The sequence below is a fragment of the Ammospiza nelsoni genome, unplaced genomic scaffold (assembly GCF_027579445.1).
Source record: "Ammospiza nelsoni isolate bAmmNel1 unplaced genomic scaffold, bAmmNel1.pri scaffold_55, whole genome shotgun sequence".
Taxonomy (NCBI): domain Eukaryota; kingdom Metazoa; phylum Chordata; class Aves; order Passeriformes; family Passerellidae; genus Ammospiza; species Ammospiza nelsoni.
Window position 1 is genome coordinate 1,956,503 of NW_026683193.1, and position 68,309 is coordinate 2,024,811.

General features: G+C 51.3%; 2 protein-coding genes across 3 annotated transcripts; one reads left to right on the forward strand and one right to left on the reverse strand.

Annotated features, from left to right (window-relative positions):
• Positions 1 to 32,323: 32,323 nt before the first annotated feature.
• LOC132087247 (zinc finger protein 774-like) lies at positions 32,324 to 34,881 on the reverse strand. Of its 2 annotated transcripts, none has more exons than XM_059493247.1 (3): positions 34,518 to 34,881; positions 34,015 to 34,096; positions 32,324 to 33,828 (listed from the first exon to the last, which is right to left on the reverse strand). In XM_059493247.1, exons 2-3 carry the CDS (start codon positions 34,067 to 34,069, stop codon positions 32,906 to 32,908), a joined length of 978 nt encoding a protein of 325 aa, XP_059349230.1. In that variant the 5' UTR covers positions 34,070 to 34,096; positions 34,518 to 34,881; the 3' UTR covers positions 32,324 to 32,905. The 2 variants fall into 2 exon arrangements, with proteins under 2 accessions (XP_059349230.1, XP_059349229.1); XM_059493246.1 differs by having other exon boundaries at positions 34,514 to 34,881.
• A 10,557-nt stretch (positions 34,882 to 45,438) lies between these two features.
• On the forward strand, positions 45,439 to 50,192 carry LOC132087249 (zinc finger protein 501-like). The gene is made up of 3 exons (XM_059493248.1): positions 45,439 to 45,735; positions 48,152 to 48,230; positions 48,417 to 50,192. The coding sequence occupies exons 1-3, from the start codon at positions 45,643 to 45,645 to the stop codon at positions 49,679 to 49,681; spliced, it is 1,437 nt and encodes a 478-aa protein (XP_059349231.1). The 5' UTR covers positions 45,439 to 45,642; the 3' UTR covers positions 49,682 to 50,192.
• The last annotated feature ends 18,117 nt before the right edge of the window (positions 50,193 to 68,309 follow it).

Below are 68,309 nucleotides of genomic sequence, written 5' to 3' on the forward strand. Positions count from 1 at the left end.
GAGCCCCTGAGGCCAGCAGTGGGGACCAGGGCTGGGGCTTTTGGCCTAGCAGGTGTGGCTCTGGGGTCTGGGACATGCCAGGGCATGGGTCACTGTCACTGCCCTCTGCAGCCCCGGCTAGCTCTGGGATGTTCCAGGGACAATGCCAAGAGTGGAGAACTGGCTAGACTAGGGTTTGCCTGAGCCAGAACCTCTAGGTCAGCTGCCTAGCAGTAGAGACCCCTGGAGGACCAAGTGGAGCAGGCAACAGAAGCTCTTCTGTGGTGTAAAGTGCAATGAATTTATTAGGAGTGGCTGAAAGAAAGTACTTAGCACAAAATCCCCAAAGAAAAGCAAAAGTTAAAAAAAAACCCCAACACCCCTGTGCACAGGTTTTTAAAATCTTTCAAAACGGGGGGTGGACACCATACAGTAACCAATAAGTGACTGTTGGGGTGTGGTTTCGAGGGCCACAACAAATCAGAACAAGGGGAGGAGAGAGGGTTGGGATAGAGATTGGATCTTGGGGTAAGAGACAGGGAACTTTCTGGAACAAAGGGTAGGGTTTGGGCTGATGGATGGGCCAAAGGGGCCGGGTTGTCTTGACAGACGGGGAAAAATCTGGTGAGGAGGGAGGGGATTCCTTGAGGGACACGTAGGGAAGAGAGCATAACACAGGGGAGAAATTAACTGTAGTAACTCGGGGAACACTTGAACATACCCCAAACTAACAGAACATTTGGCTCAATAAACTAACACACTGCAACACAGAAATTCAGGCTTTCAGCAGCTGAGAGGTGGCAGTGTTAGAACCCGCAGCAGCTGGTGAAAGCCATCTCTCTCCTTCAGGTTCTTGCTGTGTGGGAAGGTGCTGTGAGTTGTGGTGGCTGCACTCCCCCTTTGCTTGGAGGATGATCTGTACCAGGGCAGAGCAGAAAGCTGCCATGGTGAGCAGAACATGCTCAGAGCATTACAGTTCAGAGAATGGCACTGCCCCTGAAGGGCAAAAAGCTTGAAAGCATAGAATTCTGTGCAGAACCGGTGCACAAACTTTCACTTCTAGAACGTGCCCATTTTTTTATTCTGTGGTTGAATACATGGGGTTTTTTCTTAAGGTTTTTGGGAGAACTCTCAAATTTATTTCTGTTTGCATTTTCCATCCAGCATGTATACAGATATTTTTAAATTGTTCTTTTGTGATATTTAGGGAAAAAATACTGGAGCATTTTTTAATCCTTTGAAATATTGTGATTAATATTCTTAGAGAGAAAACCTTGGTCAACAAGTGTGAAGGCACAGAGAGAATAAAAATAGCATAAAAGTCTTTTTAAAAAGGGTGTATAATGAGGACTGCAGAACTGAATAATTCCTCCAAGGGGAAATTCTTCAAGAACGGCCAAGATATTTCCTTAAATCAAGGGAAATATGACAGGAAGCCATACAAAGAGCAGCCCAAGCAAAGGAAAACCCAGTAGAAAATAGGGAATTTTGCCAGTGACATCAATCTGTCGGGATGACTGAGGGATGCCCATCATCCCTGCACTGCATTCCTTGATATTTATAGTGTGTTTTCTCACAGTTTCTGTGAAGTGTATAAGAAACTGTAATTGTTTACTGTGAGAATCCACAAAATTAGAGGGTTTTGGGGAGGCTACAAAATGCATGCCCCAGAGACAGCAGAACTGTAATTAGAGCTAAGCAGCAGCCGTGAGATAGGCAGAGTTCCCGGAATAGCTATGTCAGTGACAATCTTACCTGTTCTTCTGAATCAGACACAAGAGTACTGAGAGGGAAAAATAAAGCACAATCTAAGTCAGAGATGAACCCTCCATTGCAATCACCTAATTGATCTAATATTACTCAAAATTATAAAAAATATTTGGATTCAAAGAAATAACTCTTTGCCTTACCTGTAAGATATGGTTGTGATGATGTAAATCCACGATTTGAAAGTCTTTCTCACCATGATACAAAAGAACTCTGTCAATCTTTGGGAGAAAGTGGGTTCTCTTCTCCTTATTTTAATAATGTGTTGAAAAGTAATTTTTATTCTTATGACCTAGTCCCTGCTGATTGTCAAAATGTGGCTTCCCTAATTTTAACCAATTCACAGTATCTTTTATGGGAATTGCAGTGGAAAAAACTTCTTAATAAAGTGGTTGAAAGATATAAAAATACTCCTTATGAGAATATAGATGTTACCCAACTAGCAGGTGATCCAATTTACCATAGATGAGAAAATCAAGCGGCAGAATTGCCTCGGCCTGTATTAACAGATATTAAAGATGCTGCTAGAAAAGCTTTGTTTTCAGTTGAGCCAGCTGGTACCCATGTAAATGCTTATACTACTATCAGGCAAGGTGGAACAGAGACAAGGTGGAACAGAATCCTATGGTTCTTTTCTGGCCAGATTAACCCAAGCAGTCGAAAAGCAATGTCCAGATGAACAAGCACACTCCTATATTGTTCAAAACCTTGCTTTTGTAAATGCTAATAAGGAATGTAGAAAAATTATTTTAACTTTGCCGGATCAGCTTCCAACTATTACACAGATGCTAACAGCTTGCAGTAGGTTCACTTCTCCACAACATCTCGCTAACATACAGGTCAATGCATTAGAAAAACATTGGGAGATAATCTGACACAATGAATAGATAAATTTGAAAAGCTCCTAGTAAAACAAGAAAAAATTTGGGAAAAATCTGTTGGTACTTTACAGTTGGACTCTGATAAAAAGACTTGTGGTAAACCAGGTCACATTAAAAAGCATTGTCCTATGAAAACAACCCAACCTAAACAAGTTTCTATTTGCTCTCAATGTCGAAAAGGGAAGCATCTTGCTAAGTACTGTCACTCTCAGTTTGACATTGATGGCAGACCTTTGTCGTTAAACTTAAAAAAGGGCACGGATTACCACCGCACCTCGACACAAGTAGTGGTACCCCCTGGCAACCAGTTACCCAGTCAAGTGGTGTTAGTACCTGAGTCATTTATCCCTCAATCAACCAATCCTCAAATGGTTCCAGCTCAATACCCTCTGTGGTAGCTAGGGAAGAGGCGCTGCGGAAGATGACGGGATGTGATGGAAAGGCAGGACCCTCGGTTTCCCGTAGATAAGACCCCCAGTTACTCATAGATAAGAAACTAACAATAGGAATGTGGCTCCACTAACAATAAGAGTGCTGTCCCACTGAAGTCAGCAACTTTCTATCCCTTACCCAGCACTTTTCCACTCCTTACCCAGTACTTTTCCATTCCCTACTAACCATAGATAAGAAAGACAAACCCCTTTTTGACGTAGAGACCCCCAAGACTATAAGACCCCAGGAGAAGAAGTAATAAACGCCATTTGACCGTCCACCACATTGGTGTCTGCGTGTGTCATTGGCCCGAACGGCCCTAGAGAGAGAGGGCTGTCGAGCTGTACCTCAGAACCAGGTCGCCTGCCTTGGAATAGAAGGCAACAACCCTCAAGTGCAAGGTTTGAATTAGCCTCCTCAAAACTGATTCATTTATTAAATAATTTGTGTTGTGTAAGCCTTCGTACTGGAATTGTCAATCTTTTTCAACAAAGACAAGATTTTTTGATTCTAGGCAAAGCCAACAACAAAAGTTTTAAACTCTCAATCCTTCCTTCTGTTGTTTCAGTAAATTGTAATGAAGAACTAGTGATTTTAGCTCTTGCACTTGGTGTTCCTATGGTAATTCCACCAAAAACACCTATTGCTGTTGCAGCTGCCCATTTGTCTTGGTGCAGGGAAGGCTCGAGACCCTCAATATGAATGTTCAGCAAGCTCTGTTTGTTGAAGAGAGCATCAGACACTTATACAGCAAGTAATAAGCTCATGAATATTCTGTAATTTACACTGTCTATTGGCCACACTACAACATCAGCTCTTTCTCATTCTTTAGGGGTTACATCTCTCTTTTCTCTCAACCATAGCACTTTGTTATGGTAACCCAGCTAGGCTCAAGGACACGCTATCTTGCAGGTGCAGGACTTGGAATTAGCCACGGCCTTGTACTTCTCCAATTCCAAGCTACTCTCCCAACATATTGCTCTTGTATTTCTGTTACCAATGAATATACCCAAGCAAAACAACTTTCCAAAGAATTCGGTTGTGTCTGTGCCATCTAGTACCTCAGGTCCAGAGGTCTTTTGGGTGCAATGTTTGGACAGTAACCAAGCAAAATTGACTTGCTGCCTGACTCACTGTGGTAAAACAATTTATGTTACAGGCATGCCGCATATTGGCACAGATGTCACTGTAATTTTTCACATGTTCTGACCCATTGATTGGGATTTGGTGACTCCTTCAGGTTCCCTCATAGGGATTGGAGGTGCTGCCGTGTGTTTGCAAAGTGCATCCATTGATTAACAGTACAGGTCCTGAAGGAAAGACAGCAACGGTGCGTCCTTTTCTTGTTCAGAAGCCTCTCACCATCTGGGGGAGAGACATCCTGTCCCAATGGGGAGCCAAACTAGAAGTAGGAAGTGGGCCTGTGATGGAAACCACGTCAAAACCTGCCACTTGAAAGCTGACCTGGAAAACTGATCATCCTATATGGATTGATCAATGGCCTTTAACAGAGAAAAAAATTAAATATCCTTAAAAAGTTGGTAAAGAGCAATTACAACAAGGTCACGTCACTCCCACAAATAGTCCCCTGAATTCACCAGTGTTCATCATCCACAAGAAGACATCAGACTCCTAGATGTTGCTTCATGACCTGAAGAAGATCAAGTGATTGAAGACATGGGACCTCTTCAACCTGGACTCCCTTCTTTATCAATGATCCCATAACACTCCCCTCTCGTTGTCATTGATTTAAAGGACTTTTTTTTCCACATTCCACTTCATGCTGATGATGCTCCAAGATTTCCTTTTTCAGTTCTGATCATCAATCGAAGAGAACCCATGCAGAGCTATCACTGGAAATCATTGCCCCAAAAAATGAAGAACTCGCCTTTAATTTGCTGGTATTTTGTTACCCAAGCTTTGTCTCCAGTTCAACGTAAGTTTCCCAGATCCTTGATTCTGCACTACATGGATTATTTGCTCATCACGGCTCCAACGCAGGCAGAGATGGAGAAAACCCGTGCTAGTATTGTTACTGAAATCCAAAATGCTGGACTTGCAATTTCTGCTACAAAAGTCCAAGAAGTTCCACTCTGGAAGTATCTTGGATGGGAGATGACTGATAAAACAATAACACCACAGAAGATACAGCTCCGGAGCAGTGTCAGCAATCTGCAAGGCTTACAGCAGCTTTTGGGAGAAATCAGTTGGGTCAGACCTGTTTTGGGAATCACCAATGATGAACTGGGTCCACTTTTCGATTTACTGAGAGGAAACTACAACATCAACTCTCCAAGAACCTTAACACCTGAAGCTCGTTCAGCCCTTGACAAGGTCATGGAAGCTCTCCAAAGACAGCAAGCTCATCGCTGTCTTCCAGAAAAGCCTTTCTTTTTTGCAATTTTAGGAGAAAAAGTGCAACTTTGTGGTCTCATTTTTCAGTGGGACCCTTCTGAGAGAGATCCTTTGTTGATAATAGAGCAGATTTTTCTTCCCTACAGGTTTCCAAAGATTATTTTCACAGTTTTAGAGATGAGACCAAAAATTGTAATTAAGGCCAGGACCAGATTGTTACGTTTAGCAGGTCAAGAATTTGCAGTTATCTATTTACCATTGAAAAAATATTATCTTTATTGGGCAATGCAAAATTCTGATGATTTGCAGTATGCAATGTTGGACTTCCCAGGTGTTTGTTCTGTTCATTACTGTCACGGTCTGTTCCGGTTAACGGGTAACGTGATGATTTTTTGGTGCAAAAATAACCAACAAGGCACAGGGGATTTGCAGTAACAAATCAACAAAATGCAGTTTTTATTGAAATAACCACAACTGAAAAGCGTTGGTGAGGGGAACTGGGGAAGAAAGGGAGAAAATAAGGAAAGAGGGAGGACAGGAGGGTAGAGGGGTTATAGCTGCTGAGATGTGGTGCCACTTTTGTCCTTCGGGGTCCAGCCGTCGAAGCTCAGTGGGTCACGTCTGGGGAGATCTCAAAAAGCACGGCTAACCAGGGCTCCAATTATATGATTTTTTTGTTGGGGGGAAGGGGAGCCAAAACCAAGGTCTCCGAGGAGGGGAAAGAACAGAAAAAGGGGGGTACACAGAGTCCTAGCCAAGCAACGGGCAAAATCATTGTTTTCATGGCCCAATGCTCACAGGTGTGTTTATTCTGGGCAGTTTTTCCCCCTTCGTGCACACCTCCCCCGAGCTCAGGGGGGTGTTCAGTCCCAGTCTCTGGAAGAAGGTGAGAGGGGGGTTTTCTTGCACGTGGATTTCTTGTCTTGGTTCCTTGATGAAGAGGCTCACATCTCTGCTTGTCTGTCACGGTGTTTGAAGGCAGACAAGAGGGGTCTTCTCTTGGAGGGGGGCATCGCCCTGGAGCTCAGACCAGCCAGGCCAGGAGGCAGGGAGAAAGTCCAGATCAATTGTTCAGAAAGGGCAGAATGCCCCCTTCAAGTTCTGTCGTAGGAAGGAGACCAGGACACCAGATGGTTCATCACAGGTCCAGTTTATTAAAGAAAGCATCAAACACTTATACAGCAAATAATAAGCTTATGAATATTCTGTAAGCCAAGCAATCTATTGGTTAAACTATACCATTAACTCATCCACATTCCTTTGGGCCTATGTTCTCTACTTCTCACGCCTCGCTGTCCATTTCTTTATCATACTCCGTTAGGCCCAAGGACACATTATCTTGCACCTGCAAGATTTGGAATTAGCCACAGTCTTGTACTTTTCCATTCTCTATTCAGCTACCTTCTCAACAGACACCCTGCCTGCAAAAAGGCCTCTGCCCTAGTTAGGACATCTTTACCAAATTAATTTGGCTGTGTCCTCTCTCCTCAAGCCACTCTTTGACAAAACTCTCCACACTTCCCCCATTTTGTTCTTGGGCAAGGAGGCTAGTCTGCCAGGTTCTTTCTATCATTCGGCTAACCATATTTTGAATACAATTAAAAATACAAGGCAAAATAAGCAAAAGCAGCAAAATCACACCCAGTAACCCTATAGCATATATCACAAGGTTTCTCAGCCACGGTCCAAGTCCTAAGCTTTTAAGCCATTCATCAATTCCTAAACCCTCTTCTTCTTTAAGATTGTGAAGTCCCTGCTGTAATTCTTTTATCTTCGCATGAATAGATACAGAGTGATCAGACAAATTCATGCAACACATTCCCTCAAACTCTTCACATCCATGACCTTGTGCTAAAAGCAAAAAATCTATAGCACCTCTATTTTGCAAAACAGCATGATTAACACTTTGCATATCTGCAGTTAGCATATCTAAAATTTGTGATGTCTTGTCTAGCTCATCCTTGGCCCAGCATCCCAATTGCTTTGCTAATTTCATAGCTTTATTTGCAGCTCCTCCTGGCAAGATAGTTGAGACTACCACTTGTTTAAACTCACTCCAAAACCGTGGGTCTCCTATCCGGCTGCAGTCTAAGTCATGCAGGCTGCGTCTCCTCCTGTTTGAATTTTGACTGAGTTGCATTAATGAACACACATTGGGGTGAAACAATGACAATTTCCCCAAATAGCAAGGTCCACCCTGCGGCCTGACTGCTATGCCATTCCAAGCTCTGTCTCCACAAATTAGAAATATCCCTGTGGGTAATTTCATCGGTGCCTTAATGTTAGTGCCTTTACATTGGCTGTAAACCTGTTTAGATACTGTATCCAAACTGAGGGATGAATCCAGGGTAGCCCATGTGTCTCTAGGCCGATGTAAATTCTGTGGATCTAAGGGCTCAAAACTGAACCATCCGCCATTTGAGGTGTTAGTTATACTGGCATTTGCACTTCCAAAGAGATCTAGCTCCTCTGGAGGAGAATGCAGGGTAGTATTAAGCTATAAGATTATTAAGCATTGGCGGTAGCCGTCAATTTGACCTGCGGTGTAACCTGGCGTGGATGGTTTAATGTTTGTCAGATTGCGCATGCATAGAGTTTGATTATTGATCAGACTGCAAAATTCCCGAGGAGACCACACTGGAAGACCCACCAAGCATGTTCGAAATGGATTAGTAACCCCCCCAAGGCTAAGACAAAGCGATGATTGGTTAGTTTGATTAGCAAGCGTTATCCATATGTTATCTCTTGGCTGATTAAAGTGCATTACTCCTACTGCCCCATCCGCCACAGCACCGAGCAGTATAACAAAAATAAGCCTCATTTTTCTGTTTTCTTTCTCACTTTCCTTTTCTTATCTGTCTTTAACCTCACCGATCCTAACTTTTGCAATCTAAATCTCTGTAGAATCTCAATGCAGGAGTCCAGTGCCTCATCGGGATCTCCTTTAATGGGTCCTACTACAGAATGCTGTGTTAAAGGCACCAATTTCCTACACCTAGCAAAAGCTATGTATGACTTACTTTGAGCTTTAATTCTTTTCACAATACACTGTACCTCCCACCAGTAGTAGGCCAAGATTTTCTGCTCAGGAGACTCGTAAAGATTTAAAGCTAGAGCGGTACCTAGCCCTGTCTGTCTCCTTAGTTCCCTTTGCCAGTCTTCCCCCCATGTGTAGTCATGCTTACAGGTGTTACACCATAAACCCCAGATCCCGGACTGTTCTAACCAAAAGGTTCTACCACAACCCCCACAATATAGAGCTACCCACGCAGCACAATAGGGGCTGCAACACTCACGGCAGCGCTCCCTCGCTGGTCCTTTTATGTGGAAGTTTGATAGCGCTTCAACAGTGTCAATCAGCTCCCTGGCTGTCCAGCAGCGGCGTGTCGCTGCTCTGTCCACTGCTTTCAAGTGTCCTCTCAGTTGCAGCAATAAGGGTTGTAAGATCAGCGGCAGCTTCTTCTTCAGACGCTCCTTGTCCCCCTCCGTAAGATTGTCCACCAGATGCTGCATTAAAGACAGGTTTAGTCGACTTGGCAGGCACCCACAAAGACCCTGGTGAGGAAACACAAAGATATCCCCGACCCCAGTATAGCACTTTTGCGGGCTTTTCCCATATCCCTGTGCTTGGGTTCTTATACTTCACCCAGACCTCCGTTTCCTTAATAGGTTCCTGACTTGATCTAGGGTGATGTTTAACTGCAGGGGGGGCATCATCCTCCCCACAAACACATAAATGATTGATCACATACAACACCTTAGTCAGGCATGCTTGTGGGTCCTTTACATCCTGGTGTTTGTCGATATATTGTTTGAGGGTACCATTTGCTCTTTCTACTATCGCCTGTCCTGTGGGGGAATGTGGAATACCTGTCACATGCTTGACAGACCATTGGTCCAAAAACTTTCGGACCCTAGCACTTGTGTAAGCCGGACCATTATCCGTTTTGATACCTTTTGGGACTCCCATGACAGCAAAGCAGCTCAATAAGTGCCTCATCACATGTATCGCTTTCTCTCCTCCCTAAGCTGTAGCCCATATGTAGTGGCTATATGTATCGATAGTAACATGCACATATTTGAGCCTACCAAACCAAGCTACATGCGTGACATCCATTTGCCATTTCTCATTAATTTCTAAACCTCGAGGATTAACTCTGCAGCCCAGACCTATTCCCCCATTATGATAACTGCATATTGGACAAGCCCCGACAATGGCTTGGCTTCTGATAAGCCCAGATCAAAGTTCCTCGCCAACCCTTTTGCATTTTGATGATATCTACTATGGGCTTCTCTTGCCAATGTATGCTTATCAAGAGGACAAGAGTTATCAATGGGTAAGGTAACCAATTTATCTGCACGCTCATTCCCTTCTCCTAGGCCCTCAGACCACTTATGGCTCCTGATATGGATTACAGAGTACACCGCACTTCTATCCCGGAGAGCTTTCCTTAATTGAACCAGTAACTCATACAGCCATTTGTTATTCACTTCCTTTATTGCTGCTCTTTCTATACGTCTGGCTACGCCAGCGACATACATGGAGTCTGTGACCACATTCAAGGGCTCATGCAGGTTGGACATTGCCCATACTACTGCTAACAATTCTAAGGTTTGTAGGCTGTCTGCAGGGTCTGCTGTAAGAAGTTGATGCTTCCATTGTCCTTCTTCTTGCCAAGTGACAGCAGCACGTCTCGATTTCTTCCCTGTGTCTGTGAAGGCTGTGGTGGCTCCTTCTATGGGTCGCCCTCTTCTCAGCGGCCGAGTGATCCAGTCCCATTCTGTCATCCATTGCAGGACCCTGGGCACTAACTTGCTTGTCTCCACCTTTGCAGATGATGTCAACAATGCTTCCTGTAAGTCCACTGAATTAACCAGGTATCAGTCCAGCGTCTCTTTTTCCATGGGTAGCCTAATGGTGGCAGGTTCTCGACCGTCCACTTCAGTAATTCTGAGACGGCCTTTTTTAATCAATGCAGCCAATTGTTCAATTTTTGAAAATATTGTTCTTTTATGTTGTAATGGTGGTGACAGCCATTCCAATACCCGTATCTCCCCCATTTTGTTCTCATATTGGGAGACAGCACCAAGTAGGTGACAAGGACTATTCCAAACGGTGAGGTCAATAGGGCAATCTAGTTGTCGATGAGACACATATCCTTGTTGTACACAATTACTGATTTGCTGTAGGGCAATATGGTGTTCCTTACTGAGGCACACAGGGGTAGTGGGGTCAGTGCCCTTTAGCAAGGGTCGTAGGGTTTCCAACAAGTGATTTGGTATTCCTGCAATGGGTTTTAGCCACTGTAAGTCTCCTAGCAACTTTTGAGCATCATGTAAAGCCTTAATGTCCAAGTGCAGTTCTAATTTTTGGGGTACCACTGTTTGGTCCATTAGAGTCCATCCCAAATACTTCCATGGTTTTGTGGTCTGAATTTTCTCTGTGGCAATAACAAGTGAAGATGCTGCAAGAGTGTCTCTGATGCTGTCAAACTGCAAAGGGGAAAATGGCTGTTGCTGCGCAAACAAAATATCATCCATGTAATGATATATTATGGTAGCTGGCCACTGCTGACATAATGGCTGTAATGCAGCGTCAACATAAAGCTGGCACAACGTGGGGGAGTTGCGCATCCCCTGTGGAAGTGTCGTCCACTCAAATCTTTTGTCTGGTTCCCCACGATTTATTGCCAGTAGGGTAAAGGCAAACCTCTTCATATCATCGGGATGCAGCCCAATAGTGAAAAAACAATCCTTTAATCGATGATTAGAAGTGGCCAATCTTGAGGGATCATGGCTGGGTTCGGAAGACCAGGTTGCAAGGCCCCCATCAGTTCCATCTGGTCATTCACAGCTCGTAGATCGTGTACCAGGCGGTATTTCCCTGACTTCTTCTTGATCACAAAAATGGGCGTGTTCCACGGACTCGTTGAGAGTCACGGCGGACACTTGTGTCTGGGCGCGGCCGGCAATCGCGCTCCGCCGACCGTTTCCCGATCAGCGCCAGCAAGCCGTAGTGTTGTGGGAGCTGGATTGGCAGCTTTGGCACCACACACCGGGCACTCTGCATCCTCGGCACGTGTGTCCCCTATCGCCGCATCGGTAGCACTTAAGATGTAATCCGGAGCCTCCGTGCGTGACTGCCATTGAGCCATTTCGGAGAGGAGCAAGAGCGGCTAACACCTGATTTTGAGTGGATTCTGCTTGCTTTTGCAGCCCTACTCCTAATTCCTTTATTGCATCCACTAAGAATGCTTGTGAGGCTGTTGGCTGTAATGCCATTCGCTCTAGCGCTTCCTCAATGGTCCAACTTGCTCCCAGAGTGGCTAGCACCCTTTGCATGGCCGGATTGCAATTCTGTAAGGCACACTGCTTCAATAGCGCCCCCCTCATGTACTCTGCAACTCCAGCCCGGTCTATAGCCACAGCTGCTTTGTCAATAAAACTCCCAAACGATTCCTCTCTACCTTGTTTTATGCCCATGTACGCTGGCAGCCCTCCTGGCTCTTTAACCCTTTCTATGGCCGCATGTACCAACCACATGGCTTCTCTAAGCTTATCTGCTCCTGATATCAACTGTGCCTCCGTGCGCAAATATGCCTCTAAGCCCATGAGCTCATCCACCGTCACTCCATGCAATGGGTCCCCTTGAGCTCGCTGTGTCACAACCGACTCATTAACCAAAGCTTGCCAATGCGCATTAAGCAACAATTGCTGATGCTGAGTAAATATTAGCCGCACTATTCCCCTCAAATCATTCGGGCACAAAATTTGCGTATTAAAGAGATAATCCAGCATCTGCCTAACAGGTTCGCTTTTCACCCCGAACTGACTAACCGTGGACCGCAATTGGGATAACAACTTCCAGTCTAAAGGAGTGTACTCTGCCAGATTCTGTGTGTGGTTCCCCTGAGCATCATACTGTGGCGTGTATGTAACTGGACAGGCCAGAGCAGAAGCGGCCTCCATTGCCTCATCATCCCCCATTTGCATTGCCTCTTTTGCCAGAGCAGCCCAAGCCTCTCTCCTTTGTTTGGCCATCTCCCTCCATAGGTCACTGAGTGCCCCTGGGATAGGATCTGACTCTCTGAGAGTTTTGCGCTGTTGGCGCCTATGCGCAGGCCGTTCGGGTGGGGGAGATGGCAGGCTCAGCTCACGCTCTCTGCAGGGAGGCGGCAGGCTCGGCTCGTGTTCCCTGTGGGGGGGCAGCAGGCTTAGCCCACGTTCTCTGCAGGGGGGCGGCAGGCTTAGCCCACGTTCCCTGTGGGGGGGCAGCAGGCTTAGCTCGCTCTCTCTGCGGGGACGCGGCAGGCTCGGCTCGCACTCTCCACGGGGGGCAGCGGGCTCAACTCACGTCCCCCTCTATCCTCCAGCTCGTCCTCCTCCTCCAACAGAGGAGGTGCAGACGGCCCCCCCGCGCCTGTAACAGGATCCTCCATACCACACTGTTGTGAACCTATCGGTATTAACACCTTGTTTACTGAAGGCGCGAGAGGATCATCCTCACGACCATACCCTATATTTTTCTTATGAGCTTCTGTCGCCCTTTCTGCCGCCTTACACTCAGAAACATGTTGAAGCAGTGCGTTGTGTACCACCCGCCATAGCTTGCCCAATTTCTTTGCTGTTTTATCATCTTCTAACACCGCCTCCCACAGTATATCCCCAAACTTTCTCCTTTCAGCAAATTCATGAACCGTATGTGGATTAAGGAAAACCCCCCTAGCATAACCGTAGGCTAGCAACCCTGGCAGCTCCTTTTTTAAATCTATCCCCTTCACCCCTCGCCCTTCTAAATATGCGGAGAACAGTTCGTATGCTCCTTGCCTATCCATACCTATTCATAAGCGCGCTCTTTGCAGCTCTCCAGGCTTCCGGCAGCATGTATGGCTCAGGTCACCGATGTGAACCCCGAGGGTGCTCCTCAAAATTCTGGCACCGTCCTGGCTGCTCAGGACCCAACTCCAACTTCCTTGACCGTGGCGCGTCCTCCCTCTTTTTCTTTAGTGCGAGACTAGAGGGTCAACGTTCGAGGTCACCATTTGTCGTAGGAAGGAGACAAGGACACCAGATGGTTCATCACAGGTCCAGTTTATTAAAGAAAGCATCAAACACTTATACAGCAAATAATAAGCTTATGAATATTCTGTAAGCCAAGCAATCTATTGGTTAAACTATACCATTAATTCATCCACATTCCTTTGGGCCTACGTTCTCTACTTCTCACGCCTCGCTGTCCATTTCTTTATCATACTCCATTAGGCCCAAGGACACATTGTCTTGCACCTGCAAGATTTTTAATTAGCCACGGTCTTGTACTTTTCCATTCTCTATTCAGCTACCTTCTCAACAGACACCCTGCTTGCAAAAAGGCCTCTGCCTTAGTTAGGACATCTTTACCAAATTAATTTGGCTGTGTCCTCTCTCCTCAAGCCACTCTTTGACAAAACTCTTCACAAAGTTCAGCATGGCGTGTTCTGCAAACAACACCTGTGGAAACAGTGAGCTGAGAAGCACCTGACCTCCCCTTCCCACTGGCTCAACAGTTTTTAACTTTTAGGTTGTCTTTTCTTCATGACAATTGTGAGGCAAAAATGAAGGACATTTCGGAAAGAATCTCACACGACCCCGTGACTCACGATTGTCTTGAGGGATCTTCATCAGCAGAACTCTGGAGTGTTGTTGATGAATCTTCGGAACTCATTGCATGTTGGTAGCATAACCCGGAAAAAATAGGGATGACAGAAAAGAGGAGGATAAAAAGAAGAGAGAGGGAAAAGAAAAGAAAAAGATAGGGGAAAGAGAAGCAGTAAGCAAACATAATTAATATTGATTATCATAGCAATTTTCACACGTGGTTATTCTTTAATAACAATTTCGAAAATGGCTAATTATAATAATTTCAAAAAAAAGGCTAATTAATTAAAGCAATATCATTTGTATAACAATTTCAAAAAATGGTTGAAACAAATCACAAATTTTCAAAACAAAAACAACAAACAAATCATAATATAAGCATTGTCTTTTAAAAATTATTTTCTAAAATAATCTACCTAAGATCAAAATAACCTTCTGTAAATCATACTTGAGAATCAAAAATTGCTCTAAAGCACATATGCTCAATTCGTAATTGTTTTGTGTCAAATGTTTTGGGGGCATCTATAGTGTAGAGGACATCGGCTAAGCGGTGTGCATTGGCTACAAATATCAATCTCCTTAGCCTTTTCATCGTGTTCCAATTCATAACGAATAGGGCTGCTGACAAGTTATAACCAAGTGTAATTAGAATCAAAAGAACAACAATTGGGTGGCACACACTGTTCAGGACATCTGTGGCTGTAGGTGACCACCCAAAGACAGTATCCCACCACCTATGCTCAGCATCTTGCTTTACCCTCTCCATAACCCGGTGTATTTGTTCTCAAGAATTTCAACCAGCTCCTGATAGAGCAGCAGTTGTCTCACCAGGGTAAGGTTCATTCCGATAGGAGTGGACATCAGCTTGTGAATCAGTGTGTAGTTGGATTGCAATAGGTAGTGAGAGGTAACTGGAGCTTCATAAGAGAAATCACATCCTATAATCTTAGTAAAGTTACAAGCACAAAAGTTTGAGTGGTTCTTTGTGTCTACCACAACATCTTTTACAAACACAAAATCACAAATGGTTCAAAGCATGCACATCCATTGCCTATGTATATAAGAACTGTTTCAGTAGCCTCATTAGGACGACTCTCAAAATGACAGATGTTTTGCTCTGTGTCTAAACAGATATCCTGAGCTACGATTACATTGCTTTCACAGATGAACCCTTGTTGTTCTCGGACAATACAAGATTCCAGATTAACAGTTTGCCATTTGTCATTGACCTGACGGGCCCATCCCCTATGTTCTGTGGGATAGAGAACAGCTCCGTCATGGTTTAATCCCAATGCAAGAACAGGGAAGACCAAATGTACAGAAGCATTGCGTATGGTTTAAACAAAAGCAGTGGCTGTGTTTGAAATGGGATCATAAGTAAAGTTCACCAGATTCCACCAGGATTGGAATTCTCTTTCAAACTCAGTGGCACTGTCCCAGATTATTTTCTGAATTTCTGTGGGGAAAGTGCCTTCCTCGCTTTCTCTTATAATTGAAGCAGAGACTGACTGCATCCATAATTGTGCCTGGATACAGCTGAGGGCTAAGGAAACACTGTTTTGTGTAGGACCAAGTGAATCAATCACCAATTTGTGATCATTCATGTTCACTCTTTCCCAATTTGGCAAAATGTTTGACAGCAGCCACTGGTGTGTTCCCAAGGGTAACAGAGATGACCTCAGTGGTTGCTGTAATTTGGTCAGATCTCTAGTTGTAGCAGCCAATTTGTTCATTAGTACTTCAGAATCAATGCTATTCAGAATTCCCAATCCTGTACCCACAACACCGGTCACGTCACTTGGTGTTCTAATTTTAAAAGAGCTTCGTTTCCGAAGCCAAGTGGTCCAACCTTCAAAAGAAGTTTGCAGAAATGGAGAACAAGCTGGCTGAATATCTGAAACATTGTTCTGCATTAGCAATTTGACCTGTTTGAGAGACCATGCTGGATTGAACAATATTTGTTGTTGGCCAGTTTTCCTGATTATATAAGGTCCAATCTTGAAAATTCTTGGGATGAGTATGACCGGTGGTACGGGTGAAGTGGTGACAGTGGTAAAGTAGGTTTCAGCATTTATTACAAATTTAAAAGAAAGGTCTTGAGTATCCTTGGACCAGAGGCAAACTACCTCCGCAGTGTGAGTTAATGTAAAACTGTGCCAGCAGTCTCATATGCTTGGGTGCGTACAGACTTGTTCCTGTTTGTTTTCCTGATCTGTGGAACCACTGATTGCAATTGCTTTGCTATAGTCCCAATGCTAATTTGTTCTCCCACTACTCCTTGAAGCTGCCAGGTTTTCTGTTTCTCCCATTCTCGTGTAGTATACAACTTGTCTTCATGTGTAACTACTTTTAGTAAGTTTAGACCCGTGACATCTCCCATAGATCCGGTAAATTGCAGGAAGGCTTGAGACCAGGGCCATGTAAAGGGGCTTTTTGTTGCCTCTGCCAATTGGGGTGTGATTGCCGTGTTTACCGTGCTCAGTGCAGACCTTGCAGTGTCTGCCCTTTGAGATGTATTAGAAAAGGGCTTCACACCTTGCGTCTGAGAGAGCGTAATTACAGCACTCGGTGTGGGTTTTGGTACAATGTTTATCTTAAATGTGTAAACCAAGCCTCTTAATCTGAATGGACTAGCTGTGTCATTCTGCCAACGACATGTCACGTAAGTAGGTTTGACCAAAGTAAAACTGTACCAGCAATCAAGTGATTCATCATTACAACCTCTTGTAATTGCAACATTATTAGTTTTGGGACCTAAAACATAACTACCAATATGTTCCTGGCTACAACGCAGAGCGAGGGGACTTTTTATTTTGGAACTTCCCCATTTTTTCATGGGACATAATTTTGCTGAAGGGATGTCTAGATGATTCCTTCCACCTGTTTCCATAAAATTTCCAGCAATTATGATGGAGGTGGCCTTTTCATGGAGAGTTCCTTCCACCTTTCTGCATGTTAGCACAATTGACTCACCAACCGTTCCCATCAGGGTTCTGATCAATTCGTTCTGGTCCCATCTCCACTCATTTGGGCGGTACACCTTGGAGTCATGCTGCACTAGGGTTGCTAGGCTCGGGTAATGACCCTTGGGATAGGATCCAAGAACATTGGTGTGCTGAATGGTGGCTTTGGGCCACAGCTGCTCACCAGGGGGTTGTCCATGAAATTGTGGTAATATGCAGAAAAGTATTAGCAAGGCTATCATGTTTCGGATGATTCTCACGTCCCTCGGGGTTCTCCTGTAAAAGCAAAAACAACAAAAAGTCCTGCCACTGAGAGGCAGAAAGGAGTTTAAAATGAAGGGATTATCCAGTGTGTATGTATGCGGTGCTCTTTTCCAAGAGCATCAGAGGCTACCCATGCATGTTTGTTCAGAGGGGTTTTCAGCACAAGTGGTACCTCGCCCATGGTGGGGAGGTCACTAAGACAGGTTGTCCAGGGTAATGTGATGGATTATTTGGATTGTCAGGACCCTCCAGCGAAGGGACGATGCTTGGAGGTGTAGGGTAAAAAGCAGTGACTTTGGGGCAGTCGTTCACCCCCCACCTGCCATTTACCCCCTTAACAGCCTCCCACAGTCAACAGTCCCAGTTTGCTTTCTGTGCCTTAAGGAACCACTTCAAAAGGCCATTTGTCCTTTCCACGATCCCATTAGCCTGAGGGTAGTAAGGAGTATGAAAGGTCCACTTTATGCCTTCGGTTCTGGCCCAATCCTGTACCACTTTAGCAGTAAAGTGAGACCCGTTGTCATGATGCCGAATTTTGCCCCAAAAGGCGATAATAAGCTGCCCAGAGACTGGATTTAAGGCCTATAGGCAGGAGGTATTTATTGGCAACGTGTTGGAGAAATCACTAAATGGATTTCTAAGTTATGTACAGCAAAAGCAGGTTTTTATACAATTTTAAACAAGGATTACATCATTTATTACATGCATATTCATAGGCAGGCAGGAGTATAGGCGGAGTCTTCCAGGAATTCTTGGTCTTCCTTAGTTAAATTTTAAGCTTTTCCTAATTTGGACATTTTCCTGTTATCCTTGGCATGTTTTTCCATGGCTTGGCTGAAGTTACTGTTGTATTTGGCTTGATTCTAACGGCTTGGCAGGTCACTTTAACTTATTGGCTTCCACTTCTGTTTCTTCAAATATTCTAATTCCAAAGTTTCTTCTGTGAGTGTATTTCAGATTATTTATTAACTTATCTAGATATCTGATCAAAGTTCTTCCTAATAGTGTATTTTAGGTTATTTATTAACTTCTGCGATTCCCTTGATATACCTTTAAGTGTCTTTTAATTCTTTTATTTCTCAGAAACTATTGTTCATTATAATAAATGGCTTCAGTCAGACTGAATTTCTTGCGGCTTTGGAAAAGTTCCAAACCACCCCTGCAAAGCTTTAACTGTATTATCTCCGGTGGCCCTTTTAAAAGCATCAGCTTGTACCAACCCAGATACAATTTCCACTCCTACTAACACAAAATGCTTACCTCCTGACTTCTTAAAAGGACCAATATAATCTACCTGCCACGCTTCCCACAAGCCTTTACCTTTCCTCAAATGCAGAGGGTCATCCTCTAAAGGATGCCTTTCCAGTTGCTTGTGGCACTGTTCACATGCATGTTTTTTACACATTTCACAGGTAACTGGCCAGTCGTGGGCGTGTGCTTCCTGGTACAGATCTTTTGCACCTGTGTTCTGTCTTTTTACATGTAACCATTCTAACAGTTGATTCCAATCCTCTGAGATAGTTTCCTTTTTCAGGGGGCTAAGCCTTGCTAGTTCATCAACTCTGTTGTTCCATTCTCCTGCTTGATTCCCATCTCTTTGGTGAGAAGCTACCCAACCAACCAGAAAGTTTCCTTTACTGGCGATTTCTAGGATTTCTTGCCATTTATCTTTCTGCCACACTGGGATTCTGTTAACTTCCCAGCCGTTCTGTTGCCAGAAAGGGAGCCACTCAGTGCAGCCTTTGTATACTGCATATGAATCAGTGTAGATGTAAACAGGAGAAGTGTTCTGTGCCTCACGTTGGAAAACACTCCAGAGAGCTACGAGTTCTCCAACCTGAGCACTGCCCTCCCCTTCTGTGATAATTTTTTCACCAGATGAAATATGTAAGGCAGCCACCTTATATTTCCAAGTCTTTCCTTCCCACTTTGAAGAAGCATCTGTAAACCAACAGGTTGCTGCTAACTCAGACGAGAAGGGTGGTGCTACTTTTATTACAGAAGCAGGTTTGTCTTGGCTGGTATCCAGGCTCTCAGTGTCTTGTATTGCCAAGAATTTTGCAGCACCTTCTGTGACAGGAAAGCTATTGCAATAGTACTCTACTTGGGCATACCATTTCCTGACTGATGACTTTTGGGCTATGCCATCGGGTGGAGGGGTCCCATTTGTGACAGCTTTAATTACCTTGAAGGGACCTCTCAATATGATCGCTTGCTGCCGTGTGATTTTTTCTACTTCAATGAGAGCTAAGCTAACAACAAACGATCCCTTTTCCCAAACAGTGTATCTTTTTTCAGCATCTTTAAAACCAAGGGGAAAGAAGCTGACAGGCCATGTTGGACCCTCAGGAGCTCGCTGCCAAATGTGTATTGATAGCCCTGAGGAGGCAAATCCCCATTCCACTTGGAAAGGGTCTTTAGGATGAATGGGCCCCAATGCCTGATGTGCAGTGGCTTCAAAAATCAGTAATTGTAATGCTTCCTCCTGAGAAGGAGTCCAATCCCATTTGACTTCTTTCCTTAGTAAATTGTAAAGGGGCCTAGCAATGATTGAGAAATCTGGGATATGTTTCCTCCAGAATACTAACAGTCATAAGGCTTGCTGGAGGTCCTTTTTGTTTTCAGGCATTTTCATCTGCTCTAAAGAAGTTAAAGTGTCAGGTGGGATACATGTGCTTCCGGATTGCCACCAAATTCCCAGAAATTTTACTTCCTGAGAAGGCTTTTGGATTTTCTCTGGGGGAATCTTTGAATCTAGGTTCTCCAGATGAGAGATTATATTCTGCTGGAGATCCCCCACCTCCTTAATTTCCTCTCCTCCTACCAAAATGTCATCAATGTATTGGTAAATAGCTACAGTGTCAGTTTTAGGTATTTTTTCTAATTCCTTAGCTAAAGCATTGTGTGCTAGAGTTGGAGAGTGTTTGTATCCCTGAGGGAGTCTAGTGAATGTGTACTGTTGTCCCTCCCATGTGAATGCAATGTAGTCCATGTCCTCTGGCTGTGTAGGTATCATGAAGAACATGTCTTTGACATCTATGGTTGCCATGACTCTGTGAGCTTTTTCTTGTACTGATGTTATTAATTCAGCTAAATTTGGCACTGCTGCAGTCAGGGGTCAGTGTTGGCATTGAGCCTATGATAATCAATCGTGAGCCTCCACGTCCCGTTGGGCTTTCGGACTGGCCACACGGGTGAATTATAAGGGGAGTGTGTGTTAATTATTATTCCTTGGGCACGCAAATCTTTAATAACTGGTTTGATGCCTTCCCTAGCTCCAGAAGGCAAAGGATATTGTTTCACATTGATTGTTTTACTGTAAGGCAGTGCGGGTGTGGTCTGAATCAGCCTAATGTTAAGTGGTGGAGTGCCAAAAGATCACAGAAAACCCTCAGTGTCTTCCCACTGTCTTCCTGCGAGGACATCCATCCCTAGCAGATTATTCGGAATGTCCCCAATTACCATTTTGATTTTCAACAACTAATTGACTTTCCTCTCCAGGGAGTGTTACTTTTACTAAAGCAACATTCATGGGTTCTATAGTTCCTAAAGCATTAAGAACGCAGCATTGCCTTTTTGTTGGAACAACTCCACACTTCTGGGCATCTTTATGTGTTAGTGCGGAGATCTGGGCTCCCGTATCAACAATGAAGGTTACCAGAACTTTTTTGGGGCCCGCGATTGTTGTGGTGTGCTGTATTGTCCCATTTTGGCCTTCCAGGTCACTTTCCCAGGTGTGCCTATACTCTCTCCCTTCCCCCTTACCCCCATGCTGAGTGAGTCCTGTCACTCAGACTTAACATTCCAGCAAGGCGTCGTGTGGTTGGTCAAGTTCAAAGGATGCCACTCAGGCCTGGGGGTCATTGGCCTGTCTGGGTGTCATCTTCCCCTGAGACCCTGCCCCTCTCACCTGGTTGGTGGCTCACCTGTACCTCCCCTCCCCCTGTCCCTGAGCTTAAAAAGGTGATCAGACCATGCGGTCGGCATTCTGTTGGAGCAGGTCCTCACGTTCAGACCTCTGTAACCATGGAATAAACCTCTGGACATTAAACCTTCCAGCAGAATCCTCTCCTTTTTCTCTTCACCATTGCCTGAAGCTATTCCTCTTGAGGTAACGGGGTTCCAACAAACCTGGGCTTGTTCAGTGCCCAGCTGCAACCACCAGCAAGCTAAGGTATCTCTGGGGTGATACACCGCAGTTGCTGCCTTTGGCCCAGCAGCGAGGGTCAGACTGGCCCAGGTACAATCTAACTGGTAATATTGGGAGCCTTTTTTTTCCCAATATTTGGCGTCCCTGAGACGGGCAAAGCGACTCTGCAGCCCGAGACAGACCTGAAGCACCTCGGAGAACCATCTGGCAGCCGTGCATCCAGCTGAAAGGGGCTTTGGTTGCATCGCCCTCAGCTAGAGACTTTGGGAATATTCCCAGAAGAAGTTTCGTGGACTGTTCGGCGCCCCTGGAAAGCCCAGCTCCTTTCTAGTGAGCAGATTTTCCAGAGGGAGGACAGGGGAGCCTCTCTCGCCCACAGAGAGGTCCTGTTCCGGTGAAGAGACCTGCCTGTACCCAGCCAGCTACAGCTTCCATTTTGGGTGAGTATCTCTGCTCTCGGTAGGGCAGGAGCTCAAAAACAGACTCTGCCGTGAGTTCTGTTCCTTTTTGCATTTGCATTTTTGGCTGCGCAGCCCCACAGACGGGAATTCATTGATTTCTAGCTATTAGCTTTCTGCCGCGTGTTTTGCTGGCTTTTGGAATTTGCGCGGGAGCTCTCTGCCCTTCCTCTTGGCTCTGCAGGCTCGGCTCTCTCCACGTGGTCGGGAGATCTTTCTCTCTCTCTCTGTGCGGGGGAGGGGGGGCTCTCTCTCTCTCTGTGTGAGGGAAGGGGGGGTTCTCTGCACACGCGGCATGGGGGGCCCCGGTTTCGGCTTGCCACATGGCGTGGCTGCTCTCTCTGCTCCGCGGTGGGGCTGCATTCCACGGGGGGGAGGCTTTGTTTCCACCTCAGCTCGGCAGGGCGTGCCCTGCTGCTGCTAGCCGGGAATTTTAAAAGCAGTATATACAGCTGCATTGTGAAGCTTTTGTCGGCTCGTTATCGCTTTCCATCTGTGGTTTTTTTGTTTTTTTTTTTGAAATCGGTAGCTGATTTTAGCTTTGTTTTTGGTCAGGCGGGATTTAGTACTTTGCTTTTTACATCTAACATGGGTTTGAAACTCAGCATTGTACAAAAAGGAGTGTTTTATAATATTGTTAGCATTTTAGACAGTGGTAATGTCAAGTTCTCAAAGGGAAAATTGAAACAGTTTGTAAGATGGCTTTTCCTCCACTTCCCACAAATCTCCCCTGAAGAAATCCACAATATTCAATTCTGGGATAAAGTTGGAAATGAATTGATAACCTTAGGACAATCTAGCAATGCCCCCTCAGCTAAATTTGTGTCTTGGAGTTTACAAATTCGAACCGCATTGCTCAAACAAAAAGAAATTGAGAAAAAGCCAAATGTAAAGCCATGTACCTCTGCTCTCCCGGTTTCTCCCTCTCGTAGCTCTAAAACCCCTTAACCTCTTTCCCCAAAACTTGGTAAAATGCCTGAGTTGCCCTGTCCACAAGGCCCTGGCCAGGCTGCGTGGAACCTTTCCCAATCCCCTGTGTCCCCTCCTCTGAAACCCACAGCACGTGTTAGCTTTGCAGAGAGCAGTGATGTCCAAAATGGCCCCCAGTCCCCAGGGGGTCCACAAGATTGTGGATGCCACGTGGCATCTTCCCAAACCTGGTCTTCTTCTTCCCAAAATCCTCTTAAGCATCCCGAAACTCCAGGCCCATCCCCCTCTCCTCCTGTTCCTCGTGATACCTTTCCCCCTCCCCCTCCCTGTCCTGCAGTACCCTCAGCTCCACCCCTCTACTCCTCCCAGGGGGCGTCTGCTGACGTGATGTCACCAGGTGTCCCCGCCCCCTGCCAGCCTCTTGACCCCGCCTCTTGTTCCCACAGTTTCCCCGCCCCTTGCCAGCCCCCTGTCCCCGCCCCCTGTTCCCATTACGTCCCCGCCCCCTCCCCGGGTTCCCACGGTGGGGACACACCCACTGCCATTCCCCAAACCTGTAGCTGTGATCCCAATGCTTCTGTTTCAAGGGATACAGAGCAGAGAACAGCAAATTCAATGCATAGTCCCATGTTGTCACTGGCTCCTGTTACCTTTCAGCCTGCAGCTCAGGGGGGAGCAGCTCCAACTGCTAATTGGAGTTCTTTTGGACGACAATTGATTAAAGAGATCTGTAAATCTCATAAAGAATATGGTCCACACAGTCCATATTTCCGTGGCCTTTTAAATTCTGAATTGAGTAGGACTGTAGTGATTCCACGTGATTTAAAACAGCTTTTTTCCTGTCTCATGACCTCCACAGAATTCAAATTATGGGAAATAGCATGGAAACAAATGCTGAATGATGCTCTCCCAGGCTTGCATTCTGATCCAAACACAGCCAAAGACAACAGTGGTAACCCTATCACCATTGAGCACCTCTGTGGTGAGGGCCAATGGTCTTCTCCCTCAACCCAAGCTACTGCAATTCCTGCAGAAACACTCGAGAAAGTAAAAGAGGCAGCTGAAAAAGCATTCTTTTCCCTACAACCTGAGGGGCCTTTTGAGCCCTATAGTAAAATTAAACAGCTACCATCAGAGCCTTTTTTGAAATTTGTAGAAAGAATAACTAGAGCTATTGAAATACAAGTTAAAAAAGAGAATGCTAGGGAAGCAATTTTAGAGGAAATGGCATTTACAAATGCAAATGAACAGTGTCAAGCAGCAATCCTGAGCCTTCCTCTTCAACCTTCTCCAACCTTAAAAGATATGCTCCTAGTGTGTAACAGGAAAGTGCCTCTGATGAGTGTGGCTGAAGACACCAGACTAAGGCTGCTGCCAAGACCACCCCAGCGTGTCGCCGTTGCCAGCCCTGCGCCTTTTCCCTCAGCACAGCAGTACCCTGGGCAGCAGCAGAGACCAGCAATGGTTGATCCCACAAAACCATGCCTGCTTTGTAACAACTTAGGGCACTGGAGTAACCAGTGCCCCCTGAAAAGGGAATTTGATGAATTTAGAAATGGCAGGGGAGGAGAACTACAAGCCCTCCCTGGGGGTCAACAACAACAAAAAAACTGAAAGGGGAGCGCCGGCCTGCCAGGCGCACAGACACAAAAAGAGCAGGCCAAGGGAATAAGGGTAGCAAAACAAATCAAGCGCGCGATAATATTAATGTTTGTGTAAGTGAAGTAAGTGCTTCAAAGACTGTGTATGATTTAAGTGATCCTGTGTTAACCACGTCTTCTGTCAATGAGCCTTACAGGTTGCAGCTGACTGAGTCACTCCATCTGGAAGACACTGATTGGCATTTTGTGTGTGTAAATCCTGAACAGAAAGGTACTTGGAACCGGATTCGTTGTAAGTACATCGTCATTGGGGACACCAAACACACACCACAAGAGATCGAAATTGCTCCAGGAATGACATCAGATCCTGAGCAATTCGTTCTTGGCCTGCATTGTTTTCACCCACCCCTGTTTCTTCCCAAGGGACAAATTGTTGCACAAGCTATCCCTGTGCCATCTTTACCTGAAAATATCAAAAAACATAAGCCCACAGTCGCCCGATTACAAGTTATTGGGAAAGACAAACCCAAATTATGGTGTAATGTCAGTGGGGGTGGGGAGTCTAAACGCACTGAAATGCTTATAGACACAGGTGCAGACTGCACAGTGATTCCAGTACAAGACTGGCCAGCACATTGGCCTTTGCAAAATGTTGCCGGTCACCTTCAAGGTGTAGGAGGTCTGCAATTGGCAAGACAATCCAAAAGCATTATTCAATTTGAGGGACCAAACGGACAATTGGCAAATATCCGTCCATTTGTGTTGGATTATTCAGAACCTTTGTTAGGGAGAGATTTAATGGCCCAGTGGGGTGTCACAATTGATATTCCAGACTCTCCACAGCATATTTGTACAGCAGTCACTGAACAACAGCGCCCCACCCAAAAACTGAAGTGGAAAACGGATAAACCAGTTCAGGTAAAACAGTGGCCGCTCAGTAAACAAAAAATAAAGGTGCTTGAAGAACTAGTGGAAGAGCAACTACAAAAGGGCCACATTGTGGAGACCATGTCCCCATGGAACTCCCCAGTGTTTGTCATCCAAAAAGCTGACAAAAAGAGATGGCGATTCCTCTGCGACCTCCGAAAAATTAATAATGTAATTGAAGATATGGGTTCTCCCCAACCTGGTATGCCATCCCCAACAATGCTTCCCCAAGATTGGAAATTAGCTGTTATTGATATTAAGGATTGTTTTTTCCAAATCCCCTTGCACCCTGATGATGCACCACGTTTTGCATTCTCAGTTCCTTCTATTAATATGGAATCCCCTATGAAAAGGTACCATTGGACTGTTCTTCCTCAGGGATTAAAGGTATCTCCAGCTAGTTGCCAGTGGTACGTGTCTTCCCTGCTTTCCCCAGTACGTGCAGCCGCAGAGAAGGCCATTATCTATCATTATATGGATGATATCCTTGTGTGTGCCCCCAATGATGATTTACTCACTCATGCGCTTGACCTAATGATCGATGCATTGATTGTTGCAGGGTTCGAGCTCCAGGAAAAGAAAATTCAAAAGATGCCACCTTGGAAGTATTTGGGCTTAGAAATTGGAAATAAGACCATTGTTCCTCAAAAACTAGAAATCAATCCAAGGATCAAGACCCTTGCGGATGTCCACAAGTTGTGTGGGTCTTTGAATTGGGTAAGACCATGGCTCGGTCTGACTAATGAAGACCTTGCCCCTCTTTTCAATTTATTGAAAGGGGGAGAGGACCCAGGTGCTCCTAGGTCTGTTACCCCAGAGGCACGGAAAGCTCTAGAAAAGGTTCAGATTGCAATGTCCACAAGACAGGCCAACCTGCCATTCAAATTTATCATCCTAGGTAAGTTGCCACACCTCCATGGAATTATTTTCCAGTGGGAGGAAAAACAAACACCTAAAGCAAAGAACACACCAAAAAAGGACCGGGACCAGAGGGACCCTCTCTTGATCATAGAATGGGTTTTCCTCAGTCACAAAAGGTCCAAGAGACTGACAAAGCCTCAGGAGCTGGTAGCAGAACTGATCCGAAAAGCAAGGACCCGGATCAGGGAGTTAGCAGGATGTGATTTTAAGTGCATTCACATTCCAGTTGAGTTAAAATCAGGTCAAAATACTATGAAAATACTGGAACAATTGTTTCAAGAAAATGAAGTGTTGCAGTTTGCTCTGGATTCCTACTCAGGACAAATTTCGGTAGCGCGGCCCGCTCACAAATTGTTCGAACAAGATGTTCAATTTACCTTAAAACTGAGAAGTGCTCTAAGTAGGAGACCTTTAAAAAGGGCTCTAACTGTCTTCACAGATGCATCCGGGAGGTCCCACAAGTCCGTTATGACTTGGAAGGATCCTTAAACCCAGCAGTGGGAGACAGACATTGCTGAGGTGGAAGGTTCACCTCAGGTTGCTGAATTGGCTGCGGTTGTTAGGGCCTTTAAAAGGTTCTCAGAACCATTTAATCTGATTACAGACTCTGCATACGTGGCAGGAGTAGTATCCAGGGCAGATCAAGCAATACTGCAAGATGTGTCTAACATCGCACTTTTCGAATTGCTCTCAAAACTGGTAAAGTTAGTCACTCACCGAGAGCAACCATTTTATGTGATGCATGTCAGGTCACACACTGACTTGCCAGGGTTTATCGCTGAAGGCAACAGAAGGGCAGATGCTCTTGCTGCTCCTGCAGTGATGGCCACTCTCCCAAATGTTTTTGAACAGGCAAAAATCAGCCACCAGCTTTTCCACCAAAATGCACCTGGCCTGGTTCGTCAGTTTAACATCACTCGAGAACAGGCCAAAGCGATTGTGGCCACATGCCCAAATTGCCAACAACATGCACTCCCTACAGTGAGTACGGGAGCAAACCCAAGGGGACTGAACAGTTGTGAACTGTGGCAAACAGATGTAACACACATACAGTCTTTTGGACGGCAGAAATATGTTCATGTTAGTGTAGATACCTTTTCTGGAGTGGTCTATGCTTCTGCCCACACAGGAGAACCATCTATTGATGCTATTAAGCACCTCTTACACGCTTTTTCTTTCATGGGCATCCCCAAGGAGCTGAAAACTGATAATAGGCCTGCTTACAAATCCAAGGAATTTGGGAGCTTCCTGCAGCAATGGGGAGTAGAGCACAAAACTGGCATCCCCTACTCCCCTACAGGTCAAGCCATTGTAGAAAGAACTCACCGTGATATTAAAAGGGTCCTGGACCAGCAACAACAGGTTCTGAAGGTGGAACCTCCCCACATCCGGTTATCCAGGGCGCTATTCACAATAAATTTTCTGAATTGTTCTTTTGACAGCCTGAACCCACCCATCCTACGCCACTTTGGGGGGAGCAATCATAGGTTAATGAAAGAAAAACCTCCGGTTTTAGTAAAGGACCCTGAGACTTGGAAAATGGTGGGACCTTACAAATTGGTTACTTGGGGACGTGGATATGCCTGTGTGTCCACCCCCTCTGGTTTAAGGTGGGTTCCTTCCAAATGGGTAAAGCCCTATGTTCCCAAGGTCTCAGAGAAATCTACAGAAGCACCCCAGGTTGCTCATGCTGCCTGGAGAAGAAAACGCCGCACGCGTTCTCTGGAGGAATTTCCACTTAAACCTCCTATCTGGAATAGTTTGTAATAAATGTTTGTTTCAAGTTTTTGTGCCAGTTTAGATCCCACTGTTCGTGTGTAGCCTCGAGATGCCATGAGACCAAGCCTGCTTCTCGTCCTACTCGTGATCATCCCACCTGTGACCTCCTGCATAGTTCCTCAGCCCAAACCACATATGGACTACCTTGACAAAGGTTCTTGGACATCAACAGAGAAACTGACAACTGGCTGAATGGACTGTTCAAAGGCTGGGGACTCTCGGGCTGGTTGGGATCTATTCTGAAAACTGTGTTTTTAGTGCTATTTATTTTAGTTATTGTAGTTGTTAGCATTGTTTTTGGACTAATCAAACGCATGGTCCTCAAGTTAATTTCAAGCTCATCTCCCCCTCCTGAAGTCTACCATTTAGAAGCCCTCAGTGCTCCAATGGATGACCTGGAAGCCTCAGTGGAAAACACTGACCCTCCTGTAGAGGAAGAACTGATTTACCAGCCATGGTTTGGCAATCATTCTGCACCACAAACACAGTCCTCTGCTTTTTAAACAAAACTAGGGGGAGATGTTGTGGTGTGCTGTATTGTCCCATTTTGGCCTTCCAGGTCACTTTCCCAGGTGTGCCTATACTCTCTCCCTTCCCCCTTACCCCCATGCTGAGTGAGTCCTGTCACTCAGACTTAACATTCCAGCAAGGCGTCGTGTGGTTGGTCAAGTTCAAAGGATACCACTCAGGCCTGGGGGTCATTGGCCTGTCTGGGTGTCATCTTCCCCTGAGACCCTGCCCCTCTCACCTGGTTGGTGGCTCACCTGTACCTCCCCTCCCCCTGTCCCTGAGCTTAAAAAGGTGATCAGACCATGCGGTCGGCATTCTGTTGGAGCAGGTCCTCACGTTCAGACCTCTGTAACCATGGAATAAACCTCTGGACATTAAACCTTCCAGCAGAATCCTCTCCTTTTTCTCTTCACCATTGCCTGAAGCTATTCCTCTTGAGGTAACGGGGTTCCAACAAGCCTGGACTTGTTCAGTGCCCAGCTGCAACCACCAGCAAGCTAAGGTATCTCTGGGGTGATACACCGCAGTTGCTGCCTTTGGCCCAGCAGCGAGGGTCAGACTGGCCCAGGTACAATCTAACTGGTAATATTGGGAGCTTTTTTTTCCAATACGCGATAGCTGTGATTAATATATCTCCTGATTTGTTTTTTGTGAGCATTCGTAGGTAAACCCAACCTCCGTCCCTTCGTCACCTGTAAGCAGCAGAGATATTAGTTTCCCGAAAGCTCTGTTGGTGTGGATTCAGTGCTTGTGTTTTGGGGTACGGGCAGTTATGTTGCTTAGGCTCTGTGAAAGAAGTGCGAAAGAGTTACTTCTGGCTTACTGCCAGTGGTTTTTAAGAGACACGCAGCCAGGGTTTCACTGTCCAAGTTCTGGGAAAGAAGCTGAGAAAGAGTTAACTTTGGCTCACTAGCTGTGTTCTGTGGGATGGACTGAGATGTGCTGTGTGTACTGAACTGTGTATTAGAATGGGGACCTTAGGGCATCGGCCTGGCCGCGGCCGTGCAGCTCACCAGGGATCCCCAGAAGCAGCACCTGGGTGAGAGGGGTGGCCCCAAATGTCCCCAGGGCAGGGAGGGTGAGGGGGGACACGCAGGGCGGGGAGGGGTGGATGTGGCGGATCTGTCGCGGGGCGCTGAGTCCCGGCTGGATGATAACAGGGGCGCGACAGAGCCCCCGTTGGAGCTCCGCAGAATCCCAGCTGCCAGTGGAGGTTCGGCGCGGAAACAAAAAGGCAGCAGCACGGGCCCTGGGGTGGAACTGGGGGAACTTTATTCGATGGTAAAACTCCCTGAGTCTGTAGCAGGCTCCATGGTATTGGCCAGGGCCCCATGGAGGGCTGAGGCTTAGCGATAGGAATTGCCGAGTCATGATGAAAGAGCAAAATAAGCTCATGTCTTCCGCCTCTCGGACCTCAGCTTATCTCTGCAACCCCATAGGTCACTTTCCCCCAATCCCTACTATTGGACAAGTTTGGATCCCTTTAATCCCTATAAAAAGGGGCTGTTTTAGCCCATTTGGCAGAAGAAGAGCGTCGCTGGAACCCTTCACAGACCCTCCAATAAAACCATCGCTGTGGAACGCCAGGACATTTCTTCTCCTCTCTCGTCTGCTTCCCCCAATAGTCTGCCAGGCACCTTAGCAAGCAAGGAGCTGGAATTCCAAGAGAGCTGATAATCACTAAAGAGCTGATATCCACTCAGCTTGCTTAAGGTAGCCATGGCTTCAAGCAGCGTGGGTATTTGGGCTCTCTGTCCCCAGCAGGGACTGAGCTATCCGGCCCGTGCTGCCTTGCTCGGGGGCAAAACCTGCCCTGCGGGCTGAGGGGCAATGCGAGTCCAGGATCCCAGGACCCTGAACAGAGGGCAGACAACAACTTATAAATGGGGGGGTCTCGGGGAGGATAAAATCTCTAGCTAATCGGGGGAACTGGGGGTGGAAACAAGGCAGGGAATACAATGTGTAAACCAATGAAGGACTTCAAGGGAGGAGAACAGCTTGAGTAAACCAATGGGGTTTCGAAGGATACAAAACTGACAGGGAAGTTTCTAAAGGGGAGGGCAGGTTCGGGCAGGGATTGACATTTAATGGAAGGAGGAGTAAGGAAGGGGCAAAGGTAGGGGCAGGAGGGGTTAACAGATGGGAAGGGGGGGAGGTTTGAAACTTGGCAGGGAGTAGCTGGGTAACAAACAGAACTAAACTGAATAACGGGGAGGACAATACAGAGGGGTTGCAAAACCACAAATTACACAGAGAACCTGCCAAATAAAGAAAGCACACTACAACAGGTGGACATCCTGGGGGTGTCCTCAACTCCTTAAGGGACACACCAGGATTGTCCCCAGCAGGGGATTTTGGGATCCTTGATGGATTTTTGAGATCCCTGATGAATTTTGGGAGGTTTTGGGATCTGTGATGAATTTTTGGGGTCGCAGTACCGGTCAGCATGTGGAACCTGTCACGATGGACTTGGGGCCAGGGCTCTCTAATGGGGTTTTTGAGATCCCTGGTGAAGTTTTGGGATCCCTGATGAATTTTCGGGGTCACTGACTGATGTTTGGGGTTGCAGTCCTGGCCACCATGAGGGCCCTGGTGCAGCAGGGGCCACTGGAGGGGCCACCTTTGGGGACAGCCTGTGGATCCTGTGGCTCAGTGTCACCAGCAACAGTTCTGTGGCCAAGAGCCTGGGGGGACTTCCAGGGGGATGCGTGGGACATCATGGGTGAGGAATTTTGGGGCGTTCTGGGCTGGTTTGAAGTGAGACCCATAGCACGGGGAATGGACCCAAAATGGAGGGGGAAGGACTCAAAATCAAAGGGTGTCATGGGATGTTGTGGGGTGTCACAGGTGCTGTGGTATGACTCTGCCTGTGTCAGGGTGGGCGCAGACACTCAGTGCCAGGAGCAGCCATGGGAACATCCTGAGGGACACGGGGACACCCCGCAGGACACAAAGAAACCCTGCAGGACACGACCCCAAGACCTCGGGGACTGCAGCCCCACCAGGGGTGGGGACAGGGACACAGGGGGAGGGACAGGGACACACAGAAGGGGACAGGGACACACGGGACAGGACGAGGACACACAGAGGGGTGACAGGGACACACAGGACAGGACGGGGACACAAAGAGGGGTGACAGGGACACATGGCACAGGACGGGGACACACAGAGGGGTGACAGGGAGCCATGGTGGGGGATAGGGACATACAGAGGGGAGGGGACACGATGCAACCATGACAAACATCAGGGGACAATGTTGCCACATCTGTGTGGATGCTGCCACCAGGACGCCTCTGGTGACACCCAGTGCAGGGCAACCCGACCTGCCAGGTGACACTGACCTTTTCCCCTGTCCCCACGGGCAGTTGAGGTCCCCTGAGTGCAGTGGCCCTGGGACACCCTGGTGGCTGTCACTTGCTTCCGTGACACTTGTCACCAGGTGAACAATGTCCCCACCCTGCCCTGATGGGTGGTGACATTCAGCTGGGACACCGCAGTGGTGACAGTGGGGATGTGGTGGCAGGAACTGCATCAGGCAGCGCTTTGCCATGGCCCAGATGAAGGTGCTGGTGGCACTGTGGTGGCAGAATTGACGCTGTCCCAGTTCATGTCCCCATGCATGTTTGCCATGTTCCCATCCCTGTCTGTGTTCCGCCATGTCCCACATGGTCCTGTCTATGTCCATGTCCCCCCATGGCCCTACACATGCCATTGTCCCCCACATGTTCCCATGCACCCCTTAGTTCAACGCCTTTATTTCTACCCCAGTTTCAGGGCTTTGAAAGGAATGAACAGAAGCCTTTTCGTTTTAAGGCAAAAAAAACCCAAAACGATTTATATATTCCTGCTGGCAGAACATCCATGTGCTTGGTGGGTGGGAAGAACCTTTTTTGGAGGGGCTGCCACCCAACTGTTTTGAAAATTGGAAAATTGAGGGTTTTGCCCCAGTCCCTCCAAATTGGGCTGTGGAAGATATCTGTGGGCCAGAGAGAATTAAAACGATGGATTAATGTTGGAGAAGACCTCCAAGGCTATCCAGTGTTGTTAAGGCCACCAGAAGAGGCAAAAAGTTATTTTTTTCTGGGGTCAGGAGTGGACAAATCAGCTCTACAAAATGGATTTTGGATGTTGGTCCATGGATGTTTGCAGGTACCCACAGGGAGCCAGGAGAATGTGGAGCCCTCCAGCCAGGTGTCTTCCCAACAGTGATCACTGGCACCACGGATCACTGGGGATCACTGAGGATCACTGTGGATCACTGGGGATCATCCAGGGTGGATCTTCCATAGGGGATGGAGGTGGAGCAGCACAGGAAGCTCTTCCTGCACTCAGGGCACTCACAGGGCTGCCCTTAGTGGTGCCTCCGTTGATGGTGGGTCACGGCTGAGCTATATCGGAATCTCTTCCCACACTCGGGACACTCATAGGGCGTCTCCCCGGTGTGGATGCGCCGGTGGCTGGTGAGGTGGGTGTTGCGCTGGAAGCCCTTCCCGCAGTCAGGGCAGCGGAAGGGCCTCTCGTCTGTGTGAGTGCGCAGGTGCAGCAGGAGATGGGAGCTGGTCTTAAATGCCTTCGAGCATTGATCACACTTGTACGGCCTCGCCCCAGGCCTCTCTCCGGTGTGGATGCGGCGGTGCCTGATGAGGGTGGAATTGTCATTGAAGCCCTTCCTGCAGTCAGGGCAGCGGAAGGGCCTCTCATCTGAGTGAATCGGCTGGTGCTGGAGGAGATGAGAACTGCTCTGAAACCTCTTCCTGCATTTATCACACTCGTAGGGTCTCTCTCCAGTGTGGATCCGCTGGTGGTAGTTCAGGTTGCAGCGCTTGCTGAAGTTCTTCCCACACTCTCCACACTTGAAGGGCTTCTCCCCGGTGTGGCTCCTCCGGTGGACAGTCAGGTGGGAGCTCGTCCTGAAATTCTTCCCACACTCGGGACACTCGTATGGCCGCACCTCTGTGTGGATTCTCCAGTGGCGGACCAGGTAGGATCTCTTGCTGAAGCTCTTCCCACATTCCGAGCACTGGTGGGGCTTCTCCCCATCCTGAAGCTCTTCATCGACCCCCAGCTCCGAGCTCCGGCCGCCTTCCCAACCCTGGGTGGGACTTTCCTCCTCAGATCCCCGTGATCTGCGTTTGCAGCCCCTCCTCGTGTGGGTTCTCCATGACTTTTCCTCTCCATTGAATTCCTGTACTGTGGAGCTGCTCAAAACAGCCTCTTCCACAAGGTTCTGCTGTGGGGATTTGTCCTCCCTGGTCTCCATCCTCAGCTCCTGGTCTGGGGGAGGAAGGACAAGGAGAGGATGGGATTTGCCTCCGTGCCACAGGGAAGGGCAAGGAGATCCCCCCAGTGCATCCCCAGCAGGACAGCTTTGGCCACAGGGTTGTCCTGCAGCCGGGGGCCGTGCTGGGCTGGGAGATGGAGCAGGACAGAGGGGGAAAGGGGCACTGACTTCCTCCTCACCTGCCTGGGGCTCCCGGGACATCTTCCTCTTCCTCACAGCCTCCTCCACCTGCATCGGGCCAAGTTTTGGGAATGGGAAATCCTGGTTTGGGGGAAAACAAGGGCTGAGCGCGTTGGGTTTCATGGTTCCGCTGCCCAAGTGTAGCTGGAGAAGTCAGCGCCCCTTTCAGCCTCAGGAGGCCCGGAGCCCGCTCATCCCCAGCCTCCCACACCCCTCCCGGCAGCCGGTTTGTCCCCCGGCTCCGGGATCGCCCCTCTGCGCTCTCCCCGCTCCGGGGCTCCCGAGCTGCCCCCGGCTCTCCCGGGCATGCCCCAGCCCGAGATCGCCCCCGTGCCCGCCGGTACCAGGCGAACGTGAGACCGCCCATGCTCTCTCCACGGGAAATTTACGGTTCGGGTTTGGGGTCCTGCAAGAGTCAAACATCCCCTGCCCCACGAAAAAACCCTCCCGGAGACCCCCCCACGTTGGATCTGGTGCGAGCTCCCCCATCCCGCTCACCTACGGCTGCTGGAGGGGGCGATGCAGCAGGAGCCGGGGGAGCTTCGGCCTCAGCGGCGGGGGAAGGCGGCGGGGAAACCAACGTGGTTCTGCCGCTCGTCTTCCTCCCGCTCCTCCTCTTCCTCCTCCTCCTCTGTCCCTCCTCTTCCTCCCGCTCCTCCTCCGCTCCCAGCTCGGCCCGGGCAGTGCCGACCCCCAAGAGCAGCCGCGCTCTGCCCTGGGCGCGCGTTCCGAAACAACACCGCCCCGCGCGGCACTGGGAGAGATCCTGGGAGCACCGGGAGCGATCCTGAGATCAGCGGGAAGGAACTGGGAGCGCTTTCCCTGCCAGTGCCGCTCTCACTGGGAGCACTGGGAGGGAACTGGGAGCAAACAGCGCCCGGAGGCGGCTGCAGCCGGCGCTGGGCGGGGCCAAACCGCAGGGTGTGGTTATGCAAATACGGGAGCGACCGCGCGCTGGGATTGGTGGGCGGGAGCAGCGCGGGGTTTGCTCGGTTGTGTGAGGGCCGGGGGAGCCGGAGCAATGGCGGCGGCGACCGGTGAGAGGGGACGGAGAGCGGGAATGGGGGCAGGGAGCGGGAAGGGGACCAAGAATGGAGATAGAGACCGAGAATGGGACCGGGGAAGGGACAGAGACTGGGAATGGAGACCGGGAATGGCACCGGGAATGCGGGCAGAATGGCACTGGGAATGGGACCAGAAATGGCACCGGGAATGGGGACAGGAGCCGAGAATGGGGGCCGGGAATGGGACCGGGGAAGGGAAATAGGGACCAGGAATGAGACCAGAGATTGGGACAGGGTCCGCAAATGGAGACAAGGACCAAGGAGGAGAATATGGGAACGGGACGGGGAACATGGAAACAGCAACCGCAGAGAGATTATGGGCTGGGGATTGGTGCTCCAAAGTGTCCCAGTGAATCCCAGCAGGGGCTGTGAGCTCTGCAGCTGGGCCTCCCCTGCGCTGCTGCGGCCCAGGGCCCAAAGGCGGGAGCTGCAGCCTCGCTCCTGTCTCAAGAACAGGAGCCTCCTCCAGGCCCATGGCCCCAGTGTGAGGGAGGGCTCTGAGGCACAGCGGCTGCTGGCAGGAGGGGTTGCTCCGGCCACCTGGGGGCCTCTGAGAAATGCCCAAAGCCTTGTGCTCTCTGCAGCTGGCCAAGGACAGCAGCAGGGCTGAACGGTTCGTGTGGCACAGCCAGCCTGAGCTGTGCAGCCCTCAGGAATGGGACCGAGACAGGACCGGGATTGGGAACAGGGCCAGGAATGGGGACAGGGACTGGGAATAGAACCAGGAATGAGACTGGAAATAGGAGACAGGGACAGGGATATTGGGACTGCAACCAGAAATGGGAACAGGGACAGGAATGGGGACAGGGACTGGGAATGGGATTGAGAAAATGGGAGAGGGACCTGGAATGGGACTGGGGACGAGAATATTGGAATGGGACAGGGAATATGGAAACAGGAACCAGACAGAGAATATGGGACAGGGATTAGGAAGATGGTATTGGGATTGGGAACAGGAATAGAGGAGTGAGAGTGGGAATGGGAATATGGGAGTGAGACAGGGAATACAGAAATGGAAATGCAGGACCAGTAGTAGGATCGGGAATACAGGAACAGGAAAGGGATTATGGGATTTGGAATATGGGAACGGCAATGCAGGGTTGACCCAGGACCTTTGTGGGGGTCTGGTTCGGCAGCTCTGGACCCCAGGCCTCGCTATCTCACAAGGACCAAAGTCAAGGACGGAGGCGCTCTTCTCCTCGGGACCAGAAATCCCACCTTAATTGTGGAATCACTCCAGGGAGGTCCAGGAGGGGAAAAGAGATCAAGTGTCTGATCGCGGGTGATTTCAAGCCCAGGGAAAGGGGGCGGAGGAGAGAGGCCACGGCCAATGGGATACAACTGATGGGAGGCGCGAGGGGAGGAGTAACCCAGGGCAAGAGCAGCACCGGGGCTTTGGGGGAGACGGCTGTGTGCGGGACAAACCATGTGATACAACATCAACTATTGCCTGCAAAATAACAAGACCAGCCAGTGCAGAACAATAACTAAAGAAACAACTTAGTGCAATACAACCAGACAGTACAGGACAGGGACAGGGAATGAGACTGGGGATGGGATTCAGACTGGGATGGAAGCAGAATGGGCCCAAGAGTAGGGTGACATGGGAATGGGCCAGAGGAAAGGAGGGTGACAGCAGGGAGAGGGGGATCCTGCACAGGGAACTTCGGGAACCAGGATGGGGGAGATGGGAACAGTCCCAGGGCAGGGGGGCCTTGATCAGCTGCCCCAGAACCGCATCAGGGCCTCCCAGCACAGCTGGAGCCACTCAGCCTGGGGTGCCCAAAGCCCTGAGCAACCCCCAAATCCCTTGGACCCAGCATCCCCCACATCTCCTGGAAGATCCCCCCATGTTCCCATCAATGTCTCCGTTCAATGTCTTTATTTTTTTACTCCAGTTTTGACTGTTTTGAAGGGACAAAGAGAAATTAAAAGAAAACCCAGGCCATGGGGACCCAGGAGGATGTGGAGCCCGCAGGCAGGTGCCTTCCCAACATGGATCACTGGGCTCTGCCCACCGGGGGTCAGTGGGGACCATCCAGCGTGGATCCTCCCATGGGGCTTGGAGCTGGAGCAGCACAGGAAGCTCTTCCCACACTCAGGGCACTCTCAGGGCTTCTCTTAGTGGTGGCTCTGTTTGTGTTGGGTCGAGCTACAGCTGTGCCTGAAGGTCTTCCCACACTCGGGACACTGGTGTGCTGTGCTTGAGGAGATCCAAACTGCTCCGAGCCTTTTTCCCACACTCGGAACACTCGTGGGGCTGTTCCCCAGTGTGGACCTTCTGGTGGGAGGTCAGAGTGGATCGAACACTGAAGCTCTTCCCACATTCCCCCCTCACTCCCAGGGTGCCAGGAAGACAAACCCCTACATGGAGCCCCTGTCCCCCAGCAGCACCTTGTGGGCAGGGTCTGGTGGCAGCTCTGGGGGGGTCTGGGGGGTCATGACTGCCTAAAACCCCCTCCCAGCCCCCTCAAACCACCTCACAGATCTCTGCTCACTCCCCAAACCACTCCATGCAACAGAAATGGCCCCAAGATCATCAAAACTCTTTTCCACCCCTCCAAAGACCCACTCAAATTCTTTCCAAGCTGCACAGCCCTTCCAGAACTCCCAAAACTGCCCCACAGGCCCCTCAAAAGCCCCCTACACCCTCCCAGCACCAGAAATGCCCCCAAGAGCCACCAAAAGCCCCTTCCAATCCCCTCTGGATCTCCTAAACCCCTTCCCTGCCCCCCATGGTACTGACCAGGGGAGGTCTATGGACAGCAACAGCCACAGCTGGGAGCAGCTCAGGCACTTCATCACCGTTTGAGGCACTTCCATCCCTTTGGGCTCTTCCCAGAGGCCTGCAGATGTTGGAGAGGGGACTGCAGGGAGGGATGAGGGATGCCAAGGGTGGGGTTTTGGGCACAGGAGGAGGGGCTGTGTGAGCCACTTGCTGGGGTGTCCATCTGGAGGCCCCCCTGGTGGTCCCGGGGCCCCAGGCTGCAGAGCTGTCACCACCTCCTACTTGGGGTGGTGGCTCTGGGGGGATCTCTGCTCCTTGGGGCTCTTCCTGCAGCCAGAGAACTTCGAGGGACCCTCCTCTGGGCTGGGTCCTCCAGGCGTTCCATGAGCTTTGCTCCATGAGCTCCTACTGGAAGTGACTGGGCTCTCCTGGGATCATACGGAGATCATACTGGGAATGACTGGGAATGACTCCGAGCATGCTGAAGGCAACTGGGATATACTGGGAGTGTCTGTAACCCTATTGGGAGTGACAGAGACCACACTGGGAACAACAGGGACCATGCTGGAGACAACAGGGACCATGCTGGAGGCAACTGGGAGCAAGTGGGAGTGACTGGGTCTACACTGAGGGCAACTGGGCATGACTGGGACCCTGGTGGAAGAGACTGGGATCATACAGGGAGTGACTGGGACTATACTGGAGGCCACTGGTATCACCCTGGGAGCAACAGGGAGCAGTTGGAGCCATGCTGAGGGCAACAGGGATCATACTGGGAGTGACTGGGCTCTGGGAAGCACAGGATGGTGAGGTGCAGGAGGACAACTCCCATCCCAGCCCCACAAATAACCTCTATTGCTGCGGATCCCCCCAGCCCCTGGCTCCCCCAGCTCAGCCCTGCTCTGACTGTTCTGGACTTGCAGCAGCTCCGGGTCAGTGGGGGATGTGCTGGGTGCACTCACCAGGCTGGCTCTGGGACTCCCAATATTCTGGCTCAAATCTGGCCCTGCTCAAAGGGGGTCCCAGCCAGGTGCATGCAAAGGTGGGTGAGGAGGCTGGAGCACTGCCTGAAGCTCTTCCCACATGCCAAGCACTTGTAGAGCTTCTCCCTGCCATGAAGGTGCTCAGGAACCACCAGCTCCAAGCTGCATCTGGATCTCCGGCTGCTTTCCCAGCACAGGGTGGGTCTTTCTTCCTCACGGCTTCCTGGGCTGGGTTTGCAGCCCCTCTTCATGTGGGATCTCCGGGGCTTTTTGTCCCCATTGAATTCCTGCACTATCAAGCCTCTCAGAACAGCCTCTTCCATGAGGTTCTGCTGTAGGGATTTGTCCTCCCTGGTCTCAGCTCCTTTTATGGGGGAGGAAGGACAAGGAGAGAAAATAACAAGAAAAAGGAAGGAAGTGGCGGAAGGAAGTGGCGGAAGGAAGTGGCGGAAGGAAGTGGCGGAAGGAAGTGGCGGAAGGAAGTGGCGGAAGGAAGTGGCGGAAGGAAGTGGCGGAAGGAAGGAAGGAAGGAAGGAAGGAAGGAAGGAAGGAAGGAAGGAAGGAAGGAAGGAAGGAAGGAAGGAAGGAAGGAAGGAAGGAAGGAAGGAAGGAAGGAAGGAAGGAAGGAAGGAAGGAAGGAAGGAAGGAAGGAAGGAAGGAAGGAAGGAAGGAAGGAAGGAAGGAAGGAAGGAAGGAAGGAGCGGAAGGAAGGAAGGAAGGAAGGAAGGAAGGAAGGAAGGAAGGAAGGAAGGAAGGAAGGAAGGAAGGAAGGAAGTGGCGGAAGGAAGGAAGTGGCGGAAGGAAGGAAGGAAGTGGCGGAAGGAAGGAAGTGGCGGAAGGAAGGAAGTGGCGGAAGGAAGGAAGTGGCGGAAGGAAGGAAGGAAGGAAGGAAGGAAGGAAGGAAGGAAGGAAGGAAGGAAGGAAGGAAGGAAGGAAGGAAGGAAGGAAGGAAGGAAGGAAGGAAGGAAGGAAGGAAGTGGCGGAAGGAAGGAAGGAAGTGGCGGAAGGAAGGAAGGAAGTGGCGGAAGTGGCGGAAGGAAGGAAGTGGCGGAAGGAAGTGGCGGAAGGAAGTGGCGGAAGGAAGTGGCGGAAGGAAGGAAGTGGCGGAAGGAAGGAAGGAAGGAAGGAAGGAAGGAAGGAAGGAAGGAAGGAAGGAAGGAAGGAAGGAAGGAAGGAAGGAAGGAAGGAAGGAAGTGGCGGAAGGAAGGAAGGAAGTGGCGGAAGGAAGGAAGGAAGTGGCGGAAGGAAGTGGCGGAAGGAAGGAAGGAAGTGGCGGAAGGAAGGAAGGAAGTGGCGGAAGGAAGGAAGGAAGTGGCGGAAGGAAGGAAGGAAGGAAGTGGCGGAAGGAAGGAAGGAAGGAAGTGGCGGAAGGAAGGAAGGAAGTGGCGGAAGGAAGGAAGGAAGTGGCGGAAGGAAGGAAGTGGCGGAAGGAAGGAAGTGGCGGAAGGAAGTGGCGGAAGGAAGTGGCGGAAGGAAGTGGCGGAAGGAAGTGGCGGAAGGAAGTGGCGGAAGGAAGGAAGTGGCGGAAGGAAGGAAGTGGCGGAAGGAAGGAAGTGGCGGAAGGAAGGAAGTGGCGGAAGGAAGGAAGTGGCGGAAGGAAGGAAGTGGCGGAAGGAAGGAAGGAAGGAAGGAAGGAAGGAAGGGAGGGAGGGAGGGAGGGAGGGAGGGAGGGAGGGAGGGAGGGAGGGAGGGAGGGAGGGAGGAAATTTATTTTTGTGCCACAGGGAGGGAGGGAGGGAGGGAGGAAATTTATTTTTGTGCCACAGGGAAAGAGAAAGAGATTTCTCTAATCCACTCCTGGCAGGACGGTGTTGGCAGTAGGTCTGTCCTGCTGGGCTGGGAGATGGAGCAGGAGAGAGGGGGAAACGGGCACTGACTTCTTCCTCACCTGCCTGGGGCTGCCAGGGCATCTTCATCTTCCTCATGGTCTCCTCCTCCATCAGGTCAAACTTTGGGAACTGAAATTCCTTTTCTGGGGAAAAAACAGAGTGTGAGTGTGTTGGCTTGGGTGTTCCTCCTGCCCAATTCCATCTCCAGAAGTCACCAGGTGTCTGGTGTCCATAAAAACCTCCAGACCACCAAGGCTGAGCCACCCTCATAAAAACCCAAATCACCAGGATTCACCAAACAACCATTCACCCAGGAGTTCCCCCGCTCTGGTCTCTCCACTTTGGGGTTCAGGGGTCCCTCCTGCCTGGCCTTCTGCAGCTCCAGTGTGTATTGGCGTCCCCTCTCTCTGGGCTGCAGGGGCTCCTGGCAATCCCAGAGGTTCCCTTCCCTGGGCTCCCAGGTGGGTGTCAGAGGGGCTCCAGGGGTACCAGCTGTGCGGGGTCCCCGTTTCAGGGCCCCGGGGTACCTGTGGGTCTCTCTTGTCCGTGGTCCCAACATCTCCAGGCTGCAGAGGGTCCCCCCTATCCGGGCTCCACGTTCCAGGCTCCCGGGGTCCCCCTTATCGGGATGTCCGACCCCGCAGACTGCAGAGGCTCCCCCAGCTCCGCCACCCAGGCACCGTGGATTCTGCCGCAAGGCTGAATATTCAGTTCATGGAATCTTTGTTATCTCTGCTTACATGTGCAAAACCAGCTGCTGCTGAGACAATCCTAGCTCCGACTGAAGGCTTCCCACCCAAAATGCTGCATTCAGTTCTGACACACCATTAAGAAATCCAAGAGCAAAACTGAACACTGATTACAGAATCTTTCAAAATCCCATCCCAGAACATTTTGTCATAAAATCACAAATATTAACAGGTGCGGAGAAAGTCAGCAACATTACAAAACAAGGTTCCAACACTGGGACTAGAAGAGTTCAGGCAATGCATTTGATTGGAATGAGCCCTCTCTTTCTGACATGTGAGCAATGCCATCGAATTTCCCAAACCAGGGAAATGGGGAGCCCTGGCAGCAGCAGCTTCACACACAGCAATGACACAGAACAGGGCAGGACAAGAGGCTGGAAAAATGATAACTTCTACTTGCAATTAAGAACTCTTGTTTCAAGTTCTACTATAGACACTCTTAATATAGAGTCAAAAAGATTAAAAAATACTAGTAATAACTGGAATATTAAGAGCAAAAGTAGCCAAAATAGCAATAATAAGAATGAATAATGGTAATAAAATCCTATCACACTTATACTAGGTTTGCATGGCCAGGTTTTGGTAAGAGATGGCTCTAGGAGCACCTTCTGTGAGAGGATGATGGAAGCAGCTGCTTCTCCATGTCCCACAAAGGCAATTCCAGCCAGCTCCAGGACAGACCAGCCGCTGGCCAAGGCTGGGCCTGTTAGAAATGGTGGTAACACCTTTGGATAAGAGATTTATGAAAATAAGTTATCATGTAGTTGTAGCTGTGACCAGGGTGAGAACATGTGAGAGAGGAACAACTCTGCACACCCCAGGGCAGGGCAGGACAAGGGGCAGGAGCTGCTCCAGGGGCTGGAGCTGATTGCCCTGAGATTCCCTGGGGCAGCCCCTGGGAGGCAGCTGGGCCCCTGCAGCCCATGGAGGGCACAGAGAGCAGAGATGCACCTGTGTCCAGGTTTAGAGCAAATTTGGGGAAGAATCCCCCAAAGGAGCTCCGGTGGGAAAAGCAGATCAAATCGGCCCCTCCCCCCCAACTGGTCCGGGAGGAAAAAATACCTCCTTGGAGAAAGGTGGAAAAAAACTGTTTATTAAACAATAAGACCAAAACAGTATCAAAACAATGAGACCCCTTGCCACTCTAAAAGAGATGACAAACTGAGAAAACCCCGGGTTCAAGCAGCAGCTCACTCAGTCTCTGATCGGTCCCTCTGGTGCTGGAATTGTCGCAGGCCAGGCCAGGCCCGGTGGGCCACACCTGCAGCTGCCGGTGCTCTCCTGGGTGTTCAGTCCAGAGCAGTTTCAAGAGGTCCAAAGAAAAAAGGGAAAAAAAAGTCCAGGGAACTTTTGCCTCAGCTAGCTAACACTAACTAAAAAGCAAAAGAAGAGCTCTGTCCTGCTGTCTGTCCGTCCGCAGACAACACAGTCAGGAGCAGGAATGTGGAGGAGTGAGTGCAGTGTCTGAAAACAAACTGCGCGCTTCTTCTCTCCCCCCCTTCACTCTCTGTAACACTCTTAAAGGTACAAAACTTATTATTATTCAACATGAACAGAATGAGACGACTGGAGATAAAAGCATCATATAGTCAGCCCAGGACAACCTGCAGCACCTGGAGGAGCCCGTGCTGGAGCAGGGGGTGCCTGAGCAGGGACTGTGACCCCATGACAAACCTGTGCTGGAGCAAGGACCAGGCAGGGGCCTGCAAACCCATGGAGAGAGGAGCCCATGATGGAGCAGGGTCCTTCCATGTGAGCCCATGGGAGAGTGAGGCATGCTGCAGCAGTTTGTGAAGAGCTGCTGTCCCTGAGATGAACTCACCTTGGAGAAGTTCATGGAGAAGTGTCTCCAGGAGGGACCCCATGGTGCAGCAGGGGAACGACTCCTCTCCTTGAGCAGCAGGAGAAACAACAGGAATGAATTGAGCAGAACCCCCATGCCTGTCTGCCTGCACCCACTGGGGGAGGAGGCAGAGCTGGGAGGGAGGGAGGGATGGGCAGAAGGTGTTTTTAAAGCTTTATTTTACTTCTCACTATCCTGCTCTGATTGATAGCAATAAATTCAATTAATGTCTCTAATTTTGAACTGTTTTGCCCACGATAGCATTTGCTGAGTGATCTGTCCCAGTCCTTAACTCAACCCATAAAGATTTCATTCTATTTTCTCTCTCCTCTCCATCTCTGGAGGGGAGTGAGAGAGCAGCTTTGGTGGGTGCCTGACATCCATCTCCGCTCCTTGTGATGTCACAGGCCCATGAGTGTCCCAAGTGTGGGAAGAGCTTCTGCCAGAGCTCAGCCTTGACCCAACACCAATGGAGGCACCACTAAGGGCAGCCCTGTGAGTGCCCTGAGTGCGGAAAGAGCTCCATGCACTGCTCCAGCTCCATCCCCCATGGGACAGTCCACACTGGATGATCCCCAGTGACCCGAGGTGGGCAGAGCCCCAGTGATCCTTGGTGCTGGTGATCCATTTTGGGAAGACATCTGCCTGGGGGGCTCCAATTCTTCCTGGCTCCTGTACCCTTGATTGTCTTTTAATTTCTCTTTGTCCTTTCAAAAAAACTAAAAACTGGGTAAAAATAAAGATGTTGAACCAAGGCAAGGACGGGGACATGGGGAAATCTTGCAGGGGATGTGGGGGATGCTGGGTTTGAGGGAGCTGAGGGTTCCTGGGAGGGACTTGGGGGTTGCTCAGGCCTTTGGGCACCCCAGGCCAAGCAGCTCCAGCTGCACTGGGAGACCCCGGTGGAGGTTCTGGGGCAGCTGACCAAGGAGCCCCTGGCCCAGGACTGTCCCCATGTCCCCCCGTCTCAGTTCCCGGTGTCCCCTGTGCAGGATCCCTCTCTCCCTCCCGTTCCCATGTCACCCTGCTCTGGGACACGTTGTGCTCCCATCCCAGCGTGAATCCCACTCCCGGTCTCAATTTCTGTTTCTGTCCCACATTCCCTGTCCTGTTCCTACTCCTGGTCCCAATGCTCCTCTAAGATTTCCATTCCTGTATTCCCTGTCCCGTTCCCATATTCCCATTCCTGGTCCCATTCCAGGTCCCTCTCCCATATTCCTGGTCCTAGTCCTGGTCCCTGTCCCCATTCATGTTCTTGTCCCCAGTCCCGTATTTCCTGTCCCTGTATCCATGCCCGATCCCAGTATTGGTCCCAGTCCCGTACTCCCGGTCCCATTCCTAAGGGCCGCCTCTCCCATCGGGCTCTGAGAGCTGCACAACTCGGGCTGGCTGTGCCACACGAACCGTTCAGCCCTGCTGCTGTCCTTGGCCAGCTGCAGAGAGCACAAGGCTTTGGGCATTTCTCAGAGGCCCCCAGGTGGCCGGAGCAACCCCTCCTGCCAGCAGCCGCTGTGCCTCAGAGCCCTCCCTCACACTGGGGCCATGCAGGGGCCATGGGCCTGGAGGAGGCTCCTGTTCTTGAGACAGGAGCGAGGCTGCAGCTCCCGCCTTTGGGCCCTGGGCCGCAGCAGCGCAGGGGAGGCCCAGCTGCAGAGCTCACAGCCCCTGCTGGGATTCACTGGGACTGCTGGGATTCACTGGGACACTTTGGAGCACCAATCCCCAGCCCATATTCTCTCTGCGGTTGCTGTTTCCATGTTCCCCGTCCCGTTCCCATATTCTTCCCCTTGGTCCTTGTCTCCGTTTGTAGACTCTGTCCCCATCTCTGCTCCCATTCCTGGTCCCTATCCCCTTCCCCAGTCCTGCTCCCTGTCCCCATTCCCGCTCCCTGTTCGCATTTCCAGTCCCATTCACGCTCCCTGTTCCCATTTCCATTCCCGGTCCCCATTCCCGCTCCCTGTCCCCATTCCCGCTCCCTGTCCCCATTCCCGCTCCCTGTCCCCTCTCACCGCACGCCGCCACCATCGCTCCGGCCCCTCCCGGCCCTCACATAACCGAGCAAACCCCGCGCTGCTCCCGCCCACCAATCCCAGCGCGCGATCCCTCCTATATTTGCATAACCACGCCTTCCATCGTGGTCCCGCCCAGCGCCGGCTGCGGCCGCCTCCGGGCGCTGTTTGCTCCCAGTTCCCTCCCAGTGCTCCCAGTAAGAGCGGGACTGGCAGGGAAAGCGCTCCCAGTTCCTTCCCGCTGCTCTCAGTATCGCTCCCGGTGTTCCCAGGATCGCTCCCAGTGCCGCGCCTGGGGCGGTTGTTTCGGAACCCGCCCAGGGCAGAGCGCGGCTGCTTCTGGGTGTCGGCACTGCCCGGGCCGGGCTGGGACGGAGGAGGAGCGGGAGGAAGAGGAGGGAGACCGGAACAAGAGAAGGAAGATGAGCATCCCCCACACCACGGGACTCCCCCGCCCGCACGCTCCCGCCGCAGCTCCCGCGGCTCCTGCTGCATCGCCCCCTCGGAACCCGCAGGTGAGCGGGGAGGGGGAGCCCCAAATCCATCGGCGGGGGCGGGGGGGGCGCTCCGGGAGGATTTTTTTGTGGGACAGGGGATGTTTGGGTCTTGCAGGACCCCAAAGCTGGGCCGGAAATGCCTCTGCAGGGATCTTGGGGGGGGTCCCACTTTGCGATCGCCCCGGACCGGCAGGGAGAAGGGGATGTCGGGTTTGGGGATCCCCGGGAGAGCCGGGGGGAACGTGGGAGCCCCTGTTATGTTTGCCCAATTATCCCATCGTCAAAAAACCCAAACAATATTAGAGGTAGGAGCAATTTTAATTGAATAGTTTAGAAAATATATAAAATTGGATACACTTGAAATATTGACAATATAATTTGATTAAAAGAAGGGATAATTTGGTTCCAATAATAGCGCATAAGTAAAAGATAACCGCAGGGTACAAAGTGCAGGGTTCTGCACCCTTGCCACTTCACGTACAAACTTGCCAAGTGAAGATTCCCCCCTTATATGCCATGTGTCAATGCCATCTCTTCCCATTTTCGATTCATCACGCTTCTACCTCCGCCCTCATCACCTTTACCGTGCATGCTCCACCACTCGTTTTGGTGGTTGCACAAGTCTTTGGGGGTCATTTTTGATGAAGACCTCTCCTCTTCTTCGATGTCCTTCAACTCACCCCTGGGTTATACATGTGCCCCAAGCCATACGATGTAAGCCAAAAGTAACATATTATTACATTTAAGTATCAAAGCAATAAATCTCTTATAGCTGGCTTTTTCCTGAGACCCAACCAGATTTTCCCTTCTTTCTGTTAATTTTTAGTAACTGTTATCTCTTGCTTTTTCCTGTCCTTGAACATCTGCAGGGAAGGGGGGGATGTGGAACCCCTTCTCTCCCTTTCTTTCTTGGCATTACAACTTTTAACTGTTTTATTATTATTTCGAAATATTAATCACTGTATCAATATTGATTACTGTTTCAATTTTGTCAGCACGAATCACACCTATTTACCACAGCCTGGAGCAGGGAGAGCGCAGAGGGGCGATCCCGGAACCGGGGGACAAACCGGCTGCCTGGAGGGGTGCGGGAGGCTGGGGATGAGCGGGCTCCGGGCTCCCCGAGGCTGAAAGGGGCGCTGACTTCTCCAGCTGCATTTGGGCAGCGGGACCATCAAACCCCACACACTCAACCTTGTTTTCCCCCTGTTATAAATGATCAACGAGAAAGCCAAATTTATAAATGGGAAAGATTTTATTTTTGCGACCAGAAATACGGTCCTCTAAAAGCCACAGTCAAAGAGAGCGTCAAGCCCGGGGTCGGCTCTCGGTGAACCTGGACCCGACCTCTATCGCATCGGATCTCCCTCTGTTTACAAATGCCGTCTCCGATGGGGCTGTTTTTTACAGTTTTTTCTGCCCGAGTCAGAGGTGTCCCGATTTCTTGTCACCCCGCATAAGTATGAAGTTTCTTTTTACTGTGCAGGGCTGACAATTCCTATTTCTTGGGCAGTGGCGGGTGCTGATCATGTCAGGAGAACTCATGTATTCAGATGTATTTTTTTGACTGTTACGCTGGCAGTTTATATACAGACACGAACAGGACGGGGCTACTGGAAACAGTGTCTTGAGCTTTTATTTTTCCAGCATCAATCTCATTACATTGTTATGACAATGGAGAGGAAAGATGCTACAGCTTGCTGGTCCAGCAGGCAGAAAGCCAAAGAAACTTAGTGTTACAACATACCATAAAACAGTCTCAATCTCAGTCTCAGCCAATCACATAGAACAAAAGCATATTGACAGTAGTTCTATCCAGTAATCTGAAGCACACCTAATTCTGGTTAAAACAATAGCGGCCTATTCTCCATAACAATGGTTCGTTTATAAGAGACAAAGCACAGAGCTCTATTCATAATTAACCTTCTAAAATATACACTAAATAAACTTGTTGCAACTTAGAAGGCCCATCTACACAGCTCTTATTGTTCTATTTCCCATGTCTTCCCTACAGCTTAGAAAACTTTTCTGCTGCCTTAGCACTGTTCACAAATCTGCTGTCTGAGGCCTGTATTTAACCACCTTCCTAAAACCTTCTGATTTTTATGGATTCCCACATTTGACAACTTTGGTTATCTTTATTGATGATACTTATCAAGTATTGATGGTCCTGGGGTGTTCCCGGGTGGTTCCAGGGGAAGCTCATCTCTGCACCAGCCACGTTCTTTTATTTGATAACGAGGCATTCTTTTCCTGCTGCCACCAGGAGTTTCACAACTTCAGTGAGGTAATCTGTCTCTAGGTTGTCCATGGTCAGAGGCTTCTGTGATGTTTAATTTATTTTACAATTTTATAATTTATTTTATAATTTATTTTATACATTTTCCCCCTACACATGAATTACTTTACATTACATATTACACCTCCACACCAGGATTTCCTATTCCCAAACCTTGGCCCGATGCAGGAGGAGGAGGAGGCCACGAGGAAGATGTCCTGGGAGCCCCAGGCAGGTGAGGAGGAAGTCAGTGCCCCTTTCCCCCTCTCTCCTGCTCCATTTCCCAGCCCAGCACGGCCCCCGGCTGCAGGACAACCCTGTGGCCAAAGCTGTCCTGCTGGGGTTGCACTTGGGGGATCTCCTTGCCCTTCCCTGTGGCACGGAGGCAAATCCCATCCTCTCCTTGTCCTTCCTCCCCCAGAGAAGGAGCTGAGCATGGAGACCAGGGAGGACAAATCCCCACAACAGTGCCTCATGGAAGAGGCTGTTTTGAGCGGCTCCACAGCACAGGAATCCAATGGGGAGGAAAAGCCCCAGAGATCCCTCACGAGGAGGGGCTGCAAACGCAGATCATGGGGATCTGAGGAGGAAAGACCCACCCTGGGCTGGGGAGGCGGCCGGAGCTTGGAGCTGGGGGTCCATGAGCAGCTCCAGGATGAGGAGAATCCCCACAAGTGTTCAGAATGTGGGAAGAGCTTCAAGTTCAGATCCAAGCTGATCCGCCACATGAGAATCCACGTTGGGGAAGGGCCCTACATATGTGGGGAGTGTGGGAAGAGCTTCAGGATCAACTCTGAACTGACCATCCACCAGAGAAACCACACCGGGAAACAGCCCTACGAGTGTGATAAATGCAGGAAGAGGTTTCAGACGAGTTCCTGTCTCGTCAGGCATCAGCGGAGTCACACAGATGAGAGGCCCTTTTGCTGCCCCCATTGTGCAAAAAGCTTCAAGGACAAGTTTGTCCTCGTCACCCACCTGCGCATTCACAGTGGGGAGAGGCCCTATGAGTGTCCTGAGTGTGGAAAGAGCTTCGCCCAGCACTCCACCCTGACTGCCCACCTGAGGACCCACACGGGGGAACGGCCCTACGAGTGTGCAGAGTGTGGGAAGGGCTTCAGGACGAACTCTGAACTGACCATCCACCAGAGAAGCCACACCGGGGAACGTCCCTATGAGTGTGAGGAGTGTGGGCAGAGCTTCCACAAGAGCTGCCACCTGACCCGGCACATGCGAATCCACACAGGGCTGGAACGGCCATACAAGTGTGGGGAGTGTAAGTGTGGGCAGTGTGGGAAGAGCTTGAGGTCGAGGTCTGAACTGATTGTCCACCAGCGGAGCCACACCGGGGAGAGGCCCTTTGAGTGTGGGGAGTGCGGGAAGAGCTTCATGTCAAAGTCCCACCTGGTTGGCCACCAGAGGATCCACACTGGGGAGAGGCCCTTCGAGTGCGATAAATGCAAGAAGACATTTCCAATCAGCTCCAGTCTCATTCTGCACCAGCAGCTTCACACAGATGAGAGGCCCTTCCGCTGCCCTGACTGTGGGAAGGGCTTCACCCGCAACTGCAATCTCATCACCCACCGGCGCATCCACACCGGGGAGAGGCCCTACAAGTGTTCTGAGTGTGGGAAGACCTTCTCCGGGAGGTCTGCCTTGACCAGACACCAACAGAGCCACCACTAAGGGCAGCCTTGTGAGTGCCCCAAGTGCAGGAAGAGCTTCGTGCCCGTGACACCCTTTGTCTTCTGATTTTGGGTCCTTTCCCCCCACTTTGATATGTTTCCCTCTGTTTTGGATCCTTTCCCCCTCTTTTGCGTCCCTTCTCCCTATTTTGTGTCTTTTCCTCCCTATTTTGGATCCTTTCTCTGTCCTTTGGGTCCTTTCGCTTTTTTGGGTCACTTCCCCCCTATTTAGGGTCTGTTCCCCCCTATTTTGGATCCTTTCCCTATTTTCCATCCTTCCTCCCAATTATGGGCATCCTCCCCTTTGACTTTGGCAAATTTTTGGGTGCATCCCGCCCTCCAACCCTCTCCCTACCGCTTAACCCCTCACCCGCTTCCCCTCAGGTGTGTCCTCAGTTGTGTCCCCAGCCACCCCTCCACACCACATGGACTCAGTGCTCACCATCCTGGATGCCCTTGAGTCCCCAGTCCAGGACTGTGGATCTCCTTTTCCAGGAGTTCCAGAGCTGGCCTGGCTTCCAGGGGACACCAGTGGCACTGGGGCTCAGGGTGGGTGGCCTGGTGGGGTTGCTGGGACGGGGTTTGGGGTCATCTTGGCACTGACCGAGGGTCTTGTGCACTCTGCAGTGAGGAGTGGCCCTGGCTGGAGAGTATGGGATGGATGGGGGCAGGAGAGGTTGGACCCTGGTCCAGATGGACACCAGAGCCATGGATCCCACTCTGGATGGACCCTGGTCCAGATGGACACCAGAGCCATGGATCCCAGCTGGACACTGGTCTGAACAGCCCCTGGCCCTGCAGCCCCCCAGGCTGGCCATACCCTGGCCCACACTACTGTCCCACACCACTGTCCCACCAGCCCATCCCAGTAGCCCCCAACCCAAAATCTCCCAAAATAAACCCAATTCCAGAACATCAGCTCCACATGGCCCCTGCAGAGCAAGGGGAAACTGAGGCATGGGCTGGGGGATGACTTTGTGGTGATCGGAGGGGATTTGGGACCCACCCTGGAGACCCCAGAATGAGCACCCACCCCTCAAATTGTCACCACAGCATCCAAGTCCCCCCAGCCGTCACATCAGGGGGACTCGAGGAGCCACTGTTAACCTGCAGTCCCTTTGAGAGGTGACCCACAGTGTCCCCTCGGTGTCACTGGTGTGTCCCCAATAGGAGCAGTGGCATCACTTCCTGGGGCACAGGTAAAGGGGGAGGAGGAGGAGGTGAGGGTGGGGGAGTGCAGGGTCGCACAGCATCCTCAGGGAGGTGGAAGTGGTGAGGGAGACCCCGAAATGTGGTCAACCCCCCTCCTGTAGGATGTGGGTCACCCCTCTCTCTTTGGGGCACTGGTGGCAAACTGGCGGGTGGTGGTGACAAAAAGAGCAAGTGCCACTTCTGGGATGTACCAGAAAGGGAGTCCTGTGGTGCCACCAATACCCTCCCTGCAGAGGGGATGACAAAGGGAGAATCAGAGGGGTCTCCAGGGTGTGGGGGAGGGAGGGGAAGTGCGACGGGGGCACAAAAGAAACAACTCCGGTCCCACACGGGGGTGGCAGTGATAGTGGAGCCCTGGAAAAAGTTAAAGATAGAATCTAAAATGTTAAGCTTTGTGTTTTTCCAGATCAACTGCACCTGCATAAGCAGTATGATAAATGATATAATTGTTAGATGTGATGATTGTTTAGTAATTAAATATAATTTTTATATAACCATAAGAAGAATCATGAGAAACTATGTTGGAAATTTAAAGGGGGGCTATGCTTAGCTGAAATCTATGTATACAATAGAACAATATAAGTTTAATAATTAACATGAAAGTTATATAACGATAGAGTATAAAAACATGATCATCTCGGATGTATGGTCAGAATCAGATTTGGGTAATACCCTGATTCCCAGAGCTCTTAAATAAAAAGCACCACATATAATCGCTCTGTGATTATGTGGTTTTGAACGCTAACAGCAGGGTGCCTGTCCCCCTGTCAGCCTGTCACCGTGTCACCCTGTCCCTGGCATGAGTGGGGACTGCGAGAGGCTGGCACAGGTCCCCACTGGGTGGGGACCCCCTAGACGGGCAGGAGAACCCAAAAAATTGTGACCCTTGGATTGGGCACCCCAAAAATTGGGACACCTGGATGGTTAGATTTGGAACCCCAAATACTGGGGACCCCCACGGCGGGGATGCCCACCCCACCATGCCCAAATCCAGCCCCTGGAGTCCCCCAAGTGACTACCCCCATCCCTACCCTCCACCCCACAACCCCAAATCCAGCCCCAAAATTACTCCAGCCCCCCTGGCTTCCCCCCGAGCCCCCCGCCCGACTGAAGACCTACAAGTGGTGCACTGGGACTGCTGCCACCCCCAGAGGGGACTCCGAAAGGGGTGGGGGGTCCTGGGGAGCCAGCGCTGGGCACAGCTGCAGGGCTGGCCCTGTGCATGGCCTGTCACTGTCACACTGCCACACCCACCGGCATTGCCACCCCATGGCACTGTCATGGTCATGGTGGCACCTCCATGGCCATGTGCCCCTTAGTGTCACCACACCCATAGTGGCACATCCATGGCGTCCTGTCCCTTGGTGTCACCATACCCATGGTGGCATGTCCATAACCACGTGTGCCCTGGTGTCACCACACCCATGGTGGCACCTCCATGGCCATGTGCCCCTTAGTGTCACCCCACCCATGGTCGCACCTCCATGGCTTCCTGTCCCCTCGTGTCATGACACCCATGGTGGCATCTCCATAGCCACCTGTACTCTTGTGTCACCACACCCTTTGTGGCAACTCCATTGCCACCTGTGCCCCATCCTGGCACCCCTGGTGGCATGACCAGGCCACCTATCCCCCATCACTGCCACTCCCCCCATGGGTGACAGGGGCACGGGAGGCATCCACACCCTGTTCTGTCCCCTCCCATGGCTGGGGAAGTCACCTGAGGTTCCCCTTACAAGCAGCCAGGAAGGAAGGGCATGGAATTGTCACAGTGTTACATCCCAACACAGGGAAGACCATCGATAGGATGGGTGGAGGGGAATGCATCACAGGGGAGGAGCCCAATGATGTAGAAGCAGGAACAGGAAAAGGAGAAGGAGGGTCCTGGGCACCATTTTGCAGAGGTAAGGCGAAATTTGGCGCCACTTGGCCTAAGATGGTGGGTCTCCTCACAAGTCCAACACCATCCTGGCTAATAAAACTGGGCAGGGGAAGTGGGTAAGATGGCATGGGAAGGAGGGTTAGGTTAGGGCTCAGGATGGCATGGCCAGCACCATCCTGAGGGAAGGACAGGAGAGGTTGAGAGATGGCAGAAAGCTGTGGCATTCCCACGCCTCTTGGCAGGTTCCATCATTCGACGTTTCCTTAGGGGATGAGGGAGCAGGGATGTGAGGGGAGGAACACAGCAAATGGGGAGACAGCTGGAGATCCAAACGTGTAACTTCTCCAGACTTCCCCCTGATTTTTTAACTGAATCATAAATAAAACAAAAAAGAAGATAAAAGTTCCCAACCTTAAAATTTTCCTCCATTTGTACAACAGTTATCTTTACCCCAACATTATCCCAAATTCAAGTGATAAAACTGATTCCCTCATAACATTCACAAAATATTTGCAAAGAAAATGAACAAAAGCTTTTAAATTCCCCTTTGAAAAACTAATTCCCCAAGCAACAAGGGTTAATTTAACTTGGGATATAAATCTCCCGCTGCAGAATGGTGAATCTTGTGCCCATTCTGCAGTCTTCCCACCCACAAGATTTAAAATGAGAAAACAAAATAAAAGGGTGACTGTCACAGACACATTTTATGAAAAATCCTTTCCTTAGGATTTTTCCTCCTGAGAAGCTGAAAGGCCTCAGAAACAAAATGTAAACAATGATTATCTGCTGCTGTGGAATGCTACAGGTGGATCTGTGATTGGCCTCATGTGGTTGTTTCTAATTAATGGCCAATCGCAGTCAGCTGGCTCGGGCTCTCTGTCCGAGACACAAGCTCTTGTTATCATTCCTTTTCTATTCTTAGCTAGCCTTCTGATGAAAGCCTTTCTTCTATTTAGTATAGTTTTAATTAGTATATATCATAAAATAATAAATCAAGCCTTCTGAAACATGGAGTCAGATTCTCATCTCTTCCCTCTTCCTCGGACCCCTGTGAACACCGTCACAGGTGACCCCGACCATAACATACTCAAACAATGGTGGGTCAGCAAAGGATCTTGTGGTGGTCTGCCACGGAGAGCATCCTGTAGTCCATAATTCTGGGAGGGTTGCTGCTCTCTCCCTTCAGTGCGCCCCAATAAAACTCAGAGCTTGCTTTGGGGTAGTGGCTGACCTGAAGGTGACATAAGGTACAGTGACAGTGGAGACGTTCTTCAGGGGTATGAGATGAAGGTCCCTGTTCGGGCGCCACTTCTTGGAGTCCATGGTGGTGGTGGATGCAACATTCCCCAAGACCATCCTGCACCAGCGGGCAGGAGCCATGAGGGCACCAGCACACACCCAGAAACACAAACACACACAGACAGAGCAGCTCGGCAGTGAAGACACGGGAGGGTCCAGGCACGGTGTAAGAGCCGAAATGAGGGATGCAGGACTCCAGGTGGCTCTCCAAAATGCAGTTTATTCCATCCAAGAGGTTACAGCAGTCCAGGGTCGTGGGCAACAGAGCCTGTGCCTACAGCTGTCAGCTCCAGCTGCAGGCAGGGCTGGAGACCCTTTGGTTTTGGTTACAATGCATTATATACTTTTCTTTGCTTAGATCTTAATAGAGTAGAACCAATCTATGCCTTAAATATTATCTATAGCCTATCATAACTACTATAATTACCATATTCATATTACTATTCTCCAATCACTAAAAGTTAATACATTACAGTTTAAGCTAGAAGTTGTTTTTCAGTTTTCTTGTATTGGAAAATTCTGAGACCTTTTTTCTACTTGCAACATTTGCTAACTTGTTTGTCTGTGCTATCTTTCTGCTTGGTAAAATCATCTTCTTGTTTGAGGTGGGTTTATCCTTTGCTCTAAGTCATAAAAACCCCTTCCAACCAACACACCCTTTGCCTCCTTGGTTATCCAGTAAGACTGGCTCACAATTCTTTTCTTCTATATCAAAACTTACTTCCAACTCTATTCCTTCATCAGACTTCACATTTAAAAATCTTTCTGCTAAGCATACGTATCTGTGAGACTTTCTTGTCAAACTTTCATCCTTCCCAACACACAGAGTTCCAACAAGGGTTTATTAGGGTCCAACTCTGAAGGAGTCCAGGCACCAAAGGCACCAAAGACTAAGACAAACGAGGGTCCAGGATATAAATAGAAGGAAAGAGGGGGTGGAGAAGCGCATCAGGGATCCAGTGGTCTGAGGGCTCAGGGGTGATACACAGGGAAGGGACCAATAGGAAATGCCAGGGTGGATGGGCAGGGTTGCACAAACCAATGGGAAGACAGGGAAGGGAGAACTCCCTAGAACATGAACATATAAAGGTAAAAGGGGAAGGGAAGGCTAATGGGCCAATGGGGAGGACAGAACTGGGACAAACTAGCATAGTGCTGCAGAGCACCATGGGGGAAGTTTCTTTCCTCATCCTGAGCTGTGAGGATTGCCCAGAGCCCAAGGTGCATCTCTCCAGGGGATCACTGTTGCCCTCTCCCCAGTAGGCTCTAGGGCCTCCACACCCCTAGAGCGTGCAGCGCATGACAATCCCTTCCCTGGCCCGGCTGCTGATGCTGGGCTGCTGCCCCCAAGACACGGTGGCACTTTAGACTGCCAGGGAATGGCTGATTCATGTTCAACTTGACCTTGGCTAGGACTCTCAGGTCCCTCCGTGCAGCTGCTCTCCAGTCTCTCCTTCCCCAGTCCATACACCAAGCCAGGGGTGCCCATCCCAGGGACAGAATCTGACCCTTCCCTTGCTAAACCTCACACCATTGGTGATTGCCCGTCTCTATTTGGGAGGTCTCTGCAGAGCCTCTCTGCCCTCCAGACAGTTGAGAGCTCCTCCCAGTTTAGTGTCATCAGCAAATTTACTGATTATCCCTTCAAGGTCACAGCCCCACCACCTGAAGAGGCATCAGAATGCCCCTAACCCTAAACCTCAATGTTTGGCTGTTTTGGGTGATCCTCGCTACGACCACCACTGAGTGGGTCATCCAACAACCCAAACAAAACATTTGGGTTACTCTTGCTAAGTTCCTTCAACAGGACAGTTCTTGCATGGCCATGGGCAGTGTGGAGGATCCTCTGTCCAAGTGCCTGGTGGGAATTACTACCGGAGCAGATGAGGGCCTGCTCACAGGTAGGGGACTCATCTCGGGGGACACCTGGGACAGGTGGATGAGGACACTACCACATGCACCAGAGAAATCCCGAGAATTGGACCTGTTGGGGTCCTCCCTAACTTCACAATGTGTCCATTTTGATTAGAGAAGATTGGCTGGAAGCTCTTACAGCTATCTAAACAGAGTGATGTCGCAGACATCTTTTTCACTAAAAATCCTTTCTTTAGGATTTTCCCTTCTGGGAAGCTGAGGCCCCAGAAAAAGAATGTAAACAATGATTATCTGCTGCTGTGGAATGCAACAGGTGGATTTTTGATTAGGCCATCTTGAATGTTTATAATTAATGGCCAATCAAGGACTGAGCTATCTTGGACAGAGTCCAAGAGAGCTGGCTTTGTTATTATTCTATTCTATTCTATTCTATTCTATTCTATTCTATTCTATTCTATTCTATTCTATTCTATTCTATTCTATTCTTAGCTTAGCTAGCTTCTGAGGAAACTTTTCCCTTCTATTTCTTTTCAGTATAGTTGTAATGTAACATATATGTCATAAAATAATAAATCAAGCCTTCTGAAGATGGAGTCAACATTCTTGTCTCTTGCCTCATCCTGAAAACCCCTGTGACCACAGTCACAGAGTGACACCTATCAACAAGGTTTATGAGAGAAATTGGTGCAACTATGCTGCCAAAACACCATCTTGGTCCTCATTCCAACCTGTGGTGCTTCCCCGAGGAGAGTTCCTTATCTGCAGAGATCAAGCTTGGCATGGCCATTCCTTCTTGCCTCCTAGGAGGGCCATGCTCCCTTGGCCGGCTTGCTTCCCTCACCCCAAATTTCACCGTAATTAAAGATCGGAGGAAACAGAATCAATTGGCATGTCAAAAGAGCGAATATACAGAATTCAATAAAATTGTGATTCAAAAATTTATGACGGGGAGAAATCCAGGAGGGTTGTAGCTTCAGTATTATTACCTTGGGTAGCTGCAGCTAAGGCCCTCGGTGATATTTCTCACCTGGGGTGCAGGCTTAGCAAGCAGGCCAGCATGACATCTGCTGCTTTGAGCAATCTGCTAAAAGACAAAGAGATCACCAGGCATGCAGCCCTTCAAAATGGGGCAGCCATTGACTTCCTCCTGAGTTGTCAAAGCTAGCCCATGGCCATGGATGAGAGGACTTTGAGGAACTTTGTTGTTTTAATTTAACAGCCCACAGCCAGTCCATCCAATCTAACATCAGGAAGCTTGAAGATTTAGTGAAGGAGATCAAAACTGAGAAAAAGACTGCAGACTGGATGGACAACCTTCACATTCTGCTGTTTAAATTAATTGTCTGAGTACATTTCACAGATTTTTCTGGTTTGGAAATAGTTTGGTGACATTTTGTGAGCATTTCCTTTCTTGTGCATTTCAGTTCTCTGCTTTAGGAAATGTTTCATGTGCAGGTGCTCTTGATTTGGCTGGATGTGCGGGGTGCAACTCCATCAAACTCACGCACCAATTATAGGAAATACTTGTGTTTCTATACTCTATTTTATATAGATATTCACTGATTTTCCTAGAATAAACATACATATGATAATCGTTTCCCCAAAATCATTAACATATTTTCTCTTCCCTTTCCGCACACATTCTTCAGTCCTCGGGGTCTCTTTGGTGGTCCCTGGCAGTTGGCAACCCCAAAGTCACACCTGAACTGGTAAAAGTTGGACAGCTGGGCTGGTTGCTTTCCACTTTTTTTTCCAGAAAAAGCCTTGTGCGGTTCCACAGGCCAATGGATTTTTAAAAATAGGCATTGCATTAGCCTGATGCCTTTTTGGGGGCTACCTATAAGTAGAATAAAGGAAATAAAAAGTGGTTGTATTTTGAAATGCTTTCAGGTACATCTTGGGCAGATGAAGCCCCCCTAGGGACTACACCCAAAAATGGACAGAAACTTTTCCTGGAAACAAAGGAAAACCAGGAAAAACCCAATCAACAGCCACTGGTCAAGAAATCTCAGGGGGAGTCATGTGGGGGCTAGAATTTGGGGGGATCCCAGTGGGGCTGGGGGTTCCTACAGCATCTCCTCAAACCCCTAGGCCTGGAAGCTTTGGTGTCCTCAGCCCCCACCTCCATCCTGGGGCTCTGAGGAGATCAGGGTGTTCTCATCTCCCATCTCTGTGCTTGGGGTGATCTCAGGATGTTCTCCAGGCTGGGAACGGCCAAAGCAGCCTCAGGATTCTGGGCTTGGACTCTACAGGAAGTTTTGTGTCTCTGCTTTGGTGCCGTGTCTGAGATTTCGGGTCCTTGGCACGTGGGATTTTCCAGAGTCGGTGATGGGAAAAGCTGAGTTTAGGTGGGAAAAGCTGGGTTTAGGTGGGAAGAGCCAGGTTTAGGTGGGAAAAGCCAGGTTTAGGTGAAAAGAGCCGGGTTTAGCTGGGAAGAGCTGAGTTTAGGGGGGAAGAGTCGAGTTTAGGTGGGAAGAGAAGGGTTTAGGTGGGAAGAGCCAGGTTTAGGTGGGAAAAGCCAGGTTTAGGTGAAAAGAGCCGGGTTTAATTGGGAAGAGCCGAGTTTAGGTGGGAAGAGCTGAGTTTAGGTGGGAAGAGAAGGGTTTAGGTGGGAAGAGCTGGGTTTAGGTGGGAAAAGCCAGGTTTAGGTGGGAAAGGTCGAGTTTAGGTGGGAAGAGTCTGGTTTAAGTGGGAAGAGCTGGATTTAGGGGGAAGAGCCGGATTCAGGTGGGAAGAGCCAGATTTAGGTGGGAAAAGCCAGGTTTAGGTGGGAAGAGCTGGGTTTAGGTGAGAAAAGTTTGGTTTAGGTGGGAAGAGCTGGGTTTAGGTGAGAAAAGTTTGGTTTAGGTGGGAAAAGTCAGGTTTAGGTCAGAAGAGCCAGGTTTATGTGGGAAAAGCCAGGTTTAGGTGGGAAGAGCCAGGTTTAGGTGGGAAGAGCCGGATTTAGGTGTTGCCTTGGAACAGTGGGTGAAACACTGGGAGTTCTGGTGCTGTCTGGGGTTCTGTTGCTTCCCCAAAAATTCCCCTTTGCTCTGCCCTCGAAGAATCTGCAAGAGCCGGAGTCAGTTTGGGGTGAGCCCAAGAATGAAGAGAGATTGAAAAGATGATGAGGAACCAGGGGGTGAACTGGGAGCACTGGGAGTGAACTGGGAGTGAGCTGGGAGCACTGGGAGTGAGCGGGGAGCACTGGGAGTGAGCGGGGAGCACTGGGAGTGAGTTGGGAGCACTGGGAGCACTGGGAGTGAACTGGGAGCACTGAGGTCAGGCTGGGAGTGACACGGGGATGGCACTGGGAGCAGTGGGGCAGACAAGGGGTGAGACTGGGATGGCGCTGCAGGGAGCAACACTGAGTCCAGAAGTGGATGGAGAGTCAGCTGGGAGCACTGGTTGGAACTGGGAGCACTCAGGGAAACCAGGGGGTCCTATTGGGAACTCTGAACTGGGAGCATGGAGATGAGGTGCTGGGAGCACTGGGAGGGGTCACTGGGAGCAGTGGACACCCCATCTCCCCATCTCGTGTCCCAGTTGCTCGAGTCCAGCTCCTCCCTGGCTGGGCAGGTGGGGAGGGGCCGGGGGGTTGTGAGAGTCTGTCCGAATTTTCCCTCATCTGCCTCATGATCGTCATTGGGGGTTACTGAAGAGACGACCCCCCTGTCTAGAATCTCTGGCTTTGTAGGAGAAAGGCCCTGAGAGCTGAAAGCTCAGTGTTAAGAAATTGTTCACAGGTGTTGTTTGCTGTATGCTACACTGAGCTCACAGGGCACCGTGTCCTTTTGCACAATAGCTCTGGAATCCTCCCCACCTCTCGGCCTGGCTGGATTTCTCCTAAGCTTTAGGGTGGTCCCCCCTCCAAAGGAAGACCCCTCTCACCCGTTCATAACCACCGTGACAGACAAGGAGAGATGTAAGAAGCCTCTTCATCAAGAGTCCAAGACATGAAATCCCTATGTGAGAAGGCCCCCTCTCACCTTCTTCCAGAGACTGGGACTGAAACCCCCCCAAACTCAGGGGAGGTGTGCAGTGGGGGGAGGAAAGCTGCCCAAAGCAAGATGGATGTTGCAGGTACAGGCAATGGACCATGAAAACAATGGCTCTTGCCTGCTGCCTAGCTTGGACTTTGTGTACACCCCTTTCAGATGCTATTCTTCCCCCCTGAAGACCTTTGTTTCAGTTGAGAAATTTATTCCCTCTTCCCCCAACGAAAAAGAGTATAATCGGGGTCCAGATGAACTGTGCCTCCGAGATCTCCCAGGACGTGGCCTGGCGGACTCCATCGGCTGGACCCCAAAGGACAACGCAGTACCACGTTTGGTAGCTATAACCCATTCTTCTTCCTTCCTCTTTTCCCTCATTTTCTCCTTTTCTTCCCCGGTTCCCTCCCCAACGCATTCCTGCTGTGATTATTTCAATAAAGTTGCACTTGCTTGATTGTTACTGCAAATCCCCTGTGCCATGTCGGTTTTTTGCACCCCAAGATCACCCCCACAAACCATCACGAAGCCCGTTCATGAGGACGGATCGTGACAGGGGTCCCCACATTTTTCTGGGTGCCCCTAGCAGGGACGGTCTGATGGACAGCTGGGAGAGAACAGGTAGTGGGGGTGATACAGGTACGGGAAAGAATGAAAACAATTATTATCTCTCTTTCTTTAACCATTGTTTATAGTTATGGTTCTCTAGAGCGTGCTATTCATAGTCACCAATAATGTGAGATGTTTTCAATTTGACACCAATCAGATGCCAGCTTAGTGAGACTATAAAGCGAGACTATAAAGACTATAAATCTCACAACTTCTTGCTAATAAAGGAATTATTCTTTTGCTTTCTGATTCACCTGAAGAATGGAGTCTTTCTTTCCATCCCTGACTCAACAGTGTCATGCTGGGAAAGGAGACCCCAGGAATGAGGGACCCTGGGAATGAGAGACCCCGGTGTGAAAAATGCATGTATTTTATGATTGGCTTTTTGCAAATATTAAAATGAATAGTATATATGTTGTGTTAGAAATTATGCTGCATTAATTCTCTTAAGTACTGTGTTAAATATAGTTTTAGGTTATAAAAAATGTTAAAATAGAAACTCTGCTATGGAGGGTACTTTTTTTAAAAGAAAGGACTCACAGCAAGATAGCAGCCACAGGACGGCTGAATCTTTCAAAGAAAAATAATTTATTCCTCCCTTATCAGAAGAAACGAACTTTTTCCTGCCTCGAAGGCACTGTAAGGATTCGGAGGAAAAAGTTGACGATGACCAGACAGAATCCTGTATTTGAATGGAATTTATGCATCATGCATGACGTGTATGAATATGCAACAGGCTGTTGCTTTTAAGAGTTAATCCTTTGTAAACAGGTGTCCTTTTTCGGGCTCCTGCTGCCCAGAAAAAGGTACCCGGACGTCCGTAACTCTTTGTCCCTATTGTCTCATATTGTCCTAATACATTATTATTACTCTAATTGTATTACTATTTTTATAACAATTTTATTACTTTTAAAATTTTAAAAACAAGTGATTGGCGTTTTTCACACGGGGGATGAGGGACCCCGGGGATGAGGGACCCCGGGAACGGGATGGACGGGCCCCGGGTGATCCGGGGTCGATCCCAGGGGGTCCCGGGGGAATTCCCAGGGATTCCCCGCCCCCACCGCGTCCCTCGGTCACTTTCGCGCCTCCCAAACGCCTCTGGGATCTGCCCAGGGACCGGTGACGTCACGAAGAGCGCTAGCTGCCATTGGCTGTGGCGCGGGCGGCGGCGCCAATCACGAGCGGGGCGGGGCCGGGGCTCCAGCGCTGGGTCTGGGGGCGCTCCGGGGGCTCCTGGGGGGCAGCGAGGGCACAGAGGGACCCCTGGCACCGGGACCCCCCTGAACTGCCCATTCCCGGGCACGGGGACCCTCGCGACCCTCTGGGCTCGCAGCCCCCCTGCCCTCCCTTCTCCGGCACCGGGACCCCCTGTACCCCTAATCCTGAACCGGGACCCCCTGTACCCCTTCTCCACCACCGGGACCCCCCTGTACCCCTAATCCTGAACCGGGGCTTTGTACCTGAACCCCTTATCCTGAACCCTTATCCTGTACCTGAACCAGGACACCCTGTACCTGAACCAGGACGCCCTGTACCCCTTATCCTTAACCGAGACCCCCCGTACCCCCTAATCCTGAACCGGGACCCCCTGTACCCCGTAATCCTGAACCGGGACCCCCCTGACCTGCCCATTCCCGGGCACGGGGACCCTCGGCAGCCGCTGTTTGCTGGTTCCCCAAAGGTGGGGGGTTCCCCAAAGGTGGGGGGGTCCCCAAAGGTGGGGGTGTCACCCAAATGTGGGGGGTTCCCCAAAGGTGGAGGGTTCCCCAAAGGTGGGAGGGTCACCAGAGGTGGGGGTTCCCCAAAGGCTGGACCCCCAATGCTCACAGCAGGGGCCGGGGGTTCCCCCAAAGGTGGGGGATCCCCAAAGATGGGGGGGTCCCCCAAATGTGGGGAGTTCCCCAAAGTTCTCTCCCCTCTCCCCCCCCCAGCAAAGCTTTGCACCATCGGGACATTTTAACAGCGCTCATTGGTTACAGACATTGGCAGAACTTCTGATTAATTAATGGTTAATTAATTATTAATGAATGAATTTCCCAGTTTGCTGCTCCTGTCTTCCCCCTCCAGTGCGATGAGCCCGGGGTGCAGCTCTGCCCTGGCTGGGGACACGGCTGGGGTGTCCTGAGGAGAGAGACTGACAGTGACAGGGACAGTGACAGTGACACAGTGACAGTGACACAGGGACAGTGACAGTGGCAATGACAGTGACAGTGACAGTGACACAGGGACAGTGACACAGTGACAGTGACAGTGACAGGGACAGGGACAGGGACAGTGAGGACAGTGCTCCCAGTCCCCCCTTCCATTAGTCCCAGTCCCCAGCAGTCCCTCCCAGTGACCCCTCCAGTGCTCCCAGTACCCCCTGTGCCATTCCCAGTATCCCCAGTATGACCAGTCTCCTCAGTGCTCCCAGTATCCCTTCGCAGTGACCCCCCCAATATCCCCACATCCCTCCCAGCTCCCCCAGGTACTCCCAGCTCCCCCAAGATCCCCCCCAGTGCTCACAGTAACCATTCCCAGTACCCATTCCCAGTGCTCCCAGTGCTCCCAGTGCTCCCAATGCCCATTCCCAGTGTTCCCAGTGCTCCCAGTGCCCATTCCCAGTGCTCCCAGTGCTCCCAGTACCATTCCCAGTGTTCCCAGTGCTCCCAGTGCCCATTCCCAGTGTTCCCAGTGCTCCCAGTGCCCATTCCCAGTGTTCCCAGTGCTCCCAGTGCCCATTCCCAGTGCTCCCAGTGCTCCCAGTACCATTCCCAGTGCTCCCAGTGCTGCCAGTACCTGGCCCCTCCCGGGCTGGGGGGCAGCGCTGGGGCCGGGGGGGGGCCCGGGGGCTGCGGGGGGAGGGACAGAGATCGGGGGGGAGGGGGGATCCCACCCCAAATTGGGGGGGGGAGGGTCTCGGAGGATCTGGGGAGGTCCCGGTTAAAGGGGAATTGGGGGGGGGGGGAGTTTGGGGGGTCCTGGGGGGCTTGGCGGGGTTATTTTGAGGAGGGGGATTATATTGAGGGGGTGAGGATTATTTTGGGATGGTATTTGGGGGCATTGGGTTATTTTAGGGAGGGGGATATTTTGTGGAGCATTATTTGGGGTGGGGGATTATTTTGGGAGAGTTCTTTTGGATGGGGATTATTTTGGGATGGGGACAATTTGGGGGGATTGGGTTATTTTAGGGAGGGGGATATTTTGGGGAGGGGGATTATTTGGCGTGGGGGATTGTTGGGGGGTTTGGGGGTTATTTGGGGAGGGGGATTACATTGAGGGGATTATTTTGGGGGCACAGGGATGATTTTGGGGGGGTCTCTCACCTGTCCGGCCGTGCACGAACCAGAGCCCCCCGCCAGCGCCGCCCCCACCACGAAGGCACCGAAGGAAACGGCGGCCACGGCCCCGGGGGGCACGGGGGGGGCTGGGGGGCAGCGTCAGCGCCCCGAAATCGGGACCCCCAAATCTGGGGGCCGGGACCCCCAAATTCCCCCCTAAACCCCCCAAATCTGGGGCTGGAACCCCCCAAATTCCCCCCAAATTCCCCCCTAAACTCCCCAAATCTGGGGCCGAGACCCCCCAAATTCTCCTCTAGCGCCCCCCAAAGGGACCCCGGAGTTCGGGACCCTCCCCAAAAGGGAAACCAGAGCCCCAAGACACCTCCGGCCCCCGGCCCCCAAAACTCCCCCAGGAAGGACCCAGGGATCCGGGATCCCCCCCAAAGCCCCTTCCCCGAAAGGGACTGAGCAGTTCGGGACCCCCCCAAAATCCCCCCCAAACCCCCCAAAAGGGACCCAGGAGTTCGGGACCCCCCCCCCCCAAAAAAAAGAGCCCGGGGTCTCCTCCCCACCCCCCCCAAACCCCCCCAAAAGGACACTCGGGGCTCCGGGACCCCCCAAACTCCCCAGTCCCGGGGGGTCCCGGTGCCCCCCCCCCCCCCCCCATTGCTGTCACTCACCCGCGGGGGGGGCGCGGGGCCGCTCCCGGGGTGGGGGCGGGGGGCGCGGGAGGGGCGGTGATTGGGGGGCACCGGGAACGGGGGGGGGGGGGAATTGGGGGTCCCGGTTTGGGGAGGGGTCCCCTTTTGTGGGGGGGGTCCCGGTTTGGGGAGGAGTCCCTGGTTTGGGGGGCGTCCCAGTTGTCGGGGGGGTGTCCTCGGTTGTGGGGGGGGGGGGGGCCCGGTTTGGGGAGGGGTCCCGGTTGAACTGGGGGTGTCCCGGTTTTGTGGGAGGGGTCTCTGTTGTGGGAGGGCTCCCGGTTGTGGAGGGGTCTCGGTTGTGGGGAGGTGTCCCGGTTTTGGGGGGGGTCTCGGTTTGGGGAGGGGTCCCGGTTATGGGGGGGGGGTCTCTGTCAGGGGGTCCCAGGTTGGGGAGGAGCCTCCGGTTGCAGGAGGAGGCTCCTGCTTGGGGGGGAGGGGTCCCGGTTGTGGGGAGGGGTCCCCTGTTTTGGGGGCGGGGGTTCCCTTGTTTTGGGGGGGTCCCGGGCTTGAGGAGGGTCCCGGTTTGAGGGGGGATCTCTGTCAGGGGGTCCCGGTTGTGGGGGGTGTCCCTGTTGTAGGGAGGGGTCTCTGTCAGGGGGTCCCGCGTTACGGGCCGTCCCGGGGGGTCCCGGGGGGGTTTGGGTGGTCCCAGTGCGGGGGGTCCCAGTCAGAGGGTCCCGGGGTTGGGGCGGACTTTGGGGTCCGGGGGTCCCGAGGGGGAGTCCCGGGGGTGTCCCCGCCCGGGGGTCCCGTACCGGGCGCGGGGGTCGCAGGTGTCCACAGTGTCCCCAGTGGGGCTGGGTTGACGGGGAGTGGGGGACGGGGATCGGGGGATGACACCTCCAGAGCCCCCCGGTGTTCCTGGTGCCATCCCCAGTGTCCCCGGTGCCGCGCTCAGTGTCCCTGTCCCTCCCCAAGTGTCCCTGTACCCCCCCCACTGTCCCTGTCCCTCCCCTGGTGTCCCCAGTGCCACCCTCAATGTCCCTGCTCCCCCCCCTCGGTGTCTCTGTCCCCCCCCCCGCTGTCCCTGTCCCTCCCCCAATGTCCCTGTCCCTCCCCTGGTGTCCCTGTCCCTCCCCTGGTGTCCCTGTGCCCCCCCCGCGATATCCCTGTGTCCCTCCGATGTCCCTGTCCCTCCCCAAGAGTCCCTGTCCCTCCCCCAATGTCCCTGTACCGCCCTGGTGTTCCTGTGTCCTCCCGGTGTCCCTGTGCCACCCCCGTCCACCGCGATGTCCCTGTGTCCCTCTCCAGTGTCCCTGTCCCTCCCCCGCTGTCCCTATGCCACCCCACTGTCCTTGTCCTGCCCCCATGGTGTCCCTGTGTCCCTCCCTCAATGTCCCTGTGCCCCCCGATGTCCCTGTCCCTCCCCAAGTGTCCCTCTCCAACGTCCCTGTCCCCCTCCCGGCGTCCCTGTTCCTCTCCAATGTCCTTGTACCGCTCCCCAAGTGTCCCTGCCCCCCCCCCCCCCCCGCAGGTGTCCGATGTCCCTGTGCTCCCCCTCCCGCAATGTCCCTGTGTCCCTCTCCAATGCCCCTGTCCCTCCCCAAGTGCCCCCAGTGCCACCCCATTGTCCGTGTCCCTCCCCAAGTGTCCCTGTCCCCCCTGGTGTCCCTGTCCCCACCGGTGTCCCTGTGTCCCCCTGGTGTCCCTGTCCCTCTCCAATGTCCCTGTCTCCCCCCGTGTTGTCCCTGTGTCTCCCCCCCGATGTCCCTGTGTCCCTCTCCAATGTCCCTGTACCCCCCTGGTGTTCCTGTCCCTTCCCCGGTGTCCCTGTCCCTCCCTAAGTGACCCTGTGCCCTCCTCCCAGTGTCCCCATGTCCCCCCCAGACACAGGCAGTGCCTCCAAGAACTGGTGTCACCTTTATTGGTTCCTGTCCGTGACCGTCCCCACGGTGGCCCTGACCCGTGGTGGCCCTGACCAACCCCATGGTGGCCCCAACTGTCGCCATGGCGACACCGACTGTCGCCATGGCGACCCTGGCCACCCCCTCCATGGCCCTGGCTCTCCTCTGGTCCCTTGGTGGCCCTGGTCACCTCTGTGGTGGCCGCCATGGTGCTGGTGGCCCCTCGGTGGCCATGGCTGTCCCCTGGCTCTTCCTGTGGTGGCCCTGTCCATCCCAGTGGTGGCCCTGGCAGTGGTGGCCATCCCCTGACTCCCTGTGCTGGCCCTTGGTGGCCCCGGCCACCTCCTGGCTCTTCCTGTGCTGGCCCAGTGGCCCTGTGGTGGCCTCGTGGTAGCCCTCTGGCCATGCCCATGGTGGCCCTGGTGACCCTGTGGTGACCGTCCGGTGGCCCTTGGTGACCCTTGATGGCCTTGGCCGTCCGCTTGGTGGCCACAGTGACCCTGTGGTGGCCCTGGGTGGCCCCTCGATCGTCCTGTCGGTGGCCCTGGGTGACCCCACAGTGGCCCCAGTAGCCTTGGTGGCCCTTGGTGGCCTGTGGTGGCCCTTGGTGGCCCCGCGTCCCCTCCGGCTCCGGTTTCGTTGGTTTGACGCACTCGACCCAAAGTTGGTTTGGCAGAATTTTGGGGGGGGGGGGAGGGGAAAGGGGAGGGACCCCCCTAACCCGGGGTGGGGAGAGAGGACCCCAAGATCTGGGGGTGGGGGGGAAGAGGTTTTCCCCTCTGCACCCCCAAATTTGGGGTCCCTGAGGAAGTTTTGGGGTCCCCCCATGCTAAGGGAGGGGGGAGGGGAACCCCAAAACTTGGGCAGGGGCTGGACCCCCCCCCCCCCGTGTGTCCCCAAAACCCCTGAGGGGGTCTGGGGGGGACCCCAAAACCGGGGGAGTGCCCTGATACCCTGGGGGTCCCCCAAAACACAGAGGGACCCCCAAAGTAAGGGGACTCCAAACACTGGGGGGGGGGGGTCCCCAAATTTGGGGGGTCCCAATACCCTGGGGGGGGATCCCTGGACCTCGGGCGGGGGTGCCCAAGCTCTTGGTGGGTCTCCAAAGTATGGGGGACCCTCAGTCCTGGGGGGTCCCCAAGTTCACTGTGGACCCCCAGAACTTGGGGGTCCCCAGTACCTGGGGGGGAGAGGGGTGCCCAAAATATGGGCGGGGTCTCAACACCCCAGGAAGGATCCCCAAGCCCTAGGGGGTGTCCCCAGATTGTGGGGTCCCCTCAATTTTGGTGGGGTTCCCAGAACTGTTAAAGGGTCCCCATTCCTACCCCCCCCCGATTTTGGGGGCCCCCCCATCCCTATGTACAGCGTGGCGAGGCCCCCCCCGGCTGGGGGGGGTTGTGCTTCCGGGGGGGCCCCGCTGGGATTAGGGGGACCCCTCGAGAGGGGGGGCAGTTTTGGGAAGCCTCCCCATGCCTCAGTTTCCCGGGCGGGGGGGGGAAGGGCTGGTCCATTTACATCTATATTACAAGGAAAATGTGTCTCTTTGTGGGGGGGTCCCCGTTTCGGGGGAGTCCCTGCTGTGGGGGGACCCCTCAGTTTGGGGGGCTCTCAGTGCTCCCCCCTGGCTCGGTGCTGCCGAGGCCATCGGGGCCCCCCTGCGATGGCTTTTGGGGGGGCCCCCAGGATGTGGCTGAAGGATCCTCCCCAAACGCCCCCAGGCCGGGGCGGGAGCACGAGGGGGGGCCCTGCAAGGTCCGGGCGCAAAGTCCTGGTGTGAGGTCCTGGCACGAGGGGGGACACAGCTGAGCGAGGTCCCCAGGCACGGTCCCCAAGCACGGTCCCCACGTCGGGCACCAGGTGGGTGCTCGGGCGAGGTCCCCACATGTGGCGCCAGATGATGGATCTTTGGGCGATGTCCACACGTGTGGCGCCACCTGGATCCTTGGTGACATCAGGTGGATCCTCAGGCGAGG

Excerpts from the sequence above, each read along its gene's own strand:
- LOC132087247 (XM_059493247.1), bottom strand. The coding sequence starts at position 34,069 with ATGCAGGTGGAGGAGGCTGTGAGGAAGAGGAAGATGTCCCGGGAGCCC. Across the intron at positions 33,829-34,014 it reads GTCCCGGGAGCCCCAGGCAG|ACCAGGAGCTGAGGATGGAG; the intron begins GTGAGGAGGAAG and ends TTCCTCCCCCAG.
- LOC132087249 (XM_059493248.1), top strand. The coding sequence starts at position 45,643 with ATGAGCATCCCCCACACCACGGGACTCCCCCGCCCGCACGCTCCCGCC. Across the intron at positions 45,736-48,151 it reads CGCCCCCTCGGAACCCGCAG|GATTTCCTATTCCCAAACCT; the intron begins GTGAGCGGGGAG and ends CCTCCACACCAG. Across the intron at positions 48,231-48,416 it reads GTCCTGGGAGCCCCAGGCAG|AGAAGGAGCTGAGCATGGAG; the intron begins GTGAGGAGGAAG and ends TTCCTCCCCCAG.